Source organism: Lithobates pipiens, unplaced genomic scaffold (assembly GCF_037356315.1).
Source record: "Lithobates pipiens isolate NorthernLeopardFrog02 unplaced genomic scaffold, aLitPip1_a1.2 Scaffold_101, whole genome shotgun sequence".
NCBI classification, from domain to species: domain Eukaryota; kingdom Metazoa; phylum Chordata; class Amphibia; order Anura; family Ranidae; genus Lithobates; species Lithobates pipiens.
In genome coordinates this window covers 326,861-398,949 of record NW_027507688.1, presented here as the reverse complement: position 1 = coordinate 398,949, position 72,089 = coordinate 326,861, and the positions used below count along the sequence as shown (strand labels likewise).

At 48.6% G+C, this 72,089-nt stretch overlaps 1 protein-coding gene and 2 non-coding genes across 3 annotated transcripts; all 3 read left to right on the top strand.

The window, feature by feature from the left end:
• Positions 1-13,779: 13,779 nt before the first annotated feature.
• On the top strand, positions 13,780-37,555 carry LOC143958046 (TOG array regulator of axonemal microtubules protein 2-like). The gene is made up of 9 exons (XM_077467498.1): positions 13,780-13,842; positions 15,193-15,302; positions 25,282-25,440; positions 26,178-26,295; positions 26,642-26,748; positions 28,906-29,116; positions 31,675-31,891; positions 34,451-34,537; positions 37,269-37,555. The coding sequence occupies exons 1-9, from the start codon at positions 13,780-13,782 to the stop codon at positions 37,553-37,555; spliced, it is 1,359 nt and encodes a 452-aa protein (XP_077323624.1).
• On the top strand, positions 18,729-18,800 carry TRNAG-UCC (transfer RNA glycine (anticodon UCC)). The gene has a single exon. It is a non-coding gene; the product is annotated as a tRNA-Gly (tRNA).
• Positions 37,556-58,915: 21,360 nt separating the features above from the next.
• On the top strand, positions 58,916-58,987 carry TRNAG-UCC (transfer RNA glycine (anticodon UCC)). Its single transcript has one exon. It is a non-coding gene; the product is annotated as a tRNA-Gly (tRNA).
• Positions 58,988-72,089: the final 13,102 nt, after the last annotated feature.

The following is a 72,089-nucleotide window of genomic DNA, read 5'->3' as shown; positions in this document are numbered from 1 at the left end:
CCCCAGTGCTCTCCAGCCCCCCATTCTCCCCACCCCTGTTCTTTCTGCCCCCCCTGGTGCTCTCCACCCCCCCAGTGCTCTCTACCCTCCGTGCTCTCCACCCCTGTTCTTTTTGGCTCCCCCCAGCACTCTCCACTCCCCACCCCTGTACTCTCCACTCCCCCTGCATTTTGCCCCCACCCATGTGCTCTCCAACCCTACCAGTGCTCTCCACCCCCCATAGTGCTCTCCAGTCCCCCGTGCTTTCCACCCCTGTTTTTTCTGGCCCCCACTGGTGCTCTCCACTCCCCCCTGCTCTTTCTACCCCCCCAGTACTCTCCAGCCCCCATGCTCTCCACCTCGGTTTTTCTACCCCCCCCAGTGCTCTTCACCGCCCCACACTCTTAGCCCCCCCAGTGCTCTCAGCCTACCGTGCTCTCTACCCCTGTTCTTATTGGCCCCCCCAGTGCTCTCAAGTTCCCCCCCAGCGCTCTCTGCTCCCCACCCCTGTGATCTCCACTCCCCCTCGCTCTTTGCCCCCACCCATGTGTTCTCCAACCCTGCCAGTACTCTCTGCCCCCCCTTCTCTCCGACTCCCACCCAGTGCTCTCCACTTCCCCAGAACCAGAGCGCAGGCTGACTGGGGCCGGAAAATGAGGACGGCTGAAGGTGCAGGTGGCCAGGGACCACTCTATCTCACAGCAAACAGATCCTCTGGAAGGAGCACCGTCCCCATCCAAAACGAGAACAGACCCTGCCTGCTGCTGTCCATCATGGATATCCTGATGGCATGCAAGGTACCGTACCGAGCATCAACAACACCCCTTCCCACAGACAGGGACTGCAGACTGGGACATGGGGCACAGGAGGGTCTGCAATGATGGGCACAGTTGAGACTGCATTCACGGCACAGTAAAGCTGCATTTGATGGGCACAGTGAGGCGGCATTGTTGGGCACAGTGAGGCGGCATTGTTGGGCACAGTGAGGCGGCATTGTTGGGCACAGTGAGGCTGCATTGATGGGCACAGTGAGGCTGCATTGATGGGCACAGTGAGGCTGCATTGATGGGCACAGTGAGACTGCATTGATGGGCACAGTGAGGCTGCATGTAAGGGTGGAGTGAATACGATAATGTAAGGGACACTGATATAAAGGGTTTCCTCCTTATATATTTTTTTTTTTTCACGGTGAATAAAGTTCGCTTTATTGATACTTGACACACAGGTTACAATCCAGAAAAAACAGAGTTAAAACATACAGCAGGAAAAGGAATAGGAATATAGTATATTCCACGTGCAATACAAGATTTTTTGTACAAACTTCTCTGACATTAACCAGGTGAGGCCAGTGGACACCCAGATACCGCAGAACAGTCAATGTAACAAGGTAGCCACTGTACCCCCCATCAGACCCTGCAAGGGGGGAAGGGGGGGAGAAGGGAGGGGGGGCAGGTAGGAAAGGGGAAGGCAAAGGGAGAAGGGGAACAAGAGTAGGAGCATGACAAGGGAAAGAAAAGGGAGAAGGGGGAAGGAAGGGGGGAAGGGAGGGAGACCATCCCCTACGGACCCAGCAGTAGCAGTTCTGATTTCTATATACCCTCTCTATCTCCTCCCGTCCAGGGCAACCATATCAAATTTCTTAGGACACTTCCTGCTTATATATGTCATTATGTATAACGGTAGGGCCTTATTAATGATGTCATCCCACAAAGCCACCGACGGGGGGGAAGCAGAAGTCCAGCGAAGGAGAATGGCCTTCTTGGCATAATAAAGCAAAAACGCTACCAGGAGTCTGGAGTAGCGAGACCGCTGGTCCTCCTCCTGAATGCCAAGAAGAGCCAGCTCTGGGGACCGGGGTAAGGACAAGCCAAGACGCTCATGAATGGTGTCAAACACGTCAGTCCAGAAGCCGGCCACAGCCGGGCAGCTCCAGAACATATGGAAGAACGTTCCCATATCTGTTTTGCACCTGGTACAGGCAGGGTCTCTTTGCTGGTACAGTCTGTGCAGCCGCTGTGGGGTATAATAAAATCTATGTAGAAACTTGGTCTGAATTACTTTATCCCTAGATAAAATCACCAGGCCTAGGCTATCCTCAAAGCAGTCATTCCAATCCTCTCTCGCCAGGGTAGGAATATCCCTCTTCCAGGCCTCCCACAATTTCTCCATCTTAGGAGAGTCCACACAAATTAGCGAGATGTATAAGGACGAGAGAGGCTTGGAGTGCTGGTCCTGGGTCAATAGCTCCTCCATGGGGTCCATAGAGAGGCACGTGACTTCTGGCAGATGCGCCCTGGCTGCATGTTGCAGTTGGTGGTAGCGGAAGTACATCCACCCGGGCAATTTAAATTTGGTGGCGAGTTCCCCATACGACCCCAATCTTCCATCTATGATAATGTCTCCTACCGTCTTCACCCCGTAGCGCACCCACACTATCGGGTCAGGTACAGTCCGAAAATGCGGGAACACAGGGTTCTCCCACAGGGGCTGCCGGGGAGACCAGACCCCTGGCCTAATAAACCGTCTCCTAGCCAACCCCCTACACCCTAAGTGTCGTCCTAGTCGGCAGTGGAAGCCCAGGGTGTGCGCCAGGTCCTCTGTACACTAAATTGCCAAGGTTGTCCAAAGAACCCACTCCAGCTGCCTCAATGCAGACCGCGGCGTTTGTCCTAGAACGGGCAAACCACCAACGGACCGACACGAGGATCGCTGCCCAGTAATAGACCCTAAAGTTGGGTAGGGCCAGCCCTCCACCACTCACGGGTAGACACAGAGTGGATCGTGCAAGTCTAGGGTGGAGCCCCCCCAAATAAATGACCCAACACAACTATCTAGATCAGCAAAAAATACACCCGGGATCAAAACGGGGGAGTTCCTGAATAGATAGATGAATTTGGGGAGGAACACCATTTTCAACAGGTTGATGCGACCCAACAAATTCAGGGGAAGCTTCCCCCAGGAGGCACATCTAGCCTTCAGCTGAAGGAGGGCAGGCTTCAAGTTAAGGTCGTAATAGGTCGACGGGTCACTGCCCACCACCACTCCGAGATACTTAAATTCATTGACCCACTGGAGTTGGGTATCCGCTGCAGCCGCTCTCGACCCCAGGTCCAGAGGAAACAGGACAGATTTGGTCCAGTTTATTCTGACCCCAGAAAAACGACCAAACTCGTTAAAAATTTCCAGAGCCGCTCGTAATGAGGAGTCCGCGTCCTTCAAGTAGAGCAGGGCATCATCGGCGTAGAGCGACACCTTCTCCTCAAGGGAGCCAATTCTCAACCCCTCCACCCTCGAGGACGCTCACAGGGCTACCGCCAGAGGCTCCAGCGCCAGCGCAAATAACGAGGGAGAAAGGGGGCAGCCCTGACGGGGACCCCTCTCCAACTGAAACCCCTCCGATAGCCTACCATTAATCCGCAACCGAGCTCTGGGTCGCCTATAAAGCAGCTGCAGCCAACTCAGGTAATGGGAACCAAACCCATATGTGTGCAATACCGCCATAGGTATCCCCATTCCACTGAGTCAAATGCCTTTTCGGCATCCAGTGAGGCAATGACCCTGGTCCCAGCATTATCATGGGGATAGACAAATTAAGAAACAGATGCCGTACATTAATGTCGGTGCCCTTACCAGGCATAAACCCCGTCTGGTCAACATGGACAAGCTCCTCCAGGACCTGCGCCAGCCGATTCGCCAACACCTTTGCCAGCAATTTGGCGTTGACATTAATCAAGGTTATTGGACGGTAGGACGCACAGTCCTCGGGATCCTTACCTGGCTTGGGCACCAACACAATAATCGCCTCTGACATGGAATAGGGGAGCAACCCCCTCTCCAGAGACTGGGCAAAGATACTAGCTTAGGGGCGACCATCTCCTGATAAATGGAATAAAATTCCACGGTAATACCATCCGCCCCTCGGGGACTTCCCTGCCTGCATTTGGGCCATTGCCACCTGAACCTCCTCCAATGATATGTCCCGCTCCAGGTGGTCCACTGCCCCCCGGGACAGGGTAGGAAGTTCCACCCCGTCCAGGAAGGCCAGCAGCGCCGAGTCATTGTAGTCTACCCTAGTGGAATATAAGGCGCTATAATAGCACACAAACCTAGACAGGATCTCTTCCAGGTCCGGGATAGGGGTCCCCCCTCGTCTCTGACCCTGCCAATATGGGCGCTGGTAGAATGTCCCCGGGCTAACCACGAGAGCAGCCTCCCATTTTTATCCCTATACTCAAAGATTTTCTGAGCAGTGCCCAGCATAGAATTCTTAGTCATGTCTATCCTGTGCAGATCGACCGCCCTAAGTGCCATCTGCCATTCCTGATAGCTAGGGGGGGGGGGGGGGGGTGGGGTCCGCCACGTGTCTACTCTCCTTTTCTCTCAACAACCCCTCTAATTCCTCCAGCAACTGCACAGACCGTTTGCGACACCTGACAATTCGGGAAATGTATTCACCCCTCAGCCAGCCCTTGAACGCATCCCAGACCACCAGGGGTTCGGTAGAGTCCGCATTATCCAACCAGTAGTGACACAGGGCCTCCGGCATATCCTCCTGAACCCCAATATCCGCTATCCAATACCCCGACAGCCTCCACAGTCCCCTCCACAAGGGGAGCCCAAGGGACACCCCAAGGAGGAGGGGAGCGTGATTAGACACCCCCCTAGGCAGAATCCGCACGTTCGCCACTCGCTGCAGAATAGCCTGCGAAACATACCCCAGGTCTATACGGGAGAAGGTGCGAAACGTGGAGGAATGGCAAGTAAACTCTCTGCCCGAGGGGTGAAAGTGGCGCCAGACATCCATCAACCCAAAAGTATCAGCCCAACGTGTCAGACCCGGCGCCTCACGGGAGGACCGGTGGAGCCTATCCAGCTCTGAGCACGGGGCCATGTTATAATCCCCTATCAACAGAACATTCTCTACGCCATACCTTATAACTAAGTTCATAATGACAAACAAAAGGTCAGTATCCGCAGGGGGAGGCAGGTATATACCCACCAGGACATAGTCCACATTTGCGATGGTAGCATGCAGAACAACAAACCTACCCAGGGCCGTCTTTAATGTTGATTGGGCCCTGGGCAAACATTTTCTTGGGGCCCCCAACTGCTATTAGACATATAACAAATAGCAGCAAGACCCAAATCAGTTTACTGCAGCAGATCAGGCAGCAATTGCAATTGGTTGCCAGAGGATACAGCATATTAATACCGATCACTGACTGGTTGCTAGAGGTTACAACACATAATTTCTGCTTCCACATTCATTGCTAGAGGTTACTGCACATCATTACTGCTCACTGAGAAACGTAAGACAGGAGATGACCAGAGACTGCGGATCTAATACAGGAGATGACCAGAGACTGCGGATCTAATACAGGAGATGACCAGAGACTGCGGATCTAATACAAGAGATGACCAGAGACTGCGGATCTAATACAGGAGATGACCAGAGACTACAGATCTAATACAGGAGATGACCAGAGACTGCGGATCTAATACAGGAGATGACCAGAGACTGCGGATCTAATACAGGAGATGACCAGAGACTGCGGATCTAATACAGGAGATGACCAGACACTGCGGATCTAATACAGGAGATGACCAGAGACTGCGGATCTAATACAGGAGATGACCAGAGACTGCGGATCTAATACAGGAGATGACCAGAGACTGCGGATCTAATACAGGAGATGACCAGAGACTGCGGATCTAATACAGGAGATGACCAGAGACTGCGGATCTAATACAGGAGATGACCAGAGACTGCGGATCTAATACAGGAGATGACCAGAGACTGCGGATCTAATACAAGAGATGACCAGAGAGTGAAAATCTAATACAGGAGATGACCAGACACTGCAGATCTAATACAGGAGATGACCAGAGACTGCGGATCTAATACAGGAGATGACCAGAGACTGCGGATCTAATACAGGAGATGACCAGAGACTGCGGATCTAATACAGGAGATGATCAGAGACTGCGGATCTAATACAGGAGATGACCAGAGACTGCGGATCTAATACAGGAGATGACCAGAGACTGCGGATCTAATACAGGAGATGACCAGAGACTGCGAATCTAATACAGGAGATGACCAGAGACTGCGGATCTAATACAGGAGATGACCAGAGACTGCGGATCTAATACAGGAGATGACCAGAGACTGCGGATCTAATAGAGGAGATGACCAGAGACTGCGGATCTAATACAGGAGATGACCAGAGACTGCGGATCTAATACAGGAGATGACCAGAGACTGCGGATCTAATACAGGAGATGACCAGAGACTGCGGATCTAATGCAAGAGATGACCAGAGACTGCGGATCTAATAGAGGAGATGATCAGAGACTGCGGATCTAATATAGGAGATGACCAGAGACTGCGGATCTAATGCAAGAGATGACCAGAGACTGCGGATCTAATACAGGAGATGATCAGAGACTGCGGATCTAATACAGGAGATGATCAGAGACTGCGGATCTAATACAGGAGATGACCAGAGACTGCGGATCTAATACAAGAGATGACCAGAGACTGCGGATCTAATACAGGAGATGACCAGAGACTGCGGATCTAATACAGGAGATGATCAGAGACTGCGGATCTAATACAGGAGATGACCAGAGACTGCCGATCTAATACAGGAGATGATCAGAGACTGCGGATCTAATACAGGAGATGACCAGAGACTGCGGATCTAATACAGGAGATGACCAGAGACTGCGGATCTAATTCAGGAGATGACCAGAGACTGCGGATCTAATACAGGAGATGACCAGAGACTGCGGATCTAATACAGGAGATGACCAGAGACTGTGAATCTAATACAGGAGATGACCAGAGACTGCCGATCTAATACAGGAGATGACCAGAGACTGCCGATCTAATACAGGAGATGACCAGAGACTGCGGATCTAATACAGGAGATGACCAGAGACTGCGGATCTAATACAGGAGATGACCAGAGACTGTGAATCTAATACAGGAGATGACCAGAGACTGCGGATCTAATACAGGAGATGACCAGAGACTGCGGATCTAATACAGGAGATGACCAGAGACTGCGGATCTAATAGAGGAGATGACCAGAGACTGCGGATCTAATAGAGGAGATGATCAGAGACTGCGGATCTAATATAGGAGATGACCAGAGACTGCGGATCTAATGCAAGAGATGACCAGAGACTGCGGATCTAATACAGGAGATGATCAGAGACTGCGGATCTAATACAGGAGATGATCAGAGACTGCGGATCTAATACAGGAGATGACCAGAGACTGCGGATCTAATACAGGAGATGACCAGAGACTGCGGATCTAATACAGGAGATGACCAGAGACTGCGGATCTAATACAGGAGATGACCAGAGACTGCAGATCTAATACAGGAGATGACCAGAGACTGCGGATCTAATACAGGAGATGACCAGAGACTGCAGATCTAATACAGGAGATGACCAGAGACTGCAGATCTAATACAGGAGATGACCAGAGACTGCGGATCTATTACAGGAGATGACCAGAGACTGCGGATCTAATACAAGAGATGACCAGAGACTGCGGATCTAATACAGGAGATGACCAGAGACTGCGGATCTAATACAGGAGATGACCAGAGACTGCGGATCTAATACAGGAGATGACCAGAGACTGCGGATCTAATACAGGAGATGACCAGAGACTGCAGATCTAATACAGGAGATGACCAGAGACTGCGGATCTAATACAGGAGATGACCAGAGACTGCAGATCTAATACAGGAGATGACCAGAGACTGCGGATCTAATACAAAAAACATCCCTTGTGACAGTAATAGGTGGTGACAGGTACTCTTTATGGAGGGACCCCTCCTTTACACTTCAAAGTATTCAGATCGCCAAAAACGGCGATTCTGAATACCGTATATATTTTTAAAACCGGCGCCATTGGCAGCCGAGTAAAAGGGAAGGATATAGTCTCACAGCCCCCTCCCCCTTGATGAAAACAGCCAATAGAGTGACAGTATGAGATGAATATATGACCACAACAGATGTATTGCAATGTAAAGAGATGTAGATTCTCTAGGCTATATGGGCCTGGAACACGGCCGCCAGAGTCACTCCCAATACAAAGTGAAGATGAATTATCTCTTATATAACACAAATGTATTACCAGTGGAAAGATTTTCATGAGATTGCTGAAAAGGGGCGGAGCATGAGCGGCCTTAAAATGATGCCCCCCCCTTGGAAAAAGTTCTGCGGACGCCCATGACTTAGCCCATAATAAGGCTGGAGCGGTCACTGTAACCATGGAAACCAAATGTAAGCTGTGGTGAAAAACTGGGATTTCCTATGGCTGCATTCTGTAAACACTTTTCACTAAAACTGAATCTAGAAATCTCTGATCTAGAACTGGAATTTCTATTCTGGGCGGAGCCGGCGAGATTTCTGCATTAAAAGCCCTCTACAGCTCCGGCCCTCGAGGGCCGCCTATGGACAAGGTGTTGGAGGGGACAGAATGATCCCACCGTACCTCCATGCCTGCCGTCCTCCACCTAGAGGAATCCTATGGGAGTGGGCGGAGCCTGGCCCTCGAGGGCCGCCTGTGGACAAGGTGTTGGAGGGGGCAGAATGATCTCACCGTACCTCCATGGCTGCCGTCCTCCACCTAGAGGAATCCTATGGGAGTGGGCGGAGCTTGGCCCCCACGGACTGGAGTTCTGCACATCTCATTATGGAGAGTCCATCCGGATTGGATGTAGGCGCCATAACTGGGAGGAGTTATAATCCGCAGCCGTCCTCTCCCCTCCTCCACCTAATGACAGCTAATAGATGATCAATAAAGTCCCAGTACACAGATGGTGACCATAGCAACAGTCCCCGCCCACCCCCTGTGTCTGCAGAGCTCTCATTGGCTGCTGCAGATTACAGTTTTTTTTATAATAAATCCTGAGAGCTAACAGTTTAGACTGACCTTATTAGCATAATAACAGCCCCCCGCTAACAGTTTTACCGTATTTACCATAATATACCGACCTTGTTTTACCTCCCAAAGTGATGTCACAAGATATAAACCACTTGTCTTGGTAAACATGTCCCGCCTATTAGGGTGAATACAACTAACGGCTAACGGCTGACGGTCATATAAAAGGGCTGCAGCAGAGGGCTGGGCATCATTTGTTCCTGAGCAATCCTGAAGGTAAGTTCACCTTTTCTCCTCTCCTGAGACCCGGGACAGATTTCCACCCAACATACCCAGAATGACCCCACATCACACATTTCCCACAATCCCCCGCTTCTCATGTATTCAATGTATTCATCCATTTACAAAATATATCAAAAATTTTTTTTTTTTTTTTTTATAAATTTGATAAGAAAAAAAATCCCTCCAGATCTCATTATTGATCATCGTTATTGGAGCTCATTGATATTACAGAGAGGATTTTATATGTTAAATATCAGATTGATCAGAGTCTCCATAACATGATTGATATTTATAAAAATTATATATATATATATATATATATATATATATTAAAAAAAAAATATATATATATATATATATATATATATATATATATATATTTCCCACAATTCCCTGCTTCTCATTTATTCATCCATTTACAAAAATATATCAAAATAATTAAAAAAAAATAACTGATGGGAAATAAAATCCCTCCAGACTTATGATTATTGATCATTTTTATTGGAGCTCATTGATATTACAGAGATTGATAAGTCTCCATAACATGATAGATATTATATATATACATATGTATATTTATTAAAAAATGTTCTATCTAATATTTCATACATAGATGTAATAGATTGATTATGTATATATTATATACAGTCACAGGTCACAAAGCTCCCACACAATGGGGGGGTGGGGTGATCTTTGTTATCAGTCATGTGATTTCAGTTACAAACCCCCCTGAATGGGGTCTGTCAGTGGCAGTTTATTTTTAGCTGATCCCAATGATATTTGAAAATGGCAGCCAGCCAGGCCCGGATTGGCCATAGGGCATACCGGACAATTGCCCGGTGGGCCGGGGCCGCTGGGCTGCAAGTCCATGGAGGGCACAAGGCTCTTTGAGCCCGCGCCCCTCATGCAGTCTCTCCGCGGTAGCTCGGCTCAGCCCATCGGTGGCGGGGGACGTACACAAAGGGGGGGTGGAGCTAGATGAGAAGCCTTCGGCCTCTCCGCGGCTGCTTGTATAGGTCAGCCATCCGTACCAGGGGGCGTGACTGCAAACTTGAAGCCAGATAACAGTAAACGTGAGTTCCGCCCGTGCTCTGCGCTCACCCCCCTGTAACCAGGATAGGAGGAGCGGTGGGGGGCGGCTGCATATAGAACAATCATTCTCTCCATCTTCCTCCTGCAGTATTGGAATGCCTGTGAGAGGGAGAGGAGAAGCAGGAGACTGCAGGAGGAAGATGGAGAGAATGATTGTTCTATATGCAGCCGCCCCCACCGCTCCTCCTATCCTGGTTATTTCTGCTGCCCCTCCCGGCTCCCCACACCACCCATGCTCTTTGCCTCCTCATGCTCTCTGCCACCCCCAGTGCTTTCCACCTCCCCCCTGCTCTCTGCCGCCCTCCCTGTGCTCTCCGCCACCCCCCTGCTCTCTGCCACCCCCCATGCTCTTTGCCCCCCCACGTGCTCTTTGCCAACCCCCGTGCTCTCCGCCACCCACCCCGTGCTTTCCGCCACCCACCCCATGCTCTCCGCCACCCACCCCATGCTCTTTTCCACCCCCCATGCTCTTTTCCACTCCCCGTGCTCTTTGCCACTCCCCGTGCTCTTTGCCACTTCCCGTGCTCTCTGCCAACCCCCTTCTTCTCTCCGCCCCCCCCCCCCCCCTGTGCTCTCTGCCGCCCTCCCCGTGCTCTCTGCCGCCCTCCCTGTGCTCTCTGCTGCCCTCCATGCTCTCCGCCACCCCCATGCTCTCCACAACCCCCCATGCTCTCTGCCGCCCTCCCTGTGCTCTCTGCCATCCCAGCATGCTCTCCACCACCCCCGCATGCTCTCTGCCACCCCCCCATGCTCTCCGCCACCCTCCATGCTCTGCGCTCACCCCCCTGTGCTGTTCATATCCCCCCATGCTCTCCGCTTCCCCCTCATGCTGTTTGCTTTCCCCTGTGCTCTCCACCTTCCCCAGGTGCTCTTCACATCCCCCCATGCTCTCCACCTTCCCTTTGTGCTCTCCCACGCCCTCCCTGTGCTCGCTACCCCCATACGTTCTTCAAATCCACCATGCTCCCCGCCGCCATCCCTGTGCTCTCCACTTCCCCCATGCTCTCCGCCGCCCTCCCTGTGCTCTCCACCAGCCCCCCTGTGCTCTCCACCTCCCCCATGCTCTCCCCCACCCTCCCTGTGCTCTCCACCTCCCCCCCATGCTCCCCACCACCCTCCCTGTGCTCTCCACCTCCCCCCATGCTCTCCACCACCCTCCCTGTGCTCTCCACCTCCCCCATGCTCTCCACCACCCTCCCTGTGCTCTCCACCTCCCCCCATGCTCCCCACCACCCTCCCTGTGCTCTCCACCTCCCCCCATGCTCTCCACCACCCTCCCTGTGCTCTCCACCTCCCCCCATGCTCCCCACCACCCTCCCTGTGCTCTCCACCTCCCCCCATGCTCTCCACCACCCTCCCTGTGCTCTCCACCTCCCCCCATGCTCCCCACCACCCTCCCTGTGCTCTCCACCTCCCCCCATGCTCTCTGCTGCCTCTTGTGTTCTTCTCTTCCTCCCTATGCTCTCGTCCCACCCCATGTTCTCAAGGTTCTTCCCTGTGTTCTCCATCCCCCCATGCTCTTTCCTGGTCTCACCTCACCTCGCCCCCCCCCCCCACACACACACACACCTCTGCTGGGTTCCCCTCTCACAGGGGATCTGTCAGGGTGAAGAGTGGGGAAGGGGTCGGTTAACATGTCATGGGCTGCTCAATCCAAAATGCCTGGGCCTATTTTTTGTCCCAGTCTGGGCCTGCAGCCAGCTGTGTAATATGAAGGTCCTCAGCCTTGTGTTAGAGCTTTGTGAATGAAGCCTCTCTGATTCAATTGCCCGGGGGATGTGTACATCCGATTTGTACCCGTCTGCACTGACTTAGAAGATCCCATTATTTCCGGTTATACGTCCGCCCCGTTACATAAGCCCATTTCCAGCTGAACTCTCACCCGGCAGTTTCCCTTGACAACGACATCACCCACAATTCTCCATAGGGGGCACTCTGAGAGCCTTTACATTCCATCGGTTTAGAGTTATCTGTGAATGGCGGCCCCAGAACGATCAATGTCATTGGGGTGTGTGCGCCCCATCCCTAATATGTGCACCCCACACCCGCGCTTAAATTGTAGCCCCGCCCCCTATTAGTCTCACTGTTATTTAGCACCTTCAAAATGTTCCTCATTGAAATAATCTGCAACTCTTTATAAGAATTTCGGGGGGGGGGGGGGATGGAACCTCAGTTGGTGATAATTACTGGCATCTGTGATGTGGTTGGTAGACTTTCCCTCACTTCTTTTCCTTCTGAGAGGACAGGAAGTGCGGGAAACTTTCCCAGGCAGGTCACAGAAAACAAGGAAAACCTCAGAAAAGTTTGAGCCCCGCCCCCAACTCCATACAAATCTAAAAGAAAATGTTTTGGAGTGAAGTTTTGCTTTACAATCTGAACGTCTACTTACCCTTTCTTTTTTCTTTTTATAGGTTCAAAGTGATTGAGTGATGTATTACAAAACTAAAAATATGATGTCGGAATTAGACGAATGGAGAAGAGTGGAGGAGGATTGGGATTTTATAAGGGTGACCGAAAGACAAGTGAACGAGAGGAGAGAGTTTCTAAACAGAGCTAAAGACATGGTGGCGGAAATTAAGAGAATGGCGGAGGATGAATGGAAGAAATTCCGCGCTCTGAAGGCACTCTCCAGAGGAGAAGCCGAGATGGAGGAGAAGAAATATGAGGAGGGTAAGGTGGAGGAGCAGACAGGCGGGGAGCTGAAGAAAGCAGAGGAGAGAAGACTTTTCCAGAAAGCCTATACACTGAAGGCATACTGGGAGAAGGAAAGAAAGATGCTTACAGCAGAAAGAAAAAGAGAGCTTCTGCAGAAAGTTCGGGCAAGAAAAGCCCAGATAGAGGAGAGTAAGGTGGAGGAGCAGACAGACCTGCAGCTGAAGAAAGAGGAGAGAAGACTTTTCCAGAAAGCCTATACACTGAAGGCATACTGGGAGAAAGAAGGAAAGCAGCTGACAACAGAAAGAAAACGAGAGCTTCTGCAGAAAGTTCGGGCAAGAAAAGCCCAGATGGAGGAGAGTAAGGTGGAGGAGCAGACAGACCTGCAGCTGAAGAAAGAGGAGAGAAGACTTTTCCAGAAAGCCTATACACTGAAGGCATACTGGGAGAAAGAAGGAAAGCAGCTGACAACAGAAAGAAAACGAGAGCTTCTGCAGAAAGTTCGGGCAAGAAAAGCCCAGATGGAGGAGAGTAAGGTGGAGGAGCAGACAGGCCTGCAGCTGAAGAAAGAGGAGAGAAGACTTTTCCAGAAAGCCTATACACTGAAGGCATACTGGGAGAAGGAAGGAAAGCAGCTGACAACAGAAAGAAAACGAGAGCTTCTGCAGAAAGTTCGGGCAAGAAAAGCCCAGATGGAGGAGGGTAAGGTGGAGGAGCAGACAGACCTGCAGCTGAAGAAAGAGGAGAGAAGACTTTTCCAGAAAGCCCATGCACTGAAGGCATACTGGGAGAAAGAAGGAAAGCAGCTGACAACAGGAAGGAAAAGAGAACTCCTAGAGAAAGTGCGGGCAAGAAAAGCCGCGATGGACAATCAAAGATACGGGGATCAATGGGAAGTCGGCCCTGATGAAGGCAGAGACAGACAGGTAAGTACATGTTCTTGCATATAGAATATATAAAGTGAAGGGGGGACATTGCCTTCATGGAGGATTACACATCAGTAGGAGGATATTATGCTGGTTGGGTATAAAATATCCGTATGTTATAGACACGCCCAGATATAGGCAACAGAGATTGTTGGGGGACCTTCTCATGTCCCTCATATGGAAATCCATAGAAGTGATCAGTAGGCAGAGCTCCTCCAATGATCAGATAGATTAGATCTAGAGCAGATATAACCATACAGGAAGGCAATGAATGGACTATATAGAAGGTGATCCTTCCTTCATTGTTGGATAGTGGAGGAATGAGCGGCAGGGAGGCTCCGTACCTAAAGACAATATATCCGAGTGAAATATAGGAAAGTTATCACGTCTGTAAAATAGGGGATAGATTTATAGCATTTTTATTATTGCTCTTTTTTTTTTTACCGGTTATGGCGGCGATCTGCCATTTTTATCGGGACTGCGACATTACGACACATCGGACACTTTTGACACATTTTTGAAACCATTGACAATTATACAGCGATCAGTGCTATAAAAACGCACTGATTACTATGTAAATGTCACTGGCAGGGAAGGGGTTAACACTAGGGGGCAATCAAGGGGTTAACTGTGTTCCCTAGTGTGTGTTCTAACTGTGGGGGGAGGGGACAGACTATAGTAGATGACAGATCGTGGTTCCTAGCTATTAGGACTCACGATCTGCCTCTCCTCTCCTCTCCTCACAGAACAGGGATTTGTGTGTTTTACCCGTTTGGATGCTATTTATGTCGTTCCCTGGTGTGCTGGCAAATATCTTCCCTTTACAGACACACATCCCTGTTCTGCCTCTCGTGCCCATGATCGCATGCTGTCATCGCGTCTGCCGGTTTTGAGCATTGGCACCCCCCTGCAATGCAGCGGGCACGCGCATGCCTGCTATCCCGTTTAAAGGAGCCGACGTACAGTGACGACGGCTCGCGGGATCGTGCCGACCTGCCGCAGTATAATGACGGCGGCTGGTTGGCAAGTGGACCAAAAACAGTAACAGTTTGTTCCAGAGGAAGGCAAAAAAAAAACTGCGGTCAGGGATCGGGGGGCAGTTTTGTCTCATAAAGACAGACGGATTCCTCGGTGACCTCACACAGGCAGTTGTCGCAATTCCCTGGATCAAACTATTTCCTCTTCAGCTTAATCAGTCAAGCAATGGGAGAAATGCAGAAACTTCTACCAACCAATCAGAAATCATCTATTGCTTCACCTGCTTTGAACTGAAGGATGTTATATGATAGATCTGTTTTATGTCATCCTGGAGCTTCTATGATAACGAATATGACTTTTTTTTCTCTTTAGTTTTGGATTGAGAGTGAGATCCCCGCTGTCCCACCATCAGAACCCATCGACATAATGATACACCTCGATGATGGGGAATTCCATACAAGCAGCAGATCTCCAATCAACACGTAAGTTTCTTCATTGGAATTTCCTTTGTACAATGTGACATCACCAATGATGGGGCACTGATCTTTAGATCTGGAGGATAATCTGTAGTGATAGTAAAATTGGAAAAACAGGGTCATGGGAGGGATTTTTGCTACTCTTAATGGAAAGGTTATATTGTATTCTTTGCACAAAGCTCATCTAAGATTCCCCTAATGGTAAATGAATTATGTAAAGTGTTGGTGTCCATGGTAACCAAACTGCAATTATCATTCAGTTGGTTTCCCGATTTCTCGAAACTGATTTGGGATCCAGATGATCATTTGATGTTCTGGATTATTGGACGAGGCCAATCACTAATGACTGGAGATGACAAGTCCCATGAGCCCATGATACGAATTCCAGTCACTGGAAGAGAAAACGTCTGGTGGGGAAAAGTGAGAAGAGCCTCTTGGTTAGATGATGATGATTAGTGGTGAAATATGTAACTACCAGCAGCTCACTTTATGAAGAAATAACAAGAGAGCCAGGTCTGCCACCTATGCAGTAGGACCATATAATGTCCTTCCATCCAGCCATTAATGGCATTGCAGATTATGCTGAAGATCCAGATACTAATGTATTCCCCTAGGTGTATATTTGGGTGTGGGGTTAGGAGTGCCGAGTACAAACAGTGTTATTATGTCCTGGGGATTCATTGTACATGTTTTTTAGTTAAGTTGTATACGGCCAAGAAGCCTAGTTTAAGGATAAAATGGCTACATTGTCATGTTCCTTCTAGCCGTATGAGGAGCTATCTCTTTTTCCCTGGAAACACAGACTAGACCCCCGCATGGGCAATATTCAGCCATGTCCATGGAGGGTTCCTTATTTTCTGGCCAGAAGGTGGCAGAGGAAAGGGGGAGGCAAGACTCCAATACAGCACCAAGGCAGCGGCCATGCTTGCTTCCTTCTTGGCCCGGCACATCAGTCCAAGCTCACAAATGATCTCTCCCAGTCCTTCTAATGACATTTTACAACATCTCATAACTTTAGTAGCAAATGATTTACCTTCCAATTTCTCTTACAGGAGTGAAGAAGCTATGGTCACTGAGGATGCATACCCAACTTCATCCCGGCCTGACACAACCACACAACAGACTCACAATGCTGGACTATTCATAAACTTTCTGAGATCCATCCCGATTATCGGGAATATGGCCGGACCATAATAGTAAGTATCCTTTCCTGTAGTTACATAGTTATCTAGGATAAAGTCCCCTGTCTATGAAGTACGATCTCCCATACACGGGGGCAGTTGTGGATTAGAGGAGGGAGAACAAAACCCTTTGGTATCTGGAGGACATTTTAGAGGGGACCAAATCTCAGTTCATATGGAATTTTCCAAAGTTGCAGATCTTTGATGAATGTTCCTTTCCTAGTGTTATGAGGAAGGTGGGGGAGGGGGGTGCTTTGTCCAGGGGGAAGTATAGGGATTAGGAAAGGTTTTCCGGCTTGCTTGGCAGTGGTTGGTCAGCCCAGTTGGGACATCCCATTAAGTGTTCCTCTAACTTCCCTCAGGGATCCCAGTAAAGTAATGTTCTCCTCTATGGCATTTGTTCTCCTCCAGTACCTAAGATGACTTGGCTCATGGCACTAGCTAAACATATAGAGAGGGTTCCTCTACCCAACACCAAAACCTCCGCCAAGTATCTGGCCAGCTGCTTCTGTGGAGAAGACCACCTTATATAAATGGACATTTGGGGAATTGGCATAAACTGATCAGTACTAGAAAACTGAGGGACGTCTTTAATGTAGATGGAAGGCCATAGTCGTGTGTAACATTCTGTAATATCTCTTCTTTTTCTCTTTCCACAGAGCTAGTCCAGTCAAGTGGCCCATTGAACCACCAAATCAGCTCACTGAGGGCTCCATTCAAAGCAGAAGAACCAAAATGCAATGCAGGCCCATTAGGGGCACCAGGGCCCCGCCCCCTCTCTCCTCTCCACCCCCTATATGTATCGTGCTGCAATTCACCTGCTGCCTGACCCACCACTAAGATGGGGTAAGTGGCAGGCATGCAGCAGGCGGGTGTCCTCCCAGATCAGTCCGCACCACTGACCGGGGGGTCTAGGAGGTGGCTGTGTGTCTGTGCTGCTGGCCGTGCATGCCGGAGGGGGTGATTGGTTGGGAAAGTGCACTGGTGGGGGGGAGGGTGTTAGATAAGTCTGCTGGTGGGGGGGAGGGTGTTAGATAAGTCCGCTGGTGGGGGGGAGGGTGTTAGATCAGTCCGCTGGTGGGGGGGAGGGTGTTAGATAAGTCCGCTGGTGGGGGGGAAGGTGTTAGATAAGTCCGCTGGTGGGGAGGAGGGTGTTAGATCAGTCCGCTGGTGGGGGGGAGGGTGTTAGATAAGTCCGCTGGTGGGGGGGAGGGTGTTAGATAAGTAGGCTGGTGGGGGGATGGTGTTAGATAAGTCCGCTGGTGGGGGGGAGGGTGTTAGATAAGTCCGCTGGTGGGGGGGAGGGTGTTAGATAAGCCCGCTGGAGGGGGGGAGGGAGTTAGATAACTTCGCTGGTGGGGGGGGTGTTAGATAAGTAGGCTGGTGGGGGGGAGGGAGTTAGATAAGTCCGCTGGTGGGGGGGAGGGTGTTAGATAAGTCCGCTGGTGGGGGGGAGGGTGTTAGATAAGCCCGCTGGAGGGGGGGAGGGAGTTAGATAAGTTCGCTGGTGGGGGGGTGTTACATAAGTAGGCTGGTGGGGGGGAGGGTGTTAGATAAGTCCGCTGGTGGGGGGGAGGGTGTTAGATAAGTCCACTGGGGAGTAGGGTGTTAGATAAGTAGGCTGGTGGGGGGGAGGGAGTTAGATAAGTCCGCTGGTGGGGGGAGGGTGTTAGATAAGTTCGCTGGTGGGGGGGAGGGTGTTAGATAAGTCCGCTGGCCCAGCCCGCCCCTGTTGGGGGAGGTGCATGCTCACCCCCTCTTTCCTGGCCTGCCAGGCTGGGTGCACGGATGGGGGTCTGGTATAGATTTTGGAGGTCATTTTGTTTGCATGGAGTTCCCCCTTTACAGGTGAGTAGAAATTTTTCGAATGTTGTTGAAGTTGTGCTGTGTGAAGGGGAAGACACAACAAATATAAAGCAGTATTGTCAGTGGACTGTCTCCACCATCTATTAGGAGCAAGCCTTCCATTCCCAGGTGAGGTGTCCTGTCCCCGCCCCTTCAGGGTTCAGGTTGAAGATGCGGAGGAGGAGTGAGGGAGGAGGAGGAGGGGAACTTCCCTTTTTAGGTGAAGTTCCACATTAAGATGGGGCAGCACAGAGGCTTAGCGGTGAGCCTTGCAGCACTGGGGTCCTCGGTTCAAGACCTGACCAGGACACCATCTGCATGGAGTTTGCATGTTCTCCCTGTGCTTGCGTGGGTTTTCCCCGGGTACTCCGGTTTCCCCCCACACAACAAAAACATGCAACTTTTTGTGTTGGTGGTGCAGTGGTGAGCACAGCTGCTTTCCAAGCAGACGACCCGGGTTCGATTCCCGGCCAACATAATGGCCAAGATTCTCCCCAGAGACTGGAATTATATGTGGAGTGCAGATTAGCGATGGGATAAAATGTAAAGGAATGAAGTGAATGTCGTGGGTTTGTATGGATTTTATTACACACCTTAGAATAGATTTCTTGCAGGTAGGTGTGATTGTTGTGTATTCTCAGTGTCAGCCAGTAGGTGGAGCACTCGGCTACCTTTCAGGTATTTTCTAGGCTCTTCTTCACAACTTTGCTGAAGAAAGGCCGGCTATGTACTATATACAGTGGGGGAAAAAACACCTACCAACCAACAATAACCCTCCCCCCACAGACTGGCTCCACTAGGTGCTCATGTGGTACACAGATTAGTCCTGTCAATGTAAGAAGGTTCTCCTAACGACAACTCGTTATGTGTATAGAAGACGCCTGTCCACAGAATCCCTTCCCTCCAATCCTCACCATCATGGGGAAGACCAAAGAGCTGTCAGAGGACGTCGGGGAGAAGATTGGGGACCTGCACAAGGCTGGAATGGGCTACAAGACCATCAGCAAGAAGCTTGGTGAGATGAAGAAGACAACTGTTGGATCGATTATTCACGAATGGAAGAAATACAAAATAACCATCAATCGCCCTCAATCTGGAGCTCCATGGAAGATTTCACCTTCATGGGGTGAGGATGGTCATGAGAAAAAGTGAGGGATCCGCCCAGAACTACACAGGGGGGAGCTTGTGAATAGGGATGAGCCGAACACCCCCCTGTTCGGTTCGCACCAGAACCTGTGAACAGACCTAAACTTCGTGTGAACTTTAGAACCCTATTAAAGTCTATGGGACTCGAACGTTCACAATCTAAAGTGCTAATTTTAAAAGCTTATATGCAAATTACTGTCATAAAAAGTGTTTGGGGACCCGGGTCCTGCCCCAGGGGACATGGATCAATGCAAAAAAAAGTTTTAAAAACGGCTGTTTTTTCAGGAGCAGTGATTTTAATAATGATTAAAGTGAAACAATAAAAGTGTAATATTCCTTTAAATTTCGTGCCTGGGGGGTGTCTATAGTATGCCTGTGAAGGGGCGCATGTTTCCCGTGCTTAGAACTGTCCCTGCACAAAGTGTCATTTGTGCAGGAAAAAAAGTCTTTTAAAATCACTTGCGGCTATATTGTCGGCTCCCGTAATACAGAGAACATTCAATGAGTGTTCTCTGTATTAGCCGACAATTCATTCATTCATTGATAAAAAAAAAAAAAGCGCAGGGGTTCCCCTAAATTCAATTACCAGGCCCTTCAGGTCTGACATGGATATTAAGGGGAACCCCGTGTCAAATTAAAAAAAAAAATTGACGTGGGGGTCCCCCTAAATATCCATACCAGACCCTTTGGTTCCAGTGACCCCAATTTTGGAGTTATAATTGCTGAGAGTGACCCCAATGTTGGGGGTTATAATTGTTACCAGTGCCCCCAATGTTGGAGTTTTAATTGCTGCCAGTGACCCCAATGTTGGGGGTTATAATTGCTGCCAGTGACCCCAATGTTGTTGGTAATTATTGGTGCCAGTGACCCGAATGTTGGGGGTTATAATTACTACCAGGGACCCCAATGTTGGGGGTTATAATTACTACCAGGGACCCAAATGTTGGGGGTTATAATTGCTGCCAGTGGCCTCAATGTTGTGAGATAAAATTGCTACCACTGACCCCACTGTTGGGGATTATAATTTCTTCCAGAGACCCCAATGTTGGGGGTTATAATTGCTGCCAGTGATCCCAATGTTGGGGGTTATAATTGCCACTAGTGACCCCAATGTTGGGGGTTAAAATTGCTGCCAGTGACCCCAATGTGGGGTGTTATAATATCTGTCAGCGACCCCAATGTTGGAGGTTACAATTGCTGTCAGTGACCCCAATGTTGGGGGTTATTATTGCTGACAGTGACCCCAATGTTGGGGGTTATTATTGCTGACAGTGACCCCAATGTTGGGGGTTGTAATTGCTGCCAGTGAACCCAATTTTGGGGGTTATAATTGCTGCCAGTGACCCCAATGTTGGGGGTTATAATTGCTACCAGTGACCCCAATGTTGTTGGTAATTATTGGTGCCAGTGACCCGAATGTTGGGGGTTATAATTGCTACCAGTGACCCCAAAATTGGTGGTTAGAATTACTTTGTGACCCCAATGTTGAGGGTTGTAATTGCTGCCAGTGACCCCAATGTTGGGGGTTATAATTTCTACCAGTAACCTCAATGTTGGGGGTTATAATTTCTACCAGTAACCTCAATGTTGGGGGGGGGGGGTATTTTTAACCACTTAAGACCCGTGCTATAGCCGAATGACGGCTACAGCGCGGATCTCCATTGCCGGGTCTACGTCTATTGACGTCGTCCCGTGCACGAGGGGCGCGCGCGGCACGCTCTATGATCGGCGAGTCTATGAGACTCGCCTGATCACTGATCCGAGCAAGGGGTCGATCCCGACCCCTTATCACGTGATCAGCTGTCAGCCAATGACAGCTGATCATGTGATATAACGGAGACGGTAATCGGCTATTATTCCTCCTCGCGCTGACAGCGCGAGGAGAAAAAAAAAGAGCCGATCACCGGCGGCCGTGATCGGGACATTAGTCCCGATCACGGCCTGCCCTGCCAGTGCCCACCTGCCCCCTCATCACTGAACATAATAAAAAAATAAGTGCCCCCCTCAGTGCCACCCTGCAGTGCCCACAGTGCCACCCAGCAGTGCCCACAGTGCCACCCAGCAGTGCCCACAACCTGCCTCAACAAAGGTGCTGCACCCCAGGGCCACATATCCGTGCCCATCAGTGTCATCTACCAGTGCCCATCAGTGCTCAGCAGGGCTGCCCATCAGTGCCACCTATCAGTGCCCATCAGTCTCATCTATCAGTGGTACCTATCAGTGCCCCTTAGTGCCACCCATCCGTGCCATCTTATCTGTGCCCATCGGTGCCGCCTTATCTGTGCCCATCGGTGCCGCCTTATCTGTGCCCATCGGTGCCGCCTTAACTATGCCTCTTCAGCGCACTTCAATGAATGAGAAAAATTACCTGTTTGCAAAATTTTATAACAAACTATTAAACATGATTTTTTTTTTTTTTTTGCATCTTTTTTTGTTTGTTTAGCAAAAAATAAATCTCCCAGCTGTAATTAAATACCACCAAAAGAAATATCTATTTGTGGGAAAAAAATGATAAAAATTTCATTTGGGTACAGTGTTGTATGACCGCGTAATTGTCATTCAAAGTGCATCAGCGCTGAAAATTGGTCTGGGCAGGAGGGGGGTTTAAGTGCCCAGTAAGCAAGTGGTTAAGTAAATAACAAGGTAGATTGATTTCCAATATTTCATCATAGAATTTGATCAGTGATTGTTTATCATCGTCATGGTGATGGGAATAATTGGTGTCAGTCCCCCCATGATGTGTGGGGTTCCGTGCTCCGGATTTCTGTGGGGGGGGGGGTATTGGTTGGTGACCTGAGTGGGGGGTCCTAGCAATACAGACATCCATCTGTGGACTTATAACCCCCAACATTGAGGTCACGGGTGAAAATTGCTACCAATAGGGAATCTAATAAAGGGGGTCCGACCTGCTACTAGCAAGGAGGAAATAATAAAGTGGCCGGTGAGTGTACAGTATATGCAGTATGTGACAAAAGTAAGTACACCCCCTCAGTGACATTTCTTCTCTCTTTTCATGTGACAACACTGAAGAAATGACACTTGTCTACAATGTAAAGTAGTGAGTGTACAGCTTGTATAACAGTGTAAATTTCCTGTCCCCTCAAAATAACTCAACACACAGCCATTCATGTCTAAACTGCTGGCAACAAAAGTCAGTACACCCCTAAGTGAAAATCTCCAGATTGGGCCCAAAGTGTCAATAGACGGCACACACATCCAGTGGCGGGAAATGTAAACAGTGTGACGTCCATCACAGGAGGTGGGACTTCGTTACTGCGGCCTCCCGGCCCGAGAAATTCAAATCCAGCTCCATGACACAGCGGGAAATCGCCGCTCTAAACGACCCAGACACTGGTAGGCTGCCTTTGATGGGCGCTGATATTTAAGTAAGGCTGCAGACACGATGCAAGAGAAAGTCAATAGACTGAGGACACGATGCAAGAGACGGTCAGAGACTGAGGACACGATGCAAGAGACAGAGACTGAGGACACGATGCAAGAGACGGTCAGAGACTGAGGACACGATGCAAGAGACAGAGACTGAGGACACGATGCAAGAGACGGTCAGAGACTGAGGACACGATGCAAGAGACGGTCAGAGACTGAGGACACGATGCAAGAGACGGTCAGAGACTGAGGACACGATGCAAGAGACAGAGACTGAGGACACGATGCAAGAGACAGAGACTGAGGACACGATGCAAGAGACGGTCAGAGACTGAGGACACGATGCAAGAGACAGAGACTGAGGACACGATGCAAGAGACAGAGACTGAGGACACAATGCAAGAGACGGTCAGAGACTGAGGACACGATGCAAGAGACGGTCAGAGACTGAGGACACGATGCAAGAGACAGAGACTGAGGACACGATGCAAGAGACGGTCAGAGACTGAGGACACGATGCAAGAGACAGAGACTGAGGACACGATGCAAGAGACAGAGACTGAGGACACAATGCAAGAGACGGTCAGAGACTGAGGACACGATGCAAGAGACAGAGACTGAGGACACGATGCAAGAGACGGTCAGAGACTGAGGACACGATGCAAGAGACAGAGACTGAGGACACGATGCAAGAGACGGTCAGAGAGGACACGATGCAAGAGACGATCAATAGACTGAGGACACGATGCAAGAGATGGTCAATAGACTGAGGACACGATGCAAGAGACGGTCAATAGACTGAGGACACAATGCAAGAGACGGTCAATAGACTGAGGACACGATGCAAGAGACGGTCAATAGACTGAGGACACGATGTAAGAGACGGTCAATAGACTGAGGACACGATGCAAGAGACGGTCAGAGAGGACACGATACAAGAGACGGTCAATAGACTGAGGACACGATGCAAGAGACGGTCAATAGACTGAGAACACGATGCAAGAGACGGTCAGAGAGGACACGATACAAGAGACGGTCAGAGAGGACACGATACAAGAGACGGTCAATAGACTGAGGACACGATGCAAGAGACGGTCAATAGACTGAGGACACGATACAAGAGACGGTCAGAGAGGACACGATACAAGAGACGGTCAGAGAGGACACGATACAAGAGACGGTCAGAGACTGCAGACTGCATTTTTCCTGAGCTTTTCTTGCAGTAAAAAGGTGCCAATAATGGGCAACAATAACCTCATATTAATTAATATCCTCAATTTAATAAGTCAAATATAATACAATTGTATATAAAAATAAAGGTTTTCGGTTTTCCACTAAGTGCATCCTGCATTTTCGGTTTCAGCACCCCTAATTTTTCTGAATTATGGAGTGTCCATAATCAGAGCCCGTCGGTGTCGATCGGACGAGGATCTGTTTCTGGCCACTTACAGGACACGGTGTCCCCGCACATGAAAATAAAACACACATCTAGAAACGGTGACACGAGAGATAATTATTTTATTACACGACTACTGAGAGATTCTACATCACTTCCATTAAACAAACTGCATTTCAATATATAGAATTTTTCTCTTTTATTTTTTTATTTTTTTGCTGATAGAAATCCACACTGCGGCACACCCGGGAGATGGCGAGGGGGGCGGGGGCAGGTGGGAGGAGCCTGGCTCACCCGCTAACCCCCCCAGCTGCTCTATGAGGCGCTGACCAGCGCACGCTCCCGCAAAACACTGGACCCTGAAAATGCGGCATTACAAGCTGATCCGTATGATAAGAGGCTGCTGAAAGGAGAACAAAGAAGGAATATCGATCGACACATTTATTGTTCCTAAGTGAACAAATAGATTTTACTAGATCACATCCCCGCTTCTGCTCCCTTACCAGGGCTTCAATTACCATCAATAGAGGGGCCCAGGAGGTGGAAGCAGAAGAGGGACTTTTTTTTTTTTCATTTCTGGGGCGTAGGTGGATAAAGTCAGTGCTGCTGTTCTGCTACACCCCTTTGTAGGCGAGGTTGGGGGGCCTCATCAGGAAGGATATATGGGGCCCCATGATTTCTAAGTGGCCTTGCCTACATATACTTACCTTTCTGGCAGCTTGTTTCTTGAGAAGCCAATAAGTGGTAAAACAAGCCTTTTTTTTGCACATGTTGTCCCTGTCGGTATCTTTTAATGTGAACAAAATAGGTCCACTTGGAGGTGTAACTCTAGCATTGCAGTATAAGGATGCTGAGAGCCTGGGGGGGGATTGGCGTTCCAAAAGAGCCATTTACATGAGGAGCCCGGGCACACTGGCAAAGCTGTGCCCATTAAATGTTGCCATCTCTTGGGGCTCCATAGAGGTATAAGGAGACGTTTATGCCCATTGTGGTCTCCTGAGGTTGTAATTTGTGCCGTTCTCCTCCACAGTCACCGAAACAGCGCAGTGAGGAAATGTACGGCCAAACATCTGCTCAGGGTGATGGAGCTCCTGGGGGCCCAGAAACTTCTGTGTGGAACCAGAGAAAGTACAGACACCTTCCTCCGCACCCTCGTCAGACTGGTTCAGGATGGACAGCAGGACACCAGGTACTTTCATACAGAGGTCACCCTCCCAGCCATGCCATTTGATGGACTTTGACTTATTATGGGATTATTTTATAGCTCCCTTCCTTGGAGGGGCCCCTTTTCCTCTGCCCAGGGCAACTCACACATGCCATCAGGGCCGCCGATAAGGGGTACCACCAGGCCTCCTGTAGGGGGCCCAGGAACACAGGAGGGCCCAGAGAATTGGCACGGAGGGCTAGAAGGACAAGTACAGAACGATGCACTGTGTCTGTGTCTCTCCCTCCAGCAGCAGAAAGCTGTTTTCTCTCCTCTCCCTCCTGCCAGCTTTTAGCTGCTGGAGGGAGAGACACAGACACAGTGCATCGTTCTGTAATTGTCCTCCCACCATCCCACCATACTGACCCCCCTCCCTGTGCTGACCACATCTGATTCCCCCATGTACCTCCCCTCCTCCCCCTGCAGACCGCCCCCCCGAATCCAAAGAAAATTCAAAGGGTGCGGGGCCAGGGACACTGGATGTCCTCTTCTTAGGAAATGAGGCAGGGTTTATCTGACTTTCTGCAGCTTCTAATGCCCATTGTGAGAAGCTGACAGTGTGCAGTGACATCAGAGTAAGACATTCCAGTCCATGAGAAGAGCCGCTACAACTGTGCAAGACTGAAGGGGGGGGGGCGGAGGGAGGATTTAAGTGACCACCTCCCCCACCTACAGTCCTGAGTGTATTCCACACATTGTAATAATGATCACCCGTATTGCAGGTTTTACGGACGTCGGATGTTCAGCCTGGTCATGGCTCATCCCAAGTTTGAGGTGCAGATGGAACGTTTGATCCTGTCACATGAGCTCCGCGACCTCATCGCCACTGTGAAGCAGAAAGTATGTGAGCTGTGTGATGTGCCTCATATGCCTCATATTTCAGGTTTTACACCAGGGGTCTCCAAATGTTCTAAAAACAAAGTGCCAGCTTACTGCCCTTCAAATGTGAAGGGGGCCGGACTGTGGCCAATGGGTATAGAAAATGCCCCGGCATCGGAGGGAGTAATCAATGGCACAGGCTTGGTGGTCAGCGGGAGTAAAATAATCATTGGTGTCAGTGAGAGAATTTGTTTCCCATCTCTGGTATCATTGGGAGGGATAGTGCCCACATCCGGCCCACGGGCCGCAGTTTGGAGATCCTTGTTTTACACAAACTTTATAATACATGATATGATGATTATTCCAGGAGCTGAGTGACAGCGTCTCCGAGATCCCGTCCGCTAGAAGCCAGCGTCCTCCTCAGAAGAATAGCGCCGCCGTGATGGCCCAGGATGTCCAGCAACCAGAGGAAAGGTAAAGTGTGTGTGTGTCTGTGTGTATATATATATATATATATATATACAGTGCCTTGCGAAAGTATTCGGCCCCCTTGAACTTTTCAACCTTTTGCCACATTTCAGGCTTCAAACATAAAGATATAACATTTTAATTTTTTGTGAAGAATCACCAACAAGTGGGACACAATTGTGAAGTGGAATGAAATCTATTGGATATTTTAAACTTTTTTAGCAAATAAAAAACTGAAAAGTGGTGCGTGCAAAATTATTCGGCCCCTTTACTTTCAGTGCAGCAAACTCACTCCAGAAGTTCAGCGAGGATCTCTGAATGATCCAATGTTGTCCTAAATGACTGATGGTGATAAATAGAATCCACCTGTGTGTAATCAAGTCTCTGTATAAATGCACCTGCTCTGTGATAGTCTCAGGGTTCTGTTGAAAGCGCAGAGAGCATCATGAAGACCAAGGAACACACCAGGCAGGTCCGTAATACTGTTGTGGAGAAGTTTAAAGCTGGATTTGGATACAAAAAGATTTCCCAAGCTTTAAACATCCCAAGGAGCACTGTGCAAGCGATCATTTTGAAATGGAAGGAGTATCAGACCACTGCAAATCTACCAAGACCTGGCCGTCCCTCTAAACTTTCAGCTCAGACAAGGAGAAGACTGATCAGAGATGCAGCCAAAAGGCCCATGATCACTCTGGATGAACTGCAGAGGACTACAGCTGAGGTGGGAGAGTCTGTCCATAGGACAACAATCAGTCGTACACTGCACAAATCTGCCCTTTATGGAAGAGTGGCAAGAAGAAAGACATTTCCAAAAGATATCCATAAAAAGTCTTGTCTAAAGTTTGCCACAAGCCACCTGGGAGACACACCAAACATGTGGAAGAAGGTGCTCTGGTCACATGAAACCAAAATCCAACTTTTTGCCCACAATGCAAAACGATATGTTTGGCGTAAAAGCAACACAGCTCATCACCCTCAACACACCATCCCCACTGTCACACATGGTGGTGGCAGCATCATGGTTTGGGCCTGCTTTTCTTCAGCAGGGACAGGGAAGATGGTTACAATTGAGGGGAAGATGGATGCAGCCAAATACAGGACCATTCTGGATGAAAACCTGTTGGAGTCTGCAAAAGACCTGAAACTGGGACGGAGACTTATCTTCCAACAAGACAATGATCCCAAACATACAGCAAAATCTACAAAGGAATGGTTCACAAATAAACGTATCCAGGTGTTAGAATGGCCAAGTCAAAGTCCAGACCTGAATCCAATCGAGAATCTGTGGAAAGAGCTGAAAACTGCTGTTCACAAACGCTCTCCATCCAACCTCACTGAGCTCCAGCTGTTTTGCAAGGAAGAATGGGCAAGAATTTCAGTCTCTCGATGTGCAAAACTGATAGAGACATCCCCCAAGCGACTTGCAGCTGTAATCGCAGCAAAAGGCGGCTCTACAAAGTATTAACGCAAGGGGGCCCAATCATTTTGCACGCCCCACTTTTCATTTTTTTATTAGTTAAAAAAGTTTCAAAAATCCAAAAGATTTCGTTCCACTTCACAATTGTGTCCCACTTGTTGGTGATTCTTCACAAAAAATTAAAATTTTATATCTTTATGTTTTGAAGCCTGAAATGTGGCAAAAGGTTGAAAAGTTCAAGGGGGCCGAATACTTTCGCAAGGCACTGTATAGCAGGGAGGAGATTCCCTTGGACACTGCAAAGTTGCTCCATCTTTATAATGGGGTCCTTGGTGTGCAGCCTGCATTGTCCCCGGAGGGAACGCCATGGACAGCCATGGACAGCCATGGACAGCCATGGACAGCTATGGACAGCCATGGACAGCCATGGACAGCCATGGACAGCCATGGGCAGCCATGGACAGCTATGGACAGCCATGGACAGCTATGGACAGCCATGGACAGCCATGGACAGCTATGGACAGCCATGGACAGCCATGGGCAGCCATGGACAGCTATGGACAGCCATGGACAGCTATGGACAGCCATGGACAGCCATGGACAGCTATGGACAGCCATGGGCAGCCATGGACAGCTATGGACAGCCATAGACAGCTATGGACAGCTATGACGTATGAGAACTTGTCCTCTCTCTGGATCCTGAGGATCAGTTTGGAATAAATAAAACATATTTTTTTTTTCTGTAGCATTACCAGACCTGCAGATGTGGAAGCAGAAGCGCAGGAATCCCCGGTCCCTGGAAGGCCGCCGGTCCGGGCAGCGGAAGTGACGGAGCAACTGAAGGAGCTCAGCAAACTTCTCTCCGCTAAGGAATATCAAAGCAAAATGGAGGGAGTGACGCTTCTCCTGGAGCGCTGCAAGAACAACGTGAGGTTTGTCACCTCCAACATCACTCCAGTAAGTGGAGAAGCAGAAAAAAAAGAACGATTTAGAAATAACGATCAATGAGATAAGAGGCTTCTGATCAGTTTAGTTCTGCAGGAGAAACATTATTGGCATCTTGTTATACATTGTAGATCATTTGTTATCCTGTATACACTTACCTCCGTAACCTCTGCTATTGTGTAGCACCCTGCTCTGTAACCTACCTACTCAATAAGCCTTTATTTTATAAAAAAGAAAAATTGTTTCCTGTGACTATAGTTGTGTAATTACTCATTCCTATTCACTTTGCTGAAGAATCTGTTGTAGCATGACCACCAATGAGGTCTGTAGTCAGTGGCGTAACTAGAACCTTCAGGGCCCCGATGCAAGAAACCATGAAGGGCCCCCCTTTTAGGTGCCCTATTGGGGGACTGTCCCTAGGCAGGATTGGGTCCCCACCCCAGAAGAGATGAGGTCCTTTTCTCCAGGGCAGATGAAGTTACTGCCCACAGGTGAGAAGGGGTCCCTGTCCCCAGGGGAGATGGGGGTCCCTGTCCCCACGTGAGAAGGGGCCTCTGTCCCCTGGGGGAGATGGAGGGGGTAAGTAATGGTGTGTGGGGGATGGGGTCCTCTCACTCACCATGACCAAGCTGTAGGCTGCGCACTCATCCATGTTGGCCTGGGGAGAACAGACATCGGACTGAGAGGCAATGCATGGAGCAGGAGAGGGGTACTCTGAGGAGCCGGCCGAGGACACAGGTCATGTGGGGAATTCACAACTAAAGAGCAGCCAGTGCGATAGTCAAGCATGGAGCTCTGCTAGTCACCCTCCACCTCCAGCCACCCGTGTGCATGGTGCACTGGTACCCCTAGCTGCCTATGCTGCTGCCGGCCATATGTAGAGGGGGTTGCATGGGCCCCCTGCATCACATGGCCCAGTTGCGGTCGCAACTGCTGCACCCCCTATAGTTACGTCCCTGTCTCTAGTGGCCAATCACATTCCAATCTGGCTCTTCTTCTGTAATCTTCAAGACATTTCGTATCTTCTCCAAGCCGCTCCATTTAAGAATCTCAGCAATGAAAACTTGGCAGAGGAATCCAACCTTTCCCTAATCTATCCAAATAAAAAAGAATAGATTTGGCTGGAGTTATACTCGAATGCAACGTCCACACCATCGCACTTCCCCACAACAAAACCGCGGATTATTGTTGGAAGGCTGTTGGCTCCAACTTGTCTTGTATACACACGGCCAGGGGTGGACTGACAACTCATGGGGCCCCCAGGCAATAGGAGAAGATTATGGGGCCTCCGGGCAATAGATTATGGGGCCACACAGTATACACACACATACAGTATACACACAGACACACAATATACACACACAGAATACACACACACACCCTGAAAAGGTATTGGAGAGGCGGGGCAGCTATAATCTTGGGATTTTTTTTAAAAAAAACACAGATTTTTACATACTGTCCCTGGTTTTATTGAGGCTGGCAACCCTGATGGGGCCCCTTAGTGGCATGGGGCCCTCGGGCAGAGCCCGAGTGCCCGAATGGTCAGTCCGCCCCTGCACACGGCACACAAATGTTGGCCAACAACTCCGAACGTAGTGGCGTACAAGACGTACGACGAGCTGATAAAAAAGAAGTTCTATAGTCATGTGATCTCTCCATTACCAACGCTAGTTTTACAAGACCTGGCGCTTCCGGCTCATACTTGATTCCGGGCGTGCGTGAACTTTTGTGCGTCAGACTTGTGCGCACACGATCGGAAATTCCCACAACAAAGTTTTGTTGGTGGAAAATTTGAGAACCTGCTAGCCAACATTTGTTGGCAGAAAAAGTCCGACAACAAATGTCCGATGGAGCGTACACACGGTCCGACTTTCAGCCAACAAGCTCACATCCAACATTTCCCATCGGAAAATCCAACCGTGTGTACGAGGCATAAGCCCTTCCCTCATGAAGGCCAAATCCTGCCCCTTGTCAAATGCCAGCACTTTAGTGGGCAGTAGAGCCTCTGGGGCAAGTACTTATCCTCAGCAGGGGGTGGGGCTTATTCTCTTCTTGGGCAGAAGTCCTGGTCTAGGATCCAAGGGATTCTTCAGGGACCGATTTGAAGACCAACACAGGTACCTTTACCATTTATACGAAGCTGCTAAAAACCGCTCTGACCCAAAAGAGGTATATGGGTGTGGAGGCTGAAAGGGTTAATGTTTTCACCCAAGATTCTCACAACTTTCACCCAAGGTTCAAATATTTTCCACATAGGATTCCATTAGAAACGAGTGAATCTTATGTGAAAGTCTTGGGAATTTTAAGAGACAACCTTGACAAATAGACCCCTAGTATGGGGAAGGTGAATTTCCAAGGGTAATGGGGACGCTATAATGGAAGACTCCTATAGAAGGTGTGTAGGAGGAACGTCACAAGCTGATCGCTGGGAGATTATAGGTGGCTGTGGAAATGTTTAGTAAATGAACTTTGTTCCAAATTCACATAACTTCATGAAACCAATTCATATTATACAGGATCCTCGCCAACAACCGTCATTTTATTACATCTTATTTTTATTATATTCACAGATATTTGATGCCTTTAACCCGAGGATGCAGGACGCCAACAAGAAGGTCAATCAGTACGCTCTGGAGTCTGCGGTGGTCATGATCCCGATTCTGAAGGACAGTCTGCACCATGTGTTAGTCCCTATGGTGACTGTCGTCACGGACAACCTGAACTCCAAACACACCGGTATCTACACGGCCGCAGTGACCGTCCTGGACACACTCATGAAAAATATAGGTAAATCATTGCTGACTGTATCCGGTACTCTTCCTTCCACATTAGGAGGACCGTCCTCCTCCATCCTATATTCATCATTCCTGGCGTTATAGCCGGTAACCTTTATTGGGGTTTTTTCCTTTTCTTGCAAACACTCTTCTCACATTTTTTGGGATGAATAAATTCTCATTGACCTCCAAGGGCATATGAGGAACCTCAGGCCAACATTTCACCTCTGCATTTAGTTCTCAATGGAGTAGTATATGTTGTAACGCCATGACCCCCAAAGACATATGAGGAACCTCAGGCTAGCATTTCACCTCCTAGGTTTAGTCTTCAGTGGAGTAGTGTATGTTGCAGCACCATAACCCCCAAGGACATACGAGGAACCTCAAATGCGGGGCAGGCCAGTATTTCACCCCCAGGCCTAGTCCTCAATGAAGTAGTGTATGTAGCAATTCCATGACCCCCAAAGATATGTGAAGAACCTCAGACCAGCTTTTTACCCCCAGGTCTAGTCCTCAATGGAGTAGTGTGTGTGTGTTGCCACCCCATGACCCCCAAATACATATGAGGAACCTCAAATGCTGGTCAGGCCAGCATTTCAACCCTAGGTCTAGTACTCAATGGAGTAGTGTATGTTGCTACCCCATGAACTCCAAAGACATATGAAGAACCTCAGACCAGCATTTCACCCCCATGACTAGTTCTCAATGGAGTAGTGTATGTAGCAATTCCATGACCTCCAAAGATAAGTGAAGAACATCAGACCAGCTTTTCACCCCCAGGACTAGTCCTTAATGGAGTAGTGTATGTTGCTACCCCATGACCCCCAAAGGTATATTAGGAACCTCAGGTGCGGGGCAGGTTAGCATTCACGCCAAGGTCTAGTCCTCAGCAGGAGTGAAGCAGTGTGAACAGACGGTCAGTTTTTAGACCAAATAAAGAGTTCATTACGTTTCACCCAATACTCCCGAAGGAGAGGGCTGGGGCATAGGACACCCATGGACTTGGCATTTCACCTCTACATTTAGTTCTCAATATAGTATTATATGTTGCAACCCCATGACCCCCAAAGACATATAAGGAACCTCAGGCTAGCATTTCACCTCCTAGGTTTAGTCTTCAGTGGAGTAGTGTATGTTGCAGCACCATAACCCCCAAAGACATATGAGGAACCTCAAATGCAGGTCAGGCCAGTATTTCACCCCCAGGCCTAGTCCTCAATGAAGTAGTGTATGTAGCAATTCCATGACCTCCAAAGATAAGTGAAGAACATCAGACCAGCTTTTTACCCCCACGACTAGTCCTCAAAGGAGTAGTGTGTGTGTTGCCACCCCATGACCCCAAAGACATATGAGGAACCTCAAATGCAGGTCAGGCCAGTATTTCACCCACAGATCTAGTTCTCAATGGAGTAGTGTATGCAGCAATTCCATGACCTCCAAAGATAAGTGAAGAACATCAGACCAGCTTTTCACCCCCAGGACTAGTCCTTAATGGAGTAGTGTATGTTGCTACCTCATGACCCCCAAAGTTATATTAGGAACCTCAGGTGCGGGGCAGGTTAGCATTCACGCCAAGATCTAGTCCTCAGTAGGAGTGAAGCGGTGTGAACAGATGGTCAGTTTTTAGACCAAATAAGGAGTTTATTGGATTTCACCCAATACTGCCGAAGGAGAGGGCTGGGGCATAGGACACCCATGGACTTAACTGTCACCAGGAGAGTGGCAAAAAGTACTTACAGCCTTCACAGATTGAGAACCTTTAAGTCAACCCAACATTCTGTGAAATTAGATACTAAATAGTTCAGTGACCGCCTCCTAGGGGAGAGACCACCACACTGCAGTCAGGGGCAAAGCGTCTGTCCAGTTTCTCAGATACCCGGATTGAAGTTGAGTTCTTCCATGGTGCTTTTACCCCTCACTTACCTCACCAAGTCCCAATCCTTGGCCTCTATCCAAACAAATGGTCACTCTACCCAGGCAGCGGGCCTAAGAGGTCCAGCCATCTACATCCTCCCACCCTCCATGATTAGTGCAGCCCCCCACACTCCATGATTAGTGCCGCCCCCCACACCATTCTCAGGGGCACTACCCAGCAGCAGGCAGAAGCAAACGAATACCAGAGAGTTCCAAGAACGACGAACTATCAATCTAGCTCTGGCTGACTACAGCCTAGTAACTCTAATTCTAAATCGATGTTCCTGCTCAGGGCGGGGGGGGGCTGCATTTAGATGACAGTTCAGAGGCTGCGTTTGGATTTTGCGTTGCATTTCTTCGCATGCAGTGGCTCCAATTGAGGGGAATTTGGATTGCAGGCAAAGCAAGTCCAACAAAGCCTTTCCTTGCCGACCACTGCGGCCTGCATTGGGACGCATGCATTTGTGCAGCGCTGCGTTAGAATGGAGAAGGTTGCGTTTGACTTGAACTCTTCTTCTGCTGTCAGACAGCGTGATGTAGTCGGGGGCGGGGAGAGACGCATTTTTTGGAATGTCGGTCACATGACTGAGAAAAGCGTGAACTCTCAGCTTTCCCTACAAACAGGAAATCTTTATTGACCATCATTTTTACATTACAGACAATCTGTGGCTTCTGCAACCATTCGCCAGCCGCATCCGCTTCCTCAGCGGCCGCGCCATGAGTGACGTGACCGAACGATTGTCAGGTAACTCACCTCAACGCAGGAAGTAGATTGACTGGAAGGCTTAAAGGGGAACCAATGAGGATGGAGACATGGGAGATGCCGTGGCTTTAGAGTTCCATGTTCCTTCATTTTATAGCAAGAAAGGGAAAAGTAAGAACCTTTGTCAGAGTTTTGGTTGTCCGTCTCTGTCAGGGCGACTTCCAGAGACGTGAAGATCGCTGCGTTCCGAATCGGACACGTTTTTCATTATTTGATGAACCCGAATTTCCAAATTACAATAGAAACAAATTTAAACTGATCCGAAATAATGAAACAAAATTCAGCCGAAATTCAAATAGAAAATTAATTAAAATTTTTATTTGAAAACAAGAAAGAATAAAATAGAGAAAAAAAAAAAGAATAGAACAGATTAGAAAAGAATAGAATAGAAAAAACAATAGAATAGCATCAGAATAATAGAATAAAAAAAAAAAATAGATAGGCTATAATCACCTTCCGAAATTTGAATTTTGAATAGAAAAGAATATAATAGAATAAAATAGAAAGAAAGATAATACAGTCTTTCAAATTTAGAATAGAATAAATTCGAATGCCGATTCAAATTTTCCAAATTCGATCAAATTGAATTCAATTCAACAGAATTCGGAAAATTTAAATCGAAAAGTGAATAAACTAAACAAATTCCAAAAATGAGTGAAGCAAATTTATCAAATTTAACTAGATTCAATTATTTAACAAAACAAAACAATTTTTTTCATTCTGCACATGTCTTTTGATTTCTCCTCACTTCCTGTGACGCCTCTAATCAGGACAGGAAGTGAAGGGAAACCTCTGCAATGGAGACACAGCCAACAATAAAAACCTGCCAGAGGTTCCGACTTTTCTCCACTCTATCCAGATCTTCTCCAGTACCGCGCAGTATTCCAAAGAATTCTCACACAGTCATTTATGGATCGCATGTTTTCATTTTAATGCCTAACAAACATACAACACCATCATACAATACAAACATACAACACCATCATACAATACAAACACACAACACCATCATACAATACAAACACACAACACCATAATACAATACAAACACACAACACCATCATACAATACAATGGAGCCCCCTTCTACTCCATGGCTCTGGGGGGGACTGCTTAGCATCAGCAGGGGTGTAACCACAAATTATGGAGCCTCCTTCTACTCCAGAGCTTTGGGGGCACTGCTTAGCATCAGCAGGGGTGTAACCACAAATTATGGAGCCTCCTTCTACTCCATGGCTCTGGGGGGGACTGCTTAGCATCAGCAGGGGTGGGGCCAGGGGATGTAATTACAAATAATGGGACTCTCTCCTACTCCAAGGATCTAGGGGCACTGCTTAACATCAGCGGGGGTGGAGCCAAGGGTATATAACTATGAAGTATGGCGCCTCGCCTAATCCCGGGCTCTGGTAGGACTGCTCAGCATCAGCAGGGGTTTAACTAGAAATTATGAAGGCCCCTTCTACTTCAGGGATCTTTGAGACACAGCTTAACATCAGCAGGGGTGGGGCCTGCGGTGTAACTATGAATTATGAGGCCCCTTCTACTCCTGGTCCAGGGCTCTGAGGGCACTGCTTAGCATCAGCAGGAGAGTGACTAGGGGCATAACTACAAATTACGGGGCCCCCTTTTACCCCAGGTGCCACATGGGCCACTCTGGCTGTTGGTTATGCCACTGGGTGGAGCTTAATCTCTTCCTGGGCAGAATTCTTCATCTAGAATTCAGGGGGTTCAGCGGGGGATGGGACTGATTTGAAGACTAACACTGGTACTTTCATGGTCTACAAGGTGAGGCACATAGTGCTGTTGCTCTAACAAAAATTTTAGGCCACGTCTGATGGCATTTGCAAGAAGCCCCTGAAGGTAAAAACTGTATTATGTGGCGGGTTCTCACCGCATTATTATTATTAGACATGTGCATTCGTTTTCGTCCGAATGCATTTTCGTCCGAATTTCAGGTATTTTCGTTTTCGTTTTGACAAACGATAACGAAAGTGCAGATTCCGAAAAACGAAAGATCCGACATAAATAAATGCTTTTTTTCGTTTTCGTTGTTACAACAGTTCGATATAGAATAGGAGATTCGAAGTGGCCGTTCGATATAGAATAGGAGATTCGACGTGACTCCATATGTCTATTGAACCTGTGGTCGAATGTGCCTAAGTTTCGTTTACCTCTATTAGTCCTATTATATAGAAAAGCTTCGACAGAGAGTAAATATTCGACATAGAGAGAACAGAATCGACAGAGAGAAGCGATACTGGAATTGGGTGGGGGAAGTAAATTAAAAAAAAATAATGATAATATTCGACGGGATCGTTGCACGTTTATAATAATATTCGACGGGATCGTTGCACGTTTATAATAATATTCGACGGGATCGTCGCAACTATACGACACTGCAATCGTACATTTCGGCAATCGAATGCTCCGCCTATAGGCTATATAGTTTAGCAGCTCCATCGAATCTTCTTTATCCATTCGACAGATACCATAAGCCTTCCAAGACAGATTCGACCGTAATTCATGTGGATTTTCGGACGAATGCAATTTTTGCACGAAAAACGAAATAAATAAAAACGAATTTCGGGAGTAACTAAATAAATAAAATTTACAGACGAAAACGAAAAAACGAAACGAAATATTCTAGTCTGCACATGTCTAATTATTATTATTTCTATAATGAACCCCTCAACATTTCTCCATTGCCCCCCCAGGTCTTGTATCCTCTGTCTACCCCCGGAAACCGCAGGCCGTGGAGCGCCACGTTTTGCCCGTTTTGTGGTTCTTCCTGAGTAATATAACCGGGAACGGAGTGCTGCCCGGCCGAAACGGTAACTTCAAGGACGTCATCACCAAACTTACCAATAACTTACACCGAGTGATGGGGCGGAGCCTGGAGGAGCCTGGAGGAGTACGCCTCTGGACAGTCCCAACACGCCACCAAAATGCTGGCCGACATAATTCCAAACAATTTGAACTAATTATAAAAAGGCTGAGTTAATCAGATGAGTCAGAGGAATGACTGATCTCCCCCCTTCTCCTTCCCTCCCTGCCCGCTCTCTTCATAGAGGTTTAGGGAGTTTCAATTAGAGAGAGAGAGTCTGAAGGCAAACAGCTTCTGGTTGTTCTTTATAAATGCTCTGTGACACCACTATTGTGTGTGCGTTGGCTATTAATTGCTTACTTGTAAAATGAAGAATATGGTAAGTAAATTAAGATATATATTTTTTTTTTTTACCATTAGCAAATCAGTATAAAGACGTATAATTCATACAGAAGTAATACAAAGCAGTGTGCAAAAAAAAAAAAAAAAAAATCATACATATGAAATAAAATCATTACTGTGAGATACTAAAGTGAGATATAATCACATTACATCGCATATACAAAAAACAAGTCTTGCGCTAAACATACATTTTGCTCATAAAGTGTTAGAAAAAGTCCAATTGTGAAAAAACTCAAAAGACACAAATCCGTGAAATTGCAGATGAATCCAGAAGAGCCCCACCTCGTGCAGATACCTCCCCCACAAGCAGCATAGCCTCTTACCAGAGGGCCTGGACCCTTTATTACAGAGGCTTGATGTAATGGTCTTTGCCGGGGTAGTCAGCTGGAGATGTGTCCTCAGATCAAAGTAAGAATTTTCATTGGACAATCGTGGGGCTCCATTCACCCCATGACCTCAATGACGGGTTCCATGGCTTGAATCCAGAACTGCTCAGCTCTTGGCTGGATTGAGGCTTTTCAAGGTCTGAGCAGCAGTAGGGATTGGCGGAGCCGGAAGAGTCTTGTAGAGGGGAGAATTATCGTTTTATCTCTGGAGTTGATCCCTTTTTAATGCCAATATTCTGTTTGCTTTGTTAGCAGCAGCTTGGCATTGCTGAGCCCATCATCTACTAGGACCCCCAGGTCCTCCTCCATCCTACATCCCCCCAGTGGTTCCCCTCCCCCAGTCTATAGATTGCATTCAGATTTTTGCCGCCCAAATGCATTATTTTATATTTTTCTACATTGAACCTCATTTGCCATGTAGTTGCCCCTCCCCCCATTCATTTGTTCAGATCTTCTTGCAAGGTTTCCACTTCCTGCGGAGAAGTTATTGCCCTGCTTAGCTTAGTATTGTCCGCAAATAGAGAGATTGAACTGTTTCCCCCATACCCATCCTCCAGGTCATTTATATACAAATTAAATAGGATTGGTCCCAGCACAGAACCCTGGGGGACCCCACTACCCACCCCCGACCATTCCTAGTACACCCCATTTATCACCACCCTCTGAACTCACCCTTGTAGCCAGCTTTCAATCCATGTACTCACCCTATGGGAGTTATCCAGCCAGGCTTCAGGGGGACAGGAAAGGCTGACAGATCTGACATTTGTAATAAAGAATATTTCTACAAATGGCGCCCTCTATGTGACACTTCAGGGGCCACTTTAATGTAATCGGTAAGCTTAGCCCATGGGCGTCCGCAGCAGGGGGCAAGGGGAGTCAAGTGCCCCCCCCTGGAATCCCCAAGGTGTTGCAGCAGCCAGCAGCGTCTGCCGCCGCCGCCGCCATGCTGCCTTTTTTTCACTGAGTCCACTGGCGGCTGCATCCTCCGCCCTCTCCTATGGATCACAGCGCTGGCTGGCTGGCTCTGTGTTCGGCGGCCGCGCTGTAACATGGCCCCCCCCAAGACCAGCTCGTGTGATAGTAGAGAGAATCAACGTTCCACCTATCACATGAGCCGGTCTGAGGGGGCGGGGCCATGTTACAGAGCGGCCGCCGAACACAGAGCCAGCCAGTGCTGTGATCCATAGGAGGAGATACTGCAGGTACAGCCCGCCTTGTGTGCCACAGTGCCTGGATAGGAGGATCGAAGGGGTGGGGGGGGGGCGATTCTCCTATCCAACTTATTTTACTGTCTCCAGTTCACCTTGTGCTCCCTGCCCCCCCCCCCAGTGCTCTTCTCCACCACCACACTCTCCTGCCCCCCCCACAGTTCTCTCCTCCCCTGTTCTTGCTGCCCGCCCTGCTCTCCAGCTCTCCCCATCCTTCTCTAGCCACCATCCCAGTGCTCTCCCCCCATGTTCCCCCCCAGTCCTATCTCCTCCGTGCTCTTCCCCCATTCTCCTCCCCAGTGCTCTCCCCCCTGTTTTTCCCCCCCGTGCTCTCCCCCTGTTCTTCCCCCCCCCGTGCTCTCCCCCTGTTCTCCCCCCCCCAGTGCTCTCCCCCAATGCTCTCCCCCTGCCCCCACCAGTGCCCTCCACTCCCCCCTGTTTTTTCTCCCCCTTTTCTTTCTCCCCCCCGTGCTCTCCACTCCCCCCCAGTGCTCTCCACTCCCCCAGTGCTCCCCCCGTGCTCTCCCTCCTGTTCTTGCCCGCCACCAGTGCTCTTCAGCTCTCCCCATCACTCTCCAGCCCCCACCCCAGTGCTCTCCAGCCCCCCATTCTCCCCACCCCTGTTCTTTCTGCCCCCCCTGGTGCTCTCCACCCCCCCAGTGCTCTCTACCCTCCGTGCTCTCCACCCCTGTTCTTTTTGGCTCCCCCCAGCACTCTCCACTCCCCACCCCTGTACTCTCCACTCCCCCTGCATTTTGCCCCCACCCATGTGCTCTCCAACCCTACCAGTGCTCTCCACCCCCCATAGTGCTCTCCAGTCCCCCGTGCTTTCCACCCCTGTTTTTTCTGGCCCCCACTGGTGCTCTCCACTCCCCCCTGCTCTTTCTACCCCCCCAGTACTCTCCAGCCCCCATGCTCTCCACCTCGGTTTTTCTACCCCCCCAGTGCTCTTCACCGCCCCACACTCTTAGCCCCCCCCCCAGTGCTCTCAGCCTACCGTGCTCTCTACCCCTGTTCTTATTGGCCCCCCCAGCGCTCTCTGCTCCCCACCCCTGTGATCTCCACTCCCCCTCGCTCTTTGCCCCCACCCATGTGTTCTCCAACCCTGCCAGTACTCTCTGCCCCCCCTTCTCTCCGACTCCCACCCAGTGCTCTCCACTTCCCCAGAACCAGAGCGCAGGCTGACTGGGGCCGGAAAATGAGGACGGCTAAAGGTGCAGGTGGCCAGGGACCACTCCATCTCACAGCAAACAGATCCTCTGGAAGGAGCACCGTCCCCATCCAAAACGAGAACAGACCCTGCCTGCTGCTGTCCATCATGGATATCCTGATGGCATGCAAGGTACCGTACCGAGCATCAACAACACCCCTTCCCACAGACAGGGACTGCAGACTGGGACATGGGGCACAGGAGGGTCTGCAATGATGGGCACAGTTGAGACTGTATTCACGGCACAGTAAAGCTGCATTTGATGGACACAGTGAGGCGGCATTGTTGGGCACAGTGAGGCGGCATTGTTGGGCACAGTGAGGCTGCATTGTTGGGCACAGTGAGGCTGCATTGTTGGGCACAGTGAGGCTGCATTGATGGGCACAGTGGGGCTGCATTGATGGGCACAGTGAGACTGCATTGATGGGCACAGTGAGGCTGCATGTAAGGGGGGAGTGAATACGATAATGTAAGGGACACTGATATAAAGGGTTTCCTCCTTATATATATATTTTTTTTTTCACGGTGAATAAAGTTCGCTTTATTGATACTTGACACACAGGTTACAATCCAGAAAAAACAGAGTTAAAACATACAGCAAGAAAAGGAATAGGAATATAGTATATTCCACGTGCAATACAAGATTTTTTGTACAAACTTCTCTGACATTAACCAGGTGAGGCCAGTGGACACCCAGATACCGCAGAACAGTCAATGTAAAAAGGTAGCCACTGTACCCCCCATCAGACCCTGCAAGGGGGGAAAGGGGTGGAGAAGGGAGGGGGGGCGGGTAGGAAAGGGGAAGGCAAAGGGAGAAGGGGAACAAGAGTAGGAGCATGACAAGGGGAAGAAAAGGGAGAAGGGGGAAGGAAGGGGGGAAGGGAGGGAGACCATCCCCTACGGACCCAGCAGTAGCAGTTCTGATTTCTATATACCCTCTCTATCTCCTCCCTTCCAGGGCAACCATATCAAATTTCTTAGGACACTTCCTGCTTATATATGTCATTATGTATAACTGTAGGGCCTTATTAATGATGTCATCCGATGTCATAAAGCCACCGACGGGGGGAAGCAGAAGTCCAGCGAAGGAGAATGGCCTTCTTGGCATAATAAAGCAAAAACGCTATGCTGGTCCTCCTCCTGAATGCCAAGAAGAGCCAGCTCCGGGGACCGGGGTAAGGACAAGCCAAGACGCTCATCAATGGTGTCAAACACGTCAGTCCAGAAGCCGGCCACAGCCGGGCAGCTCCAGAACATATGAAAGAACGTTCCCATATCCGTTTTGCACCTGGTACAGGCAGGGTCTCTTTGCTGGTACAGTCTGTGCAGCCGCTGTGGGGTATAATAAACTCTATGTAGAAACTTGGTCTGAATTACTTTATCCCTAGATGAAATCACCAGGCCTAGGCTATCCTCAAAGCAGTCATTCCAATCCTCTCTCGCCAGGGTAGGAATATCCCTCTTCCAGGCCTCCCACAATTTCTCCATCTTAGGAGAGTCTCCACACAAATTAGCGAGATGTATAAGGACGAGAGAGGCTTGGAGTGCTGGTCCTGGGTCAATAGCTCCTCCATGGGGTCCATAGAGAGGCACGTGACTTCTGGCAGATGCGCCCTGGCTGCATGTCGCAGTTGGTGGTAGCGGAAGTACATCCACCCGGGCAATTTAAATTTGGTGGCGAGTTCCCCATACGACCCCAATCTTCCATCTATGATAATGTCTCCTACCGTCTTCACCCTGTAGCGCACCCACACCATCGGGTCAGGTACAGTCCGAAAATACGGGAACACAGGGTTCTCCCACAGGGGCTACCGGGGAGACCAGACCCCTGGCCTAATAAACCGTCTCCTAGCCAACCCCCACACCCTAAGTGTCGTCCTAGTCGGCAGTGGAAGCCCAGGGTGTGCGCCAGGCCCTCTGTACACTAAATCGCCAAGGTTGTCCAAAGAACCCACTCCAGCTGCCTCAATGCAGACCGCAGCGTTTGTCCTAGAACGGGCAAACCACCAACGGACCGACACGAGGATCGCTGCCCAGTAATAGACCCTAAAGTTGGGTAGGGCCAGCCCTCCACCACGCACGGGTAGACACAGAGTGGATCGTGCAAGTCTAGGGGTGGAGCCCCCCTAAATAAATGACCCAACACAACTATCTAGATTAGCAAAAAATACACCCGGGATCAAAACGGGGGAGTTCCTGAATAGATAGATGAATTTGGGGAGGAACATCATTTTCAACAGGTTGATGCGACCCAACAAATTCAGGGGAAGCTTCCCCCAGGAGGCACATCTAGCCTTCAGCTGAAGGAGGGCAGGCTTCAAGTTAAGGTCGTAATAGGTCGACGGGTCACTGCCCACCACCACTCCGAGATACTTAAATTCATTGACCCACTGGAGTTGGGTATCCGCTGCAGCCGCTCTCGACCCCAGGTCCAGAGGAAACAGGACAGATTTGGTCCAGTTTATTCTGACCCCAGAAAAACTACCAAACTCGTTAAAAATTTCCAGAGCCGCTCGTAATGAGGAGTCCGCGTCCTTCAAGTAGAGCAGGGCATCATCGGCGTAGAGCGACACCTTCTCCTCAAGGGAGCCAATTCTCAACCCCTCCACCCTTGAGGACGCTCACAGGGCTACCGCCAGAGGCTCCAGCGCCAGCGCAAATAACGAGGGAGAAAGGGGGCAGCCCTGACGGGGACCCCTCTCCAACTGAAACCCCTCCGATAGCCTACCATTAATCCGCAACCGAGCTCTGGGTCGCCTATAAAGCAGCTGCAGCCAACTCAGGTAATGGGAACCATACCCATATCTGTGCAATACCGCCATAGGTATCCCCATTCCACTGAGTCAAATGCCTTTTCGGCATCCAGTGAGGCAATGACCCTGGTCCCAGCATTATCATGGGGGATAGACAAATTAAGAAACAGATGCCGTACATTAATGTCGGTGCCCTTACCAGGCATAAACCCCGTCTGGTCAACATGGACAAGCTCCTCCAGGACCTGCGCCAGCCGATTCGCCAACACCTTTGCCAGCAATTTGGCATCGACATTAATCAAGGTTATTGGACGGTAGGACGCACAGTCCTCGGGATCCTTACCTGGCTTGGGCACCAACACAATAATCGCCTCTGACATGGAATAGGGGAGCAACCCCCTCTCCAGAGACTGGGCAAACAAAGATACTAGCTTAGGGACGACCGTCTCCTGATAAGTGGAATAAAATTCCACGGGAATACCATCCGCCCCCCGGGGACTTCCCTGCCTGCATTTGGGCCATTGCCACCTGAACCTCCTCCAATGATATGTTCCACTCCAGGTGGTCCACTGCCCCCCGGGACAGGTTAGGAAGTTCCACCCCGTCCAGGAAGGCCAGCAGAGCCGAGTCATTGTAGTCTACCCTAGTGAAATATAAGGTGCTATAATAGTGCACAAACCTAGACAGGATCTCTTCCAGGTCCGGGATAGCGGTCCCCCCCTCGTCTCTGACCCTGCCAATATGGGCACTGGTAGAATGTCCCCGGGCTAACCACGAGAGCAGCCTTCCATTTTTATCCCCATACTCAAAGATTTTCTGAGCAGTGCCCAGCATAGACTTCTTAGTGAAGTCTATCCTGTGCAGCTCGACCGCCCTAAGTGCCATTCCTGATAGCTAGGGGGGGGTGGGGTCCGCCACGTGTCTACTCTCCTTTTCTCTCAACGACCCCTCTAATTCCTCCAGCAACTGCACAGACCGTTTGCGACACCTGAGAATTCGGGAAATGTATTCACCCCTCAGCCAGCCCTTGAATGCATCCCAGACCACCAGGGGTTCGGTAGAGTCCGCATTATCCAACCAGTAGTGACACAGGGCCTCCGGCATATCCTCCTGAACCCCAATGTCCGCTATCCAATACCCCGACAGCCTCCACAGTCCCCTCCACAAGGGGAGCCCAAGGGACACCCCAAGGAGGAGGGGAGCATGATTAGACACCCCCCTAGGCAGAATCCGCACGTTCGCCACTCGCTGCAGCATAGCTGTCATGAAATGGTCCACCCGTTGGTGGCGCTGTTGATCTCTTGGGTTGCAGTACCAGTGTCCACCAGCGGGTGTCTTCTAACACCCAGGGCCTGTAATAAGAGGACATACCTCCTGGTGGCACTATTGGATCCCTGGACTGTAGTACCAGCGCTCACCAACGGGTGTACTCCGGCAGTGTGGAACAGACAGCACCTGCAGCGATCAGCTGTTACGTGAGGGAAATCAGTAGTCTTATAAAGACCCAGCAAGCCCTAACATGCTTGTCTCAGTATCACACTCTCTTCATGTAACCTGAACCTTTGGACCTGAACCTTTGGACCTGAACCTTTGGACCTGAACCTTTGGACCTGAACCTTTGGACCTGAACCTTTGGACCTGAACCTTTGGACCTGAACCTTTGGACCTGAACCTTTGGACCTGAACCTTTGGACCTGAACCTTTGGACCTGAACCTTTGGACCTGAACCTGTACTTTGTATTTTCCTGACTTGTCCCTTCCTGATTCTTAGCCCATCCTGGACCCGTCCCTCTTGTATCCTGCTACCTTGATCCCTGCTCTGCAGCCCATCCATCCGTCCTTACACTTCTACTGTTTTCCCGGTGTTTGACCTCGGCCTGGCTTTCGTTGACGTCACTGGTAGTCCCATTTATTATATATATATATTACTTGTTATGGTTGGTAGTGCACTGTTTGTTTTCATTTTCCTTTTTATTTATAATAAACACGTTTGTTATTGCATTCACATGCGTTTGGGTTTCCTCTGTGCAGTCCACACAGTCTGGTCTAATCACTCCCTGACAATAGCCTGCGAAACATACCCCAGGTCTATACGGGAGAAGGTGCGAAACGTGGAGGAATGGCAAGTAAACTCTCTGCCCGAGGGGTGAAAGTGGCGCCAGACATCCATCAACCCAAAAGTATCGGCCCAACGTGTCAGACCCGGCGCCTCACGGGAGGACCGGTGGAGCCTATCCAGCTCTGAGCACGGGGCCATGTTATAATCCCCTATCAACAGAACATTCTCTACGCCATACCTTATAACTAAGTTCATAATGACAAACAAAAGGTCAGTATCCGCAGGGGGAGGCAGGTATATACCCACCAGGACATAGTGCACCTTTGCGATGGTAGCATGCAGAACAACAAACCTACCCAGGGCCGTCTTTAATGTTGATTGGGCCCTGGGCAAACATTTTCTTGGGGCCCCCAACTGCTATTAGACATATAACAAATAGCAGCAAGACCCAAATCAGTTTACTGCAGCAGATCAGGCAGCAATTGCAATTGGTTGCCAGAGGATACAGCATATTAATACCGATCACTGACTGGTTGCTAGAGGTTACAACACATAATTTCTGCTTCCACATTCATTGCTAGAGGTTACTGCACATCATTACTGCTCACTGAGAAACGTAAGACAGGAGATGACCAGAGACTGCGGATCTAATACAGGAGATGACCAGAGACCGCGGATCTAATACAGGAGATGACCAGAGACTGCCGATCTAATACAGGAGATGACCAGAGCCTGCCAATCTAATACAGGAGATGACCAGAGACTGCCGATCTAATACAGGAGATGACCAGAGACTGCCGATCTAATACAGGAGATGACCAGAGACTGCCGATCTAATACAGGAGATGACCAGAGACTGCGGATCTAATACAGGAGATGACCAGAGACTGCGGATCTAATACAGGAGATGACCAGAGACTGCCGATCTAATACAGGAGATGACCAGAGACTGCGGATCTAATACAGGAGATGACCAGAGACTGTGGATCTAATAGAGGAGATGATCAGAGACTGCGGATCCAATATAGGAGATGACCAGAGACTGCGGATCTAATGCAAGAGATGACCAGAGACTGCGGATCTAATACAGGAGATGACCAGAGACTGCTGATCTAATACAGGAGATGACCAGAGACTGCGGATCTAATACAGGAGATGACCAGAGACTGCTGATCTAATACAGGAGATGACCAGAGACTGCGGATCTAATACAGGAGATGACCAGAGACTGCGGATCTAATACAGGAGATGACCAGAGACTGCGGATCTAATACAGGAGATGACCAGAGACTGCGGATCTAATACAGGAGATGACCAGAGACTGCAGATCTAATACAGGAGATGACCAGAGACTGCGGATCTAATACAGGAGATGACCAGAGACTGCGGATCTAATACAGGAGATGATCAGAGACTGCGGATCTAATACAGGAGATGACCAGAGACTGCGGATCTAATACAGGAGATGACCAGAGACTGCGGATCTAATACAGGAGATGACCAGAGACTGCGGATCTAATACAGGAGATGACCAGAGACTGCGGATCTAATACAGGAGATGACCAGAGACTGCGGATCTAATACAGGAGATGACCAGAGACTGCGGATCTAATACAGGAGATGACCAGAGACTGCGGATCTAATACAGGAGATGACCAGAGACTGCAGATCTAATACAGGAGATGACCAGAGACTGCGGATCTAATACAGGAGATGACCAGAGACTGCAGATCTAATACAGGAGATGACCAGAGACTGCAGATCTAATACAGGAGATGACCAGAGACTGCGGATCTAATACAGGAGATGACCAGAGACTGCGGATCTAATACAAAAAACATCCCTTGTGACAGTAATAGGTGGTGACAGGTACTCTTTATGGAGGGACCCCTCCTTTACACTTCAAAGTATTCAGATCGCCAAAAACGGCGATTCTGAATACCGTATATATTTTTAAAACCGGCGCCATTGGCAGCCGAGTAAAAGGGAAGGATATAGTCTCACAGCCCCCTCCCCCTTGATGAAAACAGCCAATAGAGTGACAGTATGAGATGAATATATGACCACAACAGATGTATTGCAATGTAAAGAGATGTAGATTCTCTAGGCTATATGGGCCTGGAACACGGCCGCCAGAGTCACTCCCAATACAAAGTGAAGATGAATTATCTCTTATATAACACAAATGTATTACCAGTGGAAAGATTTTCATGAGATTGTTGAAAAGGGGCGGAGCATGAGCGGCCTTAAAATGATGCCCCCCCTTGGAAAAAGTTGTGCGGACGCCCATGACTTAGCCCATAATAAGGCTGGAGCGATCACTGTAACCATGGAAACCAAATGTAAGCTGTGGTGAAAAACTGGGATTTCCTATGGCTGCATTCTGTAAACACTTTTCACTAAAACTGAATCTAGAAATCTCTGATCTAGAACTGGAATTTCTATTCTGGGCGGAGCCGGCGAGATTTCTACATTAAAAGCCCTCTACAGCTCCGGCCCTCGAGGGCCGCCTATGGACAAGGTGTTGGAGGGGACAGAATGATCCCACCGTACCTCCATGCCTGCCGTCCTCCACCTAGAGGAATCCTATGGGAGTGGGCGGAGCCTGGCCCTCGAGGGCCGCCTATGGACAAGGTGTTGGAGGGGGCAGAATGATCTCACCGTACCTCCATGGCTGCCGTCCTCCACCTAGAGGAATCCTATGGGAGTGGGCGGAGCCTGGCCCCCACGGACTGGAGTTCTGCACATCTCATTATGGAGAGTCTATCCGGATTGGATGTAGGCGCCATAACTGGGAGGAGTTATAATCCGCAGCCGTCCTCTCCCCTCCTCCACCTAATGACAGCTAATAGATGATCAATAAAGTCCCAGTACACAGATGGTGACCATAGCAACAGTCCCCGCCCACCCCCTGTGTCTGCAGAGCTCTCATTGGCTGCTGCAGATTACAGTTTTTTTTATAATAAATCCTGAGAGCTAACAGTTTAGACTGACCTTATTAGCATAATAACAGCCCCCCGCTAACAGTTTTACCGTATTTACCATAATATACCGACCTTGTTTTACCTCCCAAAGTGATGTCACAAGATATAAACCACTTGTCTTGGTAAACATGTCCCGCCTATTAGGGTGAATACAACTAACGGCTAACGGCTGACGGTCATATAAAAGGGCTGCAGCAGAGGGCTGGGCATCATTTGTACCGGAGCAATCCTGAAGGTAAGTTCACCTTTTCTCCTCTCCTGAGACCCGGGACAGATTTCCACCCAACATACCCAGAATGACCCCACATCACACATTTCCCACAATCCCCCGCTTCTCATGTATTCAATGTATTCATCCATTTACAAAATATATCAAAATATTTTTTTTTTTTTTTATAAATTTGATAAGAAAAAAAATCCCTCCCGATCTCATTATTGATCATCGTTATTGGAGCTCATTGATATTACAGAGAGGATTTTATATGTTAAATATCAGATTGATCAGAGTTTCCATAACATGATTGATATTTATAAAAATTATATATTATATATATATATATATATATATATATATAATAAAAAAAAAAAAAAAATATATATATATATATATATATATATATAAATAATAAAAAAAAAAATATATATATATATATCCCTGCTTCTCATTTATTCATCCATTTACAAAAATATATCAAAATAATTTTTTTTTTTTTTATAAATTTGATAAGAAAAAAAATCCCTCCAGATCTCATTATTGATCATCGTTATTGGAGTATTGGAGCTCATTGATATTACAGACAGGATTTTATATGTTAAATATCAGATTGATCAGAGTCACCATAACATGATTGATATTTATAAAAGTTATATATATATATATATATATATATATATATATATATATATATATATATATATATCCCTGCTTCTCATTTATTCATCCATTTACAAAAATATATCAAAATATTTTTTTTTTTTTTTTATAAATTTGATAAGAAAAAAAATCCCTCCAGATCTCATTATTGATCATCGTTATTGGAGCTTGTTGATATTACAGAGAGGATTTTATATGTTAAATATCAGATTGATCAGAGTCTCCATAACATGATTGATATATATTAATATATATATATATATATATATATATATATATATATATATATATATATATATATATTTCCCACAATTCCCTGATTCTCATGTATTCATACATTTACAAAAATATATCAAAATAATATATATATATTTTTTTATAAATTTGATAAGAAAAAAAATCCTTCCAGATCTCTCATTATTGATCATGGTTTTTGGAGCTCATTGATATTACAGAGAGGATTTTATATGTTAAATATCAGATTGATCAGAGTTTCCATAACATGATTGATATTTATAAAAATTATATATATATATATATATATATATATATATATAAAAAAAAAATATATATATATATATATATATAAAAAAAAAAAAATATATATATATATATATATATATTTCCGACAATTCCCTGCTTCTCATTTATTCATCCATTTACAAAAATATATCAAAATAATTAAAAAAAATAACTGATGGGAAATAAAATCCCTCCAGACTTATGATTATTGATCATTTTTATTGGAGCTCATTGATATTACAGAGATTGATAAGTCTCCATAACATGATAGATATTATATATATACATATGTATATTTATTAAAAAATGTTCTATCTAATATTTCATAGATGGATGTAATAGATTGATTATGTATATATTATATACAGTCACAGGTCACAAAGCTCCCACACAATGGGGGGTGGGGTGATCTTTGTTATCAGTCATGTGATTTCAGTTACAAACCCCCCTGAATGGGGTCTGTCAGTGGCAGTTTATTTTTAGCTGATCCCAATGATATTTGAAAATGGCAGCCAGCCAGGCCCGGATTGGCCATAGGGCACACCGGACAATTGCCCGGTGGGCCGGGGCCGCCGGGCTGCAAGTCCATGGAGGGCACAAGGCTCTTTGAGCCCGCGCCCCTCATGCAGTCTCTCCGCGGTAGCTCGGCTCAGCCCATCGGTGGCGGGGGACGTACACAAAGGGGGGGTGGAGCTAGATGAGAAGCCTTCAGCCTCTCCGCGGCTGCTTGTATAGGTCAGCCATCCGTACCAGGGGGCGTGACTGCAAAGGGGGAGGAGCCAGAGCAGACGCCTGTCGTTGAGTCCTGAAAACTTGAAGCCAGATAACAGTAAACGTGAGTTCCGCCCATTCTCTGCGCTCACCCCCCTGTAACCAGGATAGGAGGAGCGGTGGGGGGGCAGCTGCATATAGAACAATCATTCTCTCCATCTTCCTCCTGCAGTATTGGAATGCCTGTGAGAGGGAGAGGAGAAGCAGGAGACTGCAGGAGGAAGATGGAGAGAATGATTGTTCTATATGCAGCCGCCCCCACCGCTCCTCCTATCCTGGTTATTTCTGCTGCCCCTCCCGGCTCCCCACACCACCCATGCTCTTTGCCTCCTCATGCTCTCTGCCACCCCCAGTGCTTTCCACCTCCCCCCTGCCCTCTGCCGCCCTCCCTGTGCTCTCCGCCACCCCCCTGCTCTCTGCCACCCCCCTGCTCTCTGCCACCCCCCATGCTCTTTGCCCCCCCACGTGCTCTTTGCCAACCCCCGTGCTCTCCGCCACCCACCCCGTGCTTTCCGCCACCCACCCCATGCTCTCCGCCACCCACCCCATGCTCTTTTCCACCCCCCATGCTCTTTTCCACTCCCCGTGCTCTTTGCCACTCCCCGTGCTCTTTGCCACTTCCCGTGCTCTCTGCCAACCCCCTTCTTCTCTCCTCCCCCCCTGTGCTCTCTGCCGCCCTCCCCGTGCTCTCTGCCGCCCTCCCTGTGCTCTCTGCCGCCCTCCCTGTGCTCTCTGCTGCCCTCCATGCTCTCCGCCACCCCCCATGCTCTCCACAACCCCCCATGCTCTCTGCTGCCCTCCCTGTGCTCTCTGCCACCCCAGCATGCTCTCCACCACCCCCGCATGCTCTCTGCCACCCCCCCATGCTCTCCGCCACCCTCCATGCTCTGCGCTCACCCCCCTGTGCTGTTCATATCCCCCCATGCTCTCCGCTTCCCCCTCATGCTGTTTGCTTTCCCCTGTGCTCTCCACCTTCCCCAGGTGCTCTTCACATCCCCCCATGCTCTCCACCTTCCCTTTGTGCTCTCCCACGCCCTCCCTGTGCTCGCTACCCCCATACGTTCTTCAAATCCACCATGCTCCCCGCCGCCCTCCCTGTGCTCTCCACTTCCCCCATGCTCTCCGCCGCCCTCCCTGTGCTCTCCACCAGCCCCCCTGTGCTCTCCACCTCCCCCATGCTCTCCACCACCCTCCCTGTGCTCTCCACCTCCCCCCCATGCTCCCCACCACCCTCCCTGTGCTCTCCACCTCCCCCCATGCTCTCCACCACCCTCCCTGTGCTCTCCACCTCCCCCATGCTCTCCACCACCCTCCCTGTGCTCTCCACCTCCCCCCATGCTCCCCACCACCCTCCCTGTGCTCTCCACCTCCCCCCATGCTCTCCACCACCCTCCCTGTGCTCTCCACCTCCCCCCATGCTCCCCACCACCCTCCCTGTGCTCTCCACCTCCCCCCATGCTCTCTGCTGCCTCTTGTGTTCTTCTCTTCCTCCCTATGCTCTCGTCCCACCCCATGTTCTCAAGGTTCTTCCCTGTGTTCTCCATCCCCCCATGCTCTTTCCTGGTCTCACCTCACCTCACCCCCCCCCCCCACACACACACACCTCTGCTGGGTTCCCCTCTCACAGGGGATCTGTCAGGGTGAAGAGTGGGGAAGGGGTCGGTTAACATGTCATGGGCTGCTCAATCCAAAATGCCTGGGCCTATTTTTTGTCCCAGTCTGGGCCTGCAGCCAGCTGTGTAATATGAAGGTCCTCAGCCTTGTGTTAGAGCTTTGTGAATGAAGCCTCTCTGATTCAGTTGCCCGGGGGATGTGTACATCCGATTTGTACCCGTCTGCACTGACTTAGAGGATCCCATTATTTCCGGTTATACGTCCGCCCCGTTACATAAGCCCATTTCCAGCTGAACTCTCACCCGGCAGTTTCCCTTGACAACGACATCACCCACAATTCTCCATAGGGGGCACTCTGAGAGCCTTTACATTCCATCAGTTTAGAGTTATCTGTGAATGGCGGCCCCAGAACGATCAATGTCATTGGGGTGTGTGCGCCCCATCCCTAATATGTGCACCCCACATCCGCGCTTAAATTGTAGCCCCGCCCCCTATTAGTCTCACTGTTATTTAGCACCTTCAAAATGTTCCTCATTGAAATAATCTGCAACTCTTTATAATAATTTCGGGGGGGGATGGAACCTCAGTTGGTGATAATTACTGGCATCTGTGATGTGGTTGGTAGACTTTCCCTCACTTCTTTTCCTTCTGAGAGGACAGGAAGTGCGGGAAACTTTCCCAGGCAGGTCACAGAAAACAAGGAAAACCTCAGAAAAGTTTGAGCCCCGCCCCCAACTCCATACAAATCTAAAAGAAAATGTTTTGGAGTGAAGTTTTGCTTTACAATCTGAACGTCTACTTACCCTTTCTTTTTTCTTTTTATAGGTTCAAAGTGATTGAGTGATGTATTACAAAACTAAAAATATGATGTCGGAATTAGACGAATGGAGAAGAGTGGAGGAGGATTGGGATTTTATAAGGATGACCGAAAGACAAGTGAACGAGAGGAGAGAGTTTCTAAACAGAGCTAAAGACATGGTGGCGGAAATTAAGAGAATGGCGGAGGATGAATGGAAGAAATTCCGCGCTCTGAAGGCACTCTCCAGAGGAGAAGCCGAGATGGAGGAGAAGAAATATGAGGAGGGTAAGGTGGAGGAGCAGACAGGCGGGGAGCTGAAGAAAGCAGAGGAGAGAAGACTTTTCCAGAAAGCCTATACACTGAAGGCATACTGGGAGAAGGAAAGAAAGATGCTTACAGCAGAAAGAAAAGGAGAGCTTCTGCAGAAAGTTCGGGCAAGAAAAGCCCAGATAGAGGAGAGTAAGGTGGAGGAGCAGACAGACCTGCAGCTGAAGAAAGAGGAGAGAAGACTTTTCCAGAAAGCCTATACACTGAAGGCATACTGGGAGAAAGAAGGAAAGCAGCTGACAACAGAAAGAAAACGAGAGCTTCTGCAGAAAGTTCGGGCAAGAAAAGCCCAGATGGAGGAGAGTAAGGTGGAGGAGCAGACAGACCTGCAGCTGAAGAAAGAGGAGAGAAGACTTTTCCAGAAAGCCTATACACTGAAGGCATACTGGGAGAAGGAAGGAAAGCAGCTGACAACAGAAAGAAAACGAGAGCTTCTGCAGAAAGTTCGGGCAAGAAAAGCCCAGATGGAGGAGGGTAAGGTGGAGGAGCAGACAGACCTGCAGCTGAAGAAAGAGGAGAGAAGACTTTTCCAGAAAGCCCATGCACTGAAGGCATACTGGGAGAAAGAAGGAAAGCAGCTGACAACAGGAAGGAAAAGAGAACTCCTAGAGAAAGTGCGGGCAAGAAAAGCCGCGATGGACAATCAAAGATACGGGGATCAATGGGAAGTCGGCCCTGATGAAGGCAGAGACAGACAGGTAAGTACATGTTCTTGCATATAGAATATATAAAGTGAAGGGGGGACATTGCCTTCATGGAGGATTACACATCAGTAGGAGGATATTATGCTGGTTGGGTATAAAATATCCGTATGTTATAGACACGCCCAGATATAGGCAACAGAGATTGTTGGGGGACCTTCTCATGTCCCTCATATGGAAATCCATAGAAGTGATCAGTAGGCAGAGCTCCTCCAATGATCAGATAGATTAGATCTAGACCAGATATAACCATACAGGAAGGCAATGAATGGACTATATAGAAGGTGATCCTTCCTTCATTGTTGGATAGTGGAGGAATGAGCGGCAGGGAGGCTCCGTACCTAAAGACAATATATCCGAGTGAAATATAGGAAAGTTATCACGTCTGCAAAATAGGGGATAGATTTATAGCATTTTTATTATTGCTCTTTTTTTTTTACCGGTTATGGCGGCGATCTGCCATTTTTATCGGGACTGCGACATTACGACACATCGGACACTTTTGACACATTTTTGAAACCATTGACAATTATACAGCGATCAGTGCTATAAAAACGCACTGATTACTATGTAAATGTCACTGGCAGGGAAGGGGTTAACACTAGGGGGCAATCAAGGGGTTAACTGTGTTCCCTAGTGTGTGTTCTAACTGTGGGGGGAGGGGACAGACTATAGTAGATGACAGATCGTGGTTCCTAGCTATTAGGACTCACGATCTGCCTCTCCTCTCCTCTCCTCACAGAACAGGGATTTGTGTGTTTTACCCGTTTGGATGCTATTTATGTCGTTCCCTGGTGTGCTGGCAAATATCTTCCCTTTACAGACACACATCCCTGTTCTGCCTCTCGTGCCCATGATCGCGTGCGGTCATCGCGTCTGCCGGTCTTGAGCATTGGCACCCCCCTGCAATGCAGCGGGCACGCGCATGCCTGCTATCCCGTTTAAAGGAGCCGACGTACAGTGACGACGGCTCGCGGGATTGTGCCGACCTGCCGCAGTATAATGACGGCGGCTGGTTGGCAAGTGGACCAAAAACAGTAACAGTTTGTTCCAGAGCAAGGCAAAAAAAAAACTGCGGTCAGGGATCGGGGGGCAGTTTTGTCTCATAAAGACAGACGGATTCCTCGGTGACCTCACACAGGCAGTTGTCGCAATTCCCTGGATCAAACTATTTCCTCTTCAGCTTAATCAGTCAAGCAATGGGAGAAATGCAGAAACTTCTACCAACCAATCAGAAATCATCTATTGCTTCACCTGCTTTGAACTGAAGGATGTTATATGATAGATCTGTTTTATGTCATCCTGGAGCTTCTATGATAATGAATATGACTTTTTTTTCTCTTTAGTTTTGGATTGAGAGTGAGATCCCCGCTGTCCCACCATCAGAACCCATCGACATAATGATACACCTCGATGATGGGGAATTCCATACAAGCAGCAGATCTCCAATCAACACGTAAGTTTCTTCATTGGAATTTCCTTTGTACAATGTGACATCACCAATGATGGTGCACTGATCTTTAGATCTGGAGGATAATCTGTAGTGATAGTAAAATTGGAAAAACAGGGTCATGGGAGGGATTTTTGCTACTCTTAATGGAAAGGTTATATTGTATTCTTTGCACAAAGCTCATCTAAGATTCCCCTAATGGTAAATGAATTATGTAAAGTGTTGGTGTCCATGGTAACCAAACTGCAATTATCATTCAGTTGGTTTCCCGATTTCTCTAAACTGATTTGGGATCCAGATGATCATTTGATGTTCTGGATTATTGGACGAGGCCAATCACTAATGACTGGAGATGACAAGTCCCATGAGCCCATGATACGAATTCCAGTCACTGGAAGAGAAAACGTCTGGTGGGGAAAAGTGAGAAGAGCCTCTCGGTTAGATAATGATGATTAGTGGTGAAATATGTAACTACCAGCAGCTCACTTTATGAAGAAATAACAAGAGAGCCAGGTCTGCCACCTATGCAGTAGGACCATATAATGTCCTTCCATCCAGCCATTAATGGCATTGCAGATTATGCTGAAGATCCAGATACTAATGTATTCCCCTAGGTGTATATTTGGGTGTGGAGTTAGGAGTGCCGAGTACACTGTTATTATGTCCTGGGGATTCATTGTACATGTTTTTTAGTTAAGTTGTATACGGCCAAGAAGCCTCATTTAAGGATAAAATGGCTACATTGTCATGTTCCTTCTAGCCGTATGAGGAGCTATCTCTTTCCCTGGAAACACAGACTAGACCCCCGCATGGGCAATATTCAGCCATGTCCATGGAGGGTTCCTTATTTTCTGGCCAGAAGGTGGCAGAGGAAAGGGGGAGGCAAGACTCCAATACACCACCAAGGCAGCGGCCATGCTTGCTTCCTTCTTGGCCCGGCACATCAGTCCAGGCTGACAAATGATCTCTCCCAGTCCTTCTAATGACATTTTACAACATCTCATAACTTTAGTAAAAAATAACAAATGATTTACCTTCCAATTTCTCTTACAGGAGTGAAGAAGAAGCTATGGTCACTGAGGATGCATACCCAACTTCATCCCGGCCTGACACAACCACACAACAGACTCACAATGCTGGACTATTCATAAACTTTCTGAGATCCATCCCGATTATCGGGAATATGGCCGGACCATAATAGTAAGTATCCTTTCCTGTAGTTACATAGTTATCTAGGATAAAGTCCCCTGTCTATGAAGTACGATCTCCCATACACGGGGGCAGTTGTGGATTAGAGGAGGGAGAACAAAACCTTTTGGTATCTGGAGGACATTTTAGAGGGGACCAAATCTCAGTTCATATGGAATTTTCCAAAGTTGCAGATCTTTGATGAATGTTCCTTTCCTAGTGTTATGAGGAAGGTGGGGGAGGGGGGTGCTTTGTCCAGGGGGAAGAATAGTGATTAGGAAAGGTTTTCCGGCTTGCTTGGCAGTGGTTGGTCAGCCCAGTTGGGACATCCCATTAAGTGTTCCTCTAACTTCCCTCAGGGATCCCAGTAAAGTAATGTTCTCCTCTATGGCATTTGTTCTCCTCCAGTACCTAAGATGACTTGGCTCATGGCACTAGCTAAACATATAGAGAGGGTTCCTCTACCCAACACCAAAACCTCCGCCAAGTATCTGGCCAGCTGCTTCTGTGGAGAAGACCACCTTATATAAATGGACATTTGGGGAATTGGCATAAACTGATCAGTACTAGAAAACTGAGGGACGTCTTTAATGTAGATGGAAGGCCATAGTCGTGTGTAACATTCTGTAATATCTCTTCTTTTTCTCTTTCCACAGAGCTAGTCCAGTCAAGTGGTCCATTGAACCACCAAATCAGCTCACTGAGGGCTCCATTCAAAGCAGAAGAACTAAAATGCAATGCAGGCCCATTAGGGGCACCAGGGCGCCGCCCCCTCTCTCCTCTCCACCCCCTATATGTATCGTGCTGCAATTCACCTGCTGCCTGACCCACCACTAAGATGGGGTAAGTGGCAGGCATGCAGCGGGCGGGTGTCCTCCCAGATCAGTCCGCACCACTGACCGGGGGGTCTAGGAGGTGGCTGTGTGTCTGTGCTGCTGGCCGTGCATGCCGGAGGGGGTGATTGGTTGGGAAAGTCCACTGGTAGGGGGGAGGGTGTTAGATAAGTCCGCTGGTGGGGGGGAGGGTGTTAGATAAGTAGGCTGGTGGGGGGGAGGGTGTTAGATAAGTCCGCTGGTGGGGGGAGGGTGTTAGATAAGTCCGCTGGTGGGGGGGAGGGTGTTAGATAAGTCCGCTGGTGGGGGGAGGGTGTTAGATAAGTCCGCTGGTGGGGGGGAGGGTGTTAGATAAGTAGGCTGGTGGGGGGAGGGTGTTAGATAAGTCCGCTGGTGGGGGGAGGGTGTTAGATAAGTCCGCTGGTGGGGGGGAGGGTGTTAGATCAGTCCGCTGGTGGGGGGAGGGTGTTAGATAAGTCCGCTGGTGGGGGGGAGGGTGTTAGATAAGTCCGCTGGTGGGGTGGAGGGTGTTAGATCAGTCCGCTGGTGGGGGGGAGGGTGTTAGATAAGTAGGCTGGTGGGGGGAGGGTGTTAGATAAGTCCGCTGGTGGGGGGAGGGTGTTAGATAAGCCCGCTGGAGGGGGGGAGGGAGTTAGATAAGTTCGCTGGTGGGGGGGTGTTAGATAAGTAGGCTGGTGGGGGGGAGGGAGTTAGATAAGTCCGCTGGTGGGGGGGAGGGTGTTAGATAAGTCCACTGGGGGGTAGGGTGGTAGATAAGTCCGCTGGTGGGGGGAGGGTGTTAGATAAGTTCGCTGGTGGGGGGGAGGGTGTTAGATAAGTCCACTGGGGGGTAGGGTGGTAGATAAGTTCGCTGGTGGGGGGGAGGGTGTTAGATAAGTCCGCTGCCCCTGCCCCCCGGCCCAGCCTGCCCCTGTTGGGGGAGGTGCATGCTCACCCCCTCTTTCCTGGCCTGCCAGGCTGGGTGCACGGATGGGGGTCTGGTATAGATTTTGGAGGTAATTTTGTTTGCATGGAGTTCCCCCTTTACAGGTGAGTAGAAATTTTTCGAATGTTGTTGAAGTTGTGCTGTGTGAAGGGGAAGACACAACAAATATAAAGCAGTATTGTCAGTGGACTGTCTCCACCATCTATTAGGAGCAAGCCTTCCATTCCCAGGTGAGGTGTCCTGTCCCCGCCCCTTCAGGGTTCAGGTTGAAGATGCGGAGGAGGAGCGAGGGAGGAGGAGGAGGAGGGGAACTTCCCTTTTTAGGTGAAGTTCCACATTAAGATGGGGCAGCACAGAGGCTTAGAGGTGAGTCTTGCAGCACTGGGGTCCTCGGTTCAAGACCTGACCAGGACACCATCTGCATGGAGTTTGCATGTTCTCCCTGTGCTTGCGTGGGTTTTCCCCGGGTACTCCGGTTTCCCCCCACACAACAAAAACATGCAACTTTTTGTGTTGGTGGTGCAGTGGTGAGCACAGCTGCTTTCCAAGCAGACGACCCGGGTTCGATTCCCGGCCAACATAATCGCCAAGATTCTCCCCAGAGACTGGAATTATATGTGGAGTGCAGATTAGCGATGGGATAAAATGTAAAGGAATGAAGTGAATGTCGTGGGTTTGTATGGATTTTATTACACACCTTAGAATAGATTTCTTGCAGGTAGGTGTGATTGTTCTGTATTCTCAGTGTCAGCCAGTAGGTGGAGCACTCGGCTACCTTTCAGGTATTTTCTAGGCTCTTCTTCACAACTTTGCTAAAGAAAGGCCGGCTATGTACTATATACAGTGGGGGAAAAAACACCTACCAACCAACAATAACCCTCCCCCCACAGACTGGCTCCAGTAGGTGCTCATGTGGTACACAGATTAGTCCTGTCAATGTAAGAAGGTTCTCCTAACGACAACTCGTTATGTGTATAGAAGACGCCTGTCCACAGAATCCCTTCCCTCCAATCCTCACCATCATGGGGAAGACCAAAGATCTGTCAGAGGATGTCGGGGAGAAGATTGGAGACCTGCACAAGGCTGGAATGGGCTACAAGACCATCAGCAAGAAGCTTGGTGAGGAGAAGAAGACAACTGTTGGAGAGATTATTCACGAATGGAAGAAATACAAAATAACCATCAATCGCCCTCAATCTGGAGCTCCATGGAAGATTTCACCTTCATGGGGTGAGGATGGTCATGAGAAAAGTGAGGGATCCGCCCAGAACTACACAGGGGGGAGCTTGTGAATAGGGATGAGCCGAACACCCCCCTGTTCGGTTCGCACCAGAACCTGTGAACAGACCTAAACTTCGTGTGAACTTTAGAACCCTATTAAAGTCTATGGGACTCCAACGTTCACAATCTAAAGTGCTAATTTTAAAAGCTTATATGCAAGTTACTGTCCTAAAAAGTGTTTGGGGACCCGGGTCCTGCCCCAGGGGACATGGATCAATGCAAAAAAAAGTTTTAAAAACGGCTGTTTTTTCAGGAGCAGTGATTTTAATAATGATTAAAGTGAAACAATAAAAGTGTAATATTCCTTTAAATTTCGTGCCTGGGGGGTGTCTATAGTATGCCTGTGAAGGGGCGCATGTTTCCCGTGCTTAGAACTGTCCCTGCACAAAGTGTCATTTGTGCAGGAAAAAAAGTCTTTTAAAATCACTTGCGGCTATATTGTCGGCTCCCGTAATACAGAGAACATTCAATGAGTGTTCTCTGTATTAGCCGACAATTCATTCATTCATTGATAAAAAAAAAAAAAGCGTGGGGGTTCCCCTAAATTCAATTACCAGGCCCTTCAGGTCTGACATGGATATTAAGTGGAACCCCGTGTCAAATTTAAAAAAAAAATTGACGTGGGGGTCCCCCTAAATATCCATACCAGACCCTTTGGTTCCAGTGACCCCAATTTTGGAGTTATAATTGCTGAGAGTGACCCCAATGTTGGGGGTTATAATTGTTACCAGTGCCCCCAATGTTGGAGTTTTAATTGCTGCCAGTGACCACAATGTTGTTGGTAATTATTGGTGCCAGTGACCCGAATGTTGGGGGTTATAATTACTACCAGGGACCCCAATGTTGGGGGTTATAATTACTACCAGGGACCCAAATGTTGGGGGTTATAATTGCTGCCAGTGACCCCAATGTTGTTGGTAATTATTGGTGCCAGTGACCCGAATGTTGGGGGTTATAATTACTACCAGGGACCCCAATGTTGGGGGTTATAATTACTACCAGGGACCCAAATGTTGGGGGTTATAATTGCTGCCAGTGGCCTCAATGTTGTGAGATAAAATTGCAACCACTGACCCCACTGTTGGGGATTATAATTTCTTCCAGAGACCCCAAGGTTGGGGGTTATAATTGCTGCCAGTGATCCCAATGTTGGGGGTTATAATTGCCACTAGTGACCCCAATGTTGGGGGTTAAAATTGCTGCCAGTGACCCCAATGTTGGAGGTTACAATTGCTGTCAGTGACCCCAATGTTGGGGGTTATTATTGCTGACAGTGACCCCAATGTTGGGGGTTATTATTGCTGACAGTGACCCCAATGTTGGGGGTTGTAATTGCTGCCAGTGAACCCAATTTTGGGGGTTATAATTGCTGCCAGTGACCCCAATGTTGGGGGTTATAACTGCTACCAGTGACCCCAATGTTATTGGTAATTATTGGTGCCAGTGACCCGAATGTTGGGGGTTATAATTGCTACCAGTGACCCCAAAATTGGTGGTTATAATTACTTTGTGACCCCAATGTTGAGGGTTGTAATTGCTGCCAGTGACCCCAATGTTGGGGGTTATAATTTCTACCAGTAACCTCAATGTTGGGGGTTGTAATTGCTGTCAGTGACCCCAATATTGGGGGTTATAATTACTGTCATGGGGGGTCCAATCCGGTGGGTGTACAGTAGCTGAAAAAAGTAAGTACACCCCTCAGTAATGTAATTATCACCGGGGGGGGGGTATTTTTAACCACTTGAGACCCGTGCTATAGCCGAATGACGGCTACAGCGCGGATCTCCTTTGCCGGGTCTACGTCTATTGACGTCGTCCCGTGCACGAGGGGCGCACGCGGCACGCTCTGTGATCGGCGAGTCTATGAGACTCGCCTGATCACTGATCCGAGCAAGGGGTCGATCCCGACCCCTTATCACGTGATCAGCTGTCAGCCAATGACAGCTCATCATGTGATATAACGGAGACGTTAATCGGCTATTATTCCTCCTCGCGCTGTCAGCGCGAGGAGAAAAAAAAAGAGCCGATCACCGGCGGCCGTGATCGGGACATTAGTCCCGATCACGGCCTGCCCTGCCAGTGCCCACCTGCCCCCTCATCACTGAACATAATAAAAAAATAAGTGCCCCCCGTCAGTGCCACCCTGCAGTGCCCACAGTGCCACCCAGCAGTGCCCACAGTGCCACCCAGCAGTGCCCACAACCTGCCTCAACAAAGGTGCTGCACCCCAGGGCCACATATCCGTGCCCATCAGTGTCATCTACCAGTGCCCATCAGTGCTCAGCAGGGCTGCCCATCAGTGCCACCTATCAGTGCCCATCAGTCTCATCTATCAGTGGTACCTATCAGTGCCCCTTAGTGCCACCCATCCGTGCCATCTTATCTGTGCCCATCGGTGCCGCCTTATCTGTGCCCATCGGTGCCGCCTTAACTATGCCTATCAGTGCCCACTAGTGCCGCCTCATCAGCGCACTTCAATGAATGAGAAAAATTACCTGTTTGCAAAATTTTATAACAAACTATTAAACATGATTTTTTTATTTTTTTTGCATCTTTTTTTGTTTGTTTAGCAAAAAATAAATCTGCCAGCTGTAATTAAATACCACCAAAAGAAATATCTATTTGTGGGAAAAAAATGATAAAAATTTCATTTGGGTACAGTGTTGTATGACCGCGTAATTGTCATTCAAAGTGCATCAGCGCTGAAAATTGGTCTGGGCAGGAGGAGGGGTTTAAGTGCCCAGTAAGCAAGTGGTTAAGTAAATAACAAGGTAGATTGATTTCCAATATTTCATCATAGAATTTGATCAGTGATTGTTTATCATCGTCATGGTGATGGGAATAATTGGTGTCAGTCCCCCCATGATGTGTGGGGTTCCGTGCTCCGGATTTCTGTGGGGGGGGTATTGGTTGGTGACCTGAGTGGGGGGTCCTAGCAATACAGACATCCATCTGTGGACTTATAACCCCCAACATTGAGGTCACGGGTGAAAATTGCTACCAATAGGGAATCTAATAAAGGGGGTCCGACCTGCTACTAGCAAGGAGGAAATAATAAAGTGGCCGGTGAGTGTACAGTATATGCAGTATGTGACAAAAGTAAGTACACCCCTCAGTGACATTTCTTCTCTCTTTTCATGTGACAACACTGAAGAAATGACACTTGTCTACAATGTAAAGTAGTGAGTGTACAGCTTGTATAACAGTGTAAATTTCCTGTCCCCTCAAAATAACTCAACACACAGCCATTAATGTCTAAACCGCTGGCAACAAAAGTCAGTACACCCCTAAGTGAAAAACTCCAGATTGGGCCCAAAGTGTCAATAGACGGCACACACATCCAGTGGCGGGAAATGTAAACAGTGTGACGTCCATCACAGGAGGTGGGACTTCGTTACTGCGGCCTCCCGGCCCGAGAAATTCAAATCCAGCTCCATGACACAGCAGGAAATCGCCACTCTAAACGACCCAGACACTGGTAGGCTGCCTCTGATGGGCGCTGATATTTAAGTAAGGCTGCAGACACGATGCAAGAGAAGGTCAATAGACTGAGGACACGATGCAAGAGACGGTCAGAGACTGAGGACACGATGCATGAGACGGTCAGAGACTGAGGACACGATGCAAGAGGCGGTCAGAGACTGAGGACACGATGCAAGAGACAGAGACTGAGGACACGATGCAAGAGACGGTCAGAGACTGAGGACACGATGCAAGAGACAGAGACTGAGGACACGATGCAAGAGACAGAGACTGAGGACACGATGCAAGAGACGGTCAGAGACTGAGGACACGATGCAAGAGACAGAGACTGAGGACACGATGCAAGAGACGGTCAGAGAGGACACGATGCAAGAGACGATCAATAGACTGAGGACACGATGCAAGAGATGGTCAATAGACTGAGGACACAATGCAAGAGACGGTCAATAGACTGAGGACATGATGCAAGAGACGGTCAATAGACTGAGGACACGATGCAAGAGACGGTCAGAGACTGAGGACACGATGCATGAGACGGTCAGAGACTGAGGACACGATGCAAGAGACGGTCAGAGACTGAGGACACGATGCAAGAGACAGAGACTGAGGACACGATGCAAGAGATGGTCAGAGACTGAGGACACGATGCAAGAGACAGAGACTGAGGACACGATGCAAGAGACGGTCAGAGAGGACACGATGCAAGAGACGATCAATAGACTGAGGACACGATGCAAGAGACGGTCAATAGACTGAGGACACAATGCAAGAGACGGTCAATAGACTGAGGACACGATGCAAGAGACGGCCAATAGACTGAGGACACGATGCAAGAGACGGTCAGAGACTGAGGACACGATGCATGAGACGGTCAGAGACTGAGGACACGATGCAAGAGACGGTCAATAGACTGAGGACACGATGCAAGAGACGGCCAATAGACTGAGGACACGATGCAAGAGACGGTCAATAGACTGAGGACACGATGCAAGAGACGGTCAATAGACTGAGGACACGATGCAAGAGACGGTCAGAGAGGACACGATACAAGAGACGGTCAGAGAGGACACGATACAAGAGACGGTCAGAGACTGCAGACTGCATTTTTCCAGAGCTTTTCTTGCAGTAAAAAGGTGCCAATAATGGGCAACAATAATCTCATATTAATTAATATCCTCAATTTAATAAGTCAAATATAATACAATTGTATATAAAAATAAAGGTTTTCGGTTTTCCACTAAGTGCATCCTGCATTTTCGGTTTCAGCACCCCTAATTTTTCGGAATTATGGAGTGTCCAGAATCAGAGCCTGTTGGTGTCGATCGGACGAGGATCTGTTTCTGGCCACTTACAGGACACGGTGTCCCCGCACATGAAAATAAAACACACATCTAGAAACGGTGACACGAGAGATAATTATTTTATTACACGACTACTGAGAGATTCTACATCACTTCCATTAAACAAACTGCATTTCAATATATAGAATTTTTCTCTTTTATTTTTTTGCTGATAGAAATCCACACTGCGGCACACCCGGGAGATGGCGAGGGGGGCGGGGGCAGGTGGGAGGAGCCTGGCTCACCCGCTAACCCCCCCAGCTGCTCTATGAGGCGCTGACCAGCGCAAGCTCCCGCAAAACACTGGACCCTGAAAATGCGGCATTACAAGCTGATCCGTATGATAAGAGGCTGCTGAAAGGAGAACAAAGAAGGAATATTGATCGACACATTTATTGTTCCTAAGTGAACAAATAGATTTTACTAGATCACATCCCCGCTTCTGCTCCCTTACCAGGGCTTCAATTACCATCAATAGAGGGGCCCAGGAGGTGGAAGCAGAAGAGGGACTTTTTTTTTTTTCATTTCTGGGGCGTAGGTGGATAAAGTCAGTGCTGCTGTTCTGCTACACCCCTTTGTAGGCGAGGTTGGGGGGCCTCATCAGGAAGGATATATGGGGCCCCATGATTTCTAAGTGGCCTTGCCTACATATACTTACCTTTCTGGCAGCTTGTTTCTTGAGAAGCCAATAAGTGGTAAAACAAGCCTTTTTTTTGCACATGTTGTCCCTGTCGGTATCTTTTAATGTGAACAAAATAGGTCCACTTGGAGGTGTAACTCTAGCATTGCAGTATAAGGATGCTGAGAGCCTGGGGGGGGGATTGGCGTTCCAAAAGAGCCATTTACATGAGGAGCCCGGGCACACTGGCAAAGCTGTGCCCATTAAATGTTGCCATCTCTTGGGGCACCATAGAGGTATAAGGAGACGTTGATGCCCATTGTGGTCTCCTGAGGTTGTAATTTGTGCCGTTCTCCTCCACAGTCACCGAAACAGCGCAGTGAGGAAATGTACGGCCAAACATCTGCTCAGGGTGATGGAGCTCCTGGGGGCCCAGAAACTTCTGTGTGGAACCAGAGAAAGTACAGACACCTTCCTCCGCACCCTCGTCAGACTGGTTCAGGATGGACAGCAGGACACCAGGTACTTTCATACAGATGTCACCCTCCCACCCATGCCATTTGATGGACTTTGACTTATTATGGGATTATTTTATAGCTCCCTTCCTTGGAGGGGCCCCTTTTCCTCTGCCCAGGGCAACTCACACATGCCATCAGGGCCGCCGATAAGGGGTACCACCAGGCCTCCTGTAGGGGGCCCAGGAACACAGGAGGGCCCAGAGAATTGGCACGGAGGGCTAGAAGGACAAGTACAGAATGATGCACTGTGTCTGTGTCTCTCCCTTCAGTAGCGGAAAGCTGTTTTCTCTCCTCTCCCTCCTGCCAGCTTTTAGCTGCTGGAGGGAGAGACACAGACACAGTGCATCGTTCTGTAATTGTCCTCCCACCATCCCACCGTACTGACCCCCCTCCCTGTGCTGACCACATCTGATTCCCCCATGTACCTCCCCTCCTCCCCCTGCAGACCGCCCCCCCGAATCCAAAGAAAATTCAAAGGGTGCGGGGCCAGGGACACTGGATGTCCTCCTCTTAGGAAATGAGGCAGGGTTTATCTGACTTTCTGCAGCTTCTAATGCCCATTGTGAGAAGCTCACAGTGTGCAGTGACATCAGAGTAAGACATTCCAGTCCATGAGAAGAGCCGCTACAACTGTGCAAGACTGAAGGGGGGGGGGGGGCGGAGGGAGGATTTAAGTGACCAACTCCCCCACCTACAGTCCTGAGTGTATTCCACACATTGTAATAATGATCACCCGTATTGCAGGTTTTACGGACGTCGGATGTTCAGCCTGGTCATGGCTCATCCCAAGTTTGAGGTGCAGATGGAACGTTTGATCCTGTCACATGAGCTCCGTGACCTCATCGCCACTGTGAAGCAGAAAGTATGTGAGCTGTGTGATGTGCCTCATATGCCTCATATTTCAGGTTTTACACCAGGGGTCTCCAAATGTTCTAAAAACAAAGTGCCAGCTTACTGCCCTTCAAATGTGAAGGGGGCCGGACTGTGGCCAATGGGTATAGAAAATGCCCTGGCATCGGAGGGAGTAATCAATGGCATAGGCTTGGTGGTCAGCGGGAGTAAAATAATCATTGGTGTCAGTGAGAGAATTTGTTTCCCATCTCTGGTATCATTGGGAGGGATAGTGCCCACATCCGGCCCACGGGCCGCAGTTTGGACATCCTTGTTTTACACAAACTTTATAATACATGATATGATGATTATTCCAGGAGCTGAGTGACAGCGTCTCCGAGATCCCGTCCGCTAGAAGCCAGCGTCCTCCTCAGAAGAATAGCGCCGCCGTGATGACCCAGGATGTCCAGCAACCAGAGGAAAGGTAAAGTGTGCGTGTGTCTGTGTGTATATACATATATATACAGTGCCTTGCGAAAGTATTCACCCCCCTTGAACTTTTCAACCTTTTGCCACATTTCAGGCTTCAAACATAAAGATATAAAATTTAAATTTTTTGTGAAGAATCACCAACAAGTGGGACACAATTGTGAAGTGGAACGAAATCTATTGGATATTTTAAACTTTTTTAGCAAATAAAAAACTGAAAAGTGGTGCGTGCAAAATTATTCGGCCCCTTTACTTTCAGTGCAGCAAACTCACTCCAGAAGTTCAGCGAGGATCTCTGAATGATCCAATGTTGTCCTAAATGACTGATGGTGATAAATAGAATCCACCTGTGTGTAATCAAGTCTCTGTATAAATGCACCTGCTCTGTGATAGTCTCAGGGTTCTGTTGAAAGCGCAGAGAGCATCATGAAGACCAAGGAACACACCAGGCAGGTCCGTAATACTGTTGTGGAGAAGTTTAAAGCCGGATTTGGATACAAAAAGATTTCCCAAGCTTTAAACATCCCAAGGAGCACTGTGCAAGCGATCATTTTGAAATGGAAGGAGTATCAGACCACTGCAAATCTACCAAGACCTGGCTGTCCCTCTAAACTTTCAGCTCAGACAAGGAGAAGACTGATCAGAGATGCAGCCAAGAGGCCCATGATCACTCTGGATGAACTGCAGAGAACTACAGCTGAGGTGGGAGAGTCTGTCCATAGGACAACAATCAGTCGTACACTGCACAAATCTGCCCTTTATGGAAGAGTGGCAAGAAGAAAGCCATTTCTCAAAGATTTCCATAAAAAGTCTCGTCTAAAGTTTGCCACAAGCCACCTGGGAGACACACCAAACATGTGGAAGAAGGTGCTCTGGTCACATGAAACCAAAATCCAACTTTTTGCCCACAATGCAAAACGATATGTTTGGCGTAAAAGCAACACAGCTCATCACCCTCAACACACCATCCCCACTGTCACACATGGTGGTGGCAGCATCATGGTTTGGGCCTGCTTTTCTTCAGCAGGGACAGGGAAGATGGTTAAAATTGAGGGGAAGATGGATGCAGCCAAATACAGGACCATTCTGGATGAAAACCTGTTGGAGTCTGCAAAAGACCTGAAACTGGGACAGAGATTTATCTTCCAACAAGACAATGATCCCAAACATACAGCAAAATCTACAAAGGAATGGTTCACAAATAAACGTATCCAGGTGTTAGAATGGCCAAGTCCAAAGTCCAGACCTGAATCCAATGGAGAATCTGTGGAAAGAGCTGAAAACTGCTGTTCACAAACGTTCTCCATCCAACCTCACTGAGCTCCAGCTGTTTTGCAAGGAAGAATGGGCAAGAATTTCAGTCTCTCGATGTGCAAAACTGATAGAGACACCCCAAGCGACTTGCAGCTGTAATCGCAGCAAAAGGCGGCTCTACAAAGTATTAACACAAGGGGGCCGAATCGTTTTGCACGCCCCACTTTTCATTTTTTTATTAGTTAAAAAAGTTTCAAAAATCCAATAGATTTCGTTCCACTTCACAATTGTGTCCCACTTGTTGGTGATTCTTCACAAAAAATAAACATTTTATATCTTTATGTTTGAAGCCTGAAATGTGGCAAAAGGTTGAAAAGTTCAAGGGGGCCGAATACTTTCGCAAGGCACTGTGTATATATATATATATATATATATATATAATTATAGCAGGGAGGAGATTCCCTTGGACACTACAAAGTTGCTCCATCTTTACAATGGGGGCCTTGGTGTGCAGCCTGCATTGTCCCCGGAGGGAACGCCATGGACAGCCATGGACAGCTATGGACAGCTATGACGTATGAGAACTTGTCCTCTCTCTGGATCCTGAGGATCAGTTTGGAATAAATAAAACATATTTTTTTTTTCTGTAGCATTACCAGACCTGCAGATGTGGAAGCAGAAGCGCAGGAATCCCCGGTCCCTGGAAGGCCGCTGGTCCGGGCAGCGGAAGTGACGGAGCAACTGAAGGAGCTCAGCAAACTTCTCTCCGCTAAGGAATATCAAAGCAAAATGGAGGGAGTGACGCTTCTCCTGGAGCGCTGCAAGAACAACGTGAGGTTTGTCACCTCCAACATCACTCCAGTAAGTGGAGAAGCAGAAAAAAAGAACGATTTAGAAATAACGATCAATGAGATAAGAGGCTTCTGATCAGTTCAGTTCTGCAGGAGAAACATTATTGGCATCTTGTTATACATTGTAGATCATTTGTTATCCTGTATACACTTACCTCCGTAACCTCTGCTATTGTGGAGCACCCTGCTCTGTAACCTACCTACTCAATAAGCCTTTATTTTATAAAAAAGAAACATTGTTTCCTGTGACTATAGTTGTGTAATTACTCATTCATATTCACTTTGCTGAAGAATCTGTTGTAGCATGACCACCAATGAGGTCTCTAGTCAGTGGCATAACTAGAACCTTCAGGGCCCCGATGCAAGAAACCATGAAGGGCCCCCCTGAACCCCAGTCAGGGCCCTTCCCTCCGAGTCCGGCGGTGGAACTCCAGGGTGTGGTCACAGGTATGACCTTTGTGAGCCCTGTAGTTCCACCACTAGTATCAGTAGTTTTTTTTATTATTTATTTTTCTATTTTTAGGTGCCCCATTGGGGGACTGTCCCTAGGCAGGATGGGGTCCCCATCCCCAGAAGAGATGAGGTCCTTTTCTCCAGGGCAGATGAAGTTACTGCCCACAGGTGAGAAGGGGTCCCTGTCCCCAGGGGAGATGGGGGTACATGTCCCCACGTGAGAAGGGGCCTCTGTCCCCAGGGGGAGATGGAGGGGGTAAGTAATGGTGTGTGGGGGATGGGGTCCTTTCACTCACCATGACCAAGCTGTAGGCCGCGCACTCATCCATGTTGGCCTGGGGAGAACAGACATCGGACTGAGCGGCAATGCATGGAGCAGGAGAGGGGTACTCTGAGGAGCCGGCCGAGGACACAGGTCATGCGGGGAATTCACAACTAAAGAGCAGCCAGTGCGATAGTCGAGCATGGAGCTCTGCTAGTCACCCTCCACCTCCAGCCACCCGTGTGCATGGTGCACTGGTACCCCTAGCTGCCTATGCTGCTGCTGGCCATATGTAGAGGGGGCTGGATGGGCCCCCTGCATCACATGGCCCAGTTGCGGTCGCAACTGCTGCACCCCCTATAGTTACGTCCCTGTCTCTAGTGGCCAATCACATTCCAATCCGGCTCTTCTTCTGTAATCTTCAAGACATTTCGTATCTTCTCCGAACCGCTCCATTTAAGAATCTCAGCAATGAAAACTTGGCAGAGGAATCCAACCTTTCCCTAATCTATCCAAATAAAAAAGAATAGATTTGGCTGGAGTTATACTGGAATGCAACGTCCACACGTTCGGACTTCCCGACAACAAAACTGTGGATTTTTGTTCGAAGGTTTTTGGCTCCAACTTGTCTTGTATACACATGGCCAGGGGCGGACTGACAACTCATGGGGCCCCCGGGCAATAGGAGAAGATTATGGGGCCCCCGGGCAATAGGAGAAGATTATGGGGCCCCGGGCAATAGGAGAAGATTATGGGGCCACACAGTATACACACACATACAGTATATACACACAGACACACAATATACACACACAGTATACACACACACACTGAAAAGGTACTGGAGAGGCGGGGCAGCTATAATTTTGGGATTTTTAAAAAAAAAACACAGATTTTTACATACTGTCGCTGGTTTTATTGAGGCTGGCAACTCTGATGGGGCCCCTTAGTGGCATGGGGCCCTCGGGCAGAGCCTGAGTGCCCCGAATGGTCAGTCTGCCCCTGCACACGGCACACAAATGTTGGCCAACAATTCCGAACGTAGTGGCGTACAAGACGTACGACGAGCTGATAAAAAAAAGAAGTTCTATAGTCATGTGATCTCTCCATTACGAACGCTAGTTTTACAAGACCTGGCGCTTCCGGCTCATACTTGATTCCGGGCGTGCGTGAACTTTTGTGCGTCAGACTTGTGCACACACGATCGGAAATTCCCACAACAAAGTTTTGTTGGTGGAAAATTTGAGAACCTGCTAGCCAACATTTGTTGGCAGAAAAAGTCAGACAACAAATGTCCGATGGAGCGTACACACGGTCCGACTTTCAGCCAACAAGCTCACATCCAACATTTCCCATCGGAAAATCCAACCGTGTGTACGAGGCATAAGCCCTTCCCTCATGAAGGCCAAATCCTGCCCCTTGTCAAATGCCAGCACTTTAGTGGGCAGTAGAGCCTCTGGGGCAAGTACTTATCCTCAGCAGGGGGTGGGGCTTATTCTCTTCTTGGGCAGAAGTCCTGGTCTAGGATCCAAGGGATTCTTCAGGGACCGATTTGAAGACCAACACAGGTACCTTTACCATTTATACGAAGCTGCTAAAAACCGCTCTGACCCAAAAGCGGTATATGGGTGTGGAGGCTGAAAGGGTTAATGTTTTCACCCAAGATTCTCACAACTTTCACCCAAGGTTCAAATATTTTCCACATAGGATTCCATTAGAGACGAGTGAATCTTACGTGAAAGTCTTGGGAATTTTAAGAGACAACCTTGACAAATAGACCCCTAGTATGGGGAAGGTGAATTTCCAAGGGTAATGGGGACGCTATAATGGAAGACTCCTATAGAAGGTGTGTAGGTGGAACGTCACAAGCTGATCGCTGGGAGATTATAGGTGGCTGTGGAAATGTTTAGTAAATGAACTTTGTTCCAAATTCTCATAACTTCATGAAACCGATTCATATTATACAGGATCCTCGTCAACAACCAGAATTTTATTACATCTTATTTTTATTATATTCACAGATATTTGATGCCTTTAACCCGAGGATGCAGGACGCCAACAAGAAGGTCAATCAGTACGCTCTGGAGTCTGCGGTGGTCATGATCCCGATTCTGAAGGACAGTCTGCACCATGTGTTAGTCCCTATGGTGACTGTCGTCACAGACAACCTGAACTCCAAACACACCGGTATCTACACGGCCGCAGTGACCGTCCTGGACACACTCATGAAAAATATAGGTAAATCATTGCTGACTGTATCCGGTACTCTTCCTTCCACATTAGGAGGACCTTCCACCTCCATC

Bases quoted from the DNA above. Each gene is read 5' to 3' on its own strand.
- LOC143958046 (XM_077467498.1), top strand. From the start codon at position 13,780: ATGGACAATCAAAGATACGGGGATCAATGGGAAGTCGGCCCTGATGAA. The intron at 25,441-26,177 runs GTACTTTCATAC...CCCGTATTGCAG, and splicing joins GATGGACAGCAGGACACCAG to GTTTTACGGACGTCGGATGT. The intron at 26,296-26,641 runs GTATGTGAGCTG...TGATTATTCCAG, and splicing joins TCGCCACTGTGAAGCAGAAA to GAGCTGAGTGACAGCGTCTC.